General features: G+C 34.6%; 3 protein-coding genes across 3 annotated transcripts; 1 reads left to right on the forward strand and 2 right to left on the reverse strand.

The window, feature by feature from the left end:
- Positions 1-17,420: 17,420 nt before the first annotated feature.
- On the forward strand, positions 17,421-20,009 carry LOC113779715 (subtilisin-like protease SBT1.4). Its single transcript, XM_027325411.1, has one exon. It carries the CDS (start codon positions 17,534-17,536, stop codon positions 19,808-19,810), a length of 2,277 nt encoding a protein of 758 aa, XP_027181212.1. The 5' UTR covers positions 17,421-17,533; the 3' UTR covers positions 19,811-20,009.
- Positions 20,010-27,782: 7,773 nt separating this feature from the next.
- Positions 27,783-35,202, reverse strand: LOC113779636 (probable protein phosphatase 2C 59). The gene is made up of 9 exons (XM_027325295.1): positions 35,055-35,202; positions 34,576-34,875; positions 32,325-32,452; positions 31,583-31,681; positions 31,342-31,500; positions 29,009-29,095; positions 28,843-28,934; positions 28,443-28,517; positions 27,783-28,216 (listed from the first exon to the last, which is right to left on the reverse strand). Exons 2-9 carry the CDS (start codon positions 34,656-34,658, stop codon positions 28,055-28,057), a joined length of 885 nt encoding a protein of 294 aa, XP_027181096.1. The 5' UTR covers positions 34,659-34,875; positions 35,055-35,202; the 3' UTR covers positions 27,783-28,054.
- An 11,356-nt stretch (positions 35,203-46,558) lies between these two features.
- On the reverse strand, positions 46,559-60,565 carry LOC113781686 (uncharacterized protein slr1919). The gene is made up of 14 exons (XM_027327657.1): positions 60,338-60,565; positions 60,114-60,225; positions 59,754-59,997; positions 58,400-58,441; positions 55,368-55,439; positions 55,068-55,203; positions 54,249-54,406; positions 53,397-53,481; positions 52,460-52,656; positions 52,115-52,276; positions 49,982-50,131; positions 48,840-49,100; positions 47,435-47,710; positions 46,559-46,847 (listed from the first exon to the last, which is right to left on the reverse strand). The coding sequence occupies exons 1-14, from the start codon at positions 60,390-60,392 to the stop codon at positions 46,599-46,601; spliced, it is 2,199 nt and encodes a 732-aa protein (XP_027183458.1). The 5' UTR covers positions 60,393-60,565; the 3' UTR covers positions 46,559-46,598.
- Between the last annotated feature and the right edge of the window lie 11,524 nt (positions 60,566-72,089).

Consider the following 72,089-nt stretch of genomic DNA (forward strand, 5'->3'; position numbering starts at 1 on the left):
ATCAGATATATCATGGTGAATTCTTCAGAAAATTTGTGTCTTCTACAATGTAATCTAATAAGTGAGATATTGAGTAAGTGTTTACATAATCTTCTTATGTCCAAAGAAAGAATTCATTAAAATAAAAATACTGAGTTGTGACAGCCCCACCTCCCCCTAAGGCGAACCAAAGGGTTCGGCGGACCGCCTACCCAACTCTCGCCGGGACTCAGTCACTCACTACAATCCTCAATTCAAATACAATATACATCTCAAATATACATCAAATTCTCCAATAATTACATGTCATAAGCGAAGCGGAAACAATTCCCCAAACTATACATAAAATGATTGCAAATCCAAACGGTACAAGATATATGCCATCCAACCACGTGAATAAGTACTACAAGCCTTCCTTCGCCACGAGCCCTGTGGAGGGGAATAAAATATTTTTGGGGTGAGCTAGAAGCTCAGTGAGTAACCAATAAAATCAGTAATCAAATATATTTCACAATAATGCATTTCGATGATGTCATGATTCCAAGATCAAATGTACGTATTTTTGCTCTCGTGAGCCAGTGAAATCACTGCACTTAAACACCCAACGCTCAAATAGATCACTTAATGTTAAACAATAAGGGGGAGCAACGTTGGTGCTCCAGATCATGCCATGAACAATAAACAGGGTGGAGACGTTGGTGTTCAGCACAAGACTCCCCAAGAACTCATTAAAGCCAAATCATGTCATGAACTCACATGCAAGCACGCATGATATGCAGTCGAGTAAATAATGCAAGAAACATTTCGAAAGTACTTGGAAAATAGTTGAGGGTCATTCACCGCCACGGCTCAGAAACCATCCATCATATATCATTACCTTGCCCGAGTCCAAGCCCTAAATCACAAACTCAAAGCAATCATACATTCTCAAAGTTCGGACAGCATTTCCCCATAAATACTTCATTTCCAACCTACAATATATCACCAATCACACATACGGTTAATAAGCAATAAAATGCATCCAATTAGGCCACAATATCCCTCAATTAAAGCTAATTAGAAGCTTAAGAGCCACCAATAGAAAAACCCCCAATTAAACCCTAGAAACCGGAATTCATTCCCTTAAGCGTAAATTTTCCGCAACAATCGCAATTAACGTATAAAAGTTCCGTTTAACACCTTTCGGCACAATATCCATAACTGAAGCTACCCTTATCGGATTGAAACGAATCTTATGGCGTTTCAAAACCAAGACATAAACCTACATTTCTTATGAAGACCTCAAAAGCCAAATCATACATTTTCATGGTCAAAAATGGAAAACTCCACGAAAACAGAAATCTGGGCGTGAAATAGGGTTCATGGGCAGTCAAGGGTATTTTCATATTTTCACAGGTTATGTTGCTCCAATTGAGCTGAAATTTTGTAGGCAGCTAGTTAACACCATTTGATACAACTTTCATGTTTTAACCTAAGCCTGATTCCACCTCTAACATGCCCAAATAAACCCAGTCAGAACAGGGCAAATTCAAACCCTAAACCTGGAATTTCGTATCAAACCAGAAATTTTCCGCAACCAACTTCATCTAACATATACAAGCTTCATTTTACACCATTACCAGCCATCATACCATGATCAAACCATGATCCTCATACAAAACAGAAAAATAACAAGAATAAATCAAAATTCATCAAACCTTCACTTCTAACCATAAACAAACCATAATCACACCATATGTCATCATATTAAACCACTAAAGCCACCAATTGAACATTATCCAAGCTAAAGGGAAAGATTCTTAACAACTCACCTTGTAACCTCAAGACAACAAGCAACTTAGCACCTTTGCTTCTCAAACCACTTCACTACTCACCTTAATCCTACCAAGAGAAAGGTTTTTATGGAGCAAATCAAAGTTTTAGCGGTTGGTTTGTGAGATCAAGGCAAGAAATTGAAGAAAGAAGTTGGAGGTTTCTTTCTTTTCTCTCCCTAAGGAGTTCGGCCAAGAAAGCTTCAAATGAAGAAATAAAATGGCCAAAATTAGCTTTAAGATGGTAAAAATATCTTGGTCAAAAGTCCAAGGGTGAATTGAATGGTGACACTTGTCACCTTTTAGCTTAAAGCTTATCTTTTTGTCTCTCTAATACAAATCTCTTAGCACCTTGTAAAATAATATCACTTAATACAAACCTCTAACAAGTTTTCAAAAATATATTGTATTTACCGCACTAGCGGGTCCCACGTCCATAATACACTTCAAACTTAACGTGGATTAACTCGTATCAAGGAAATGATTTGAAAATTATATTTCTTTATAAAAATGTATAGAAAATTAATATCTTGAAGAAAGGTACAAAATTATAAACAAGGAAACAAAATAATGACTCAAAAATATATAAAAAGTTTCGGGTTCTCACACTCATCCTTTCGGGGCGTCACATGAGTCACCATTGATATCAACAAATCTAAGATCACCAATGTTTGGGAGTTCCTTTATTCAATCCTTTTCCTTCTTCTTGTTGCTGATATCTCATTCGTACACATCACCTCTTTGTTTCTTAGGTCTCTAGCATGTTACAAACAAAGTTTGAAAAGGTCAAATCTTTGATAGCTCCATCATCTATGATTGAGTTGTGAAAATTTCTGGATAGACATCTTGCGTTTGAACCAAATTCTTTCTAGTTATAGAACATCTTTCTAGCTACTTTGGAACAATTAGGATATTCTCCAAAAGAAATACAAGGTTTTGTTTCTAGCAACAATATGATTGGTCTTGCTTTTGGAGTCAAATCAATATGTTCTAAGAAGAAATATTTGAATGTCAATCTCATCGATATCATCAATCTTATACCGAATCATATTAATCAAATCAATTTTTTGAGAAATATGAGACACCTAAGTCATACAAATAAAGAGATCTATCCATTGATAAAAATGAGAAAAATGTGAACAGGGATTAGATTGATGATAAAATAGACTTTTAGGTCACAAATAGTGAATCGACTGCTGATGAAGAAAGAGAATTCTTAGTTTAGTTCTTCACCTTAATGATAGAAAAAAAGATTGGTCAAATTCTATTAAATCTAACTCATAGTGATCATTTATTAAAAAATGACTTTGGTTCAATATGTGGAAGTAGGAACTAGGAAGGTATTAATTTTAGATTTTATTGAGATCCAAAGTTTGAGGACTTTCATCTTGTCATCCTTCCCCAATTAGAGTCCACATCACACCTACCTTTGTTTCTCATCTCCCTCAAGAATACTTTTCCTCTTTTCTTGTTCTGTAATGTCCTATCCAAAGTTTTTATTTTTTAAATTCTTGTCTCTTTCACTCATTAAAATTGGTGGTAGCGGCAACAATGTTGGACAGATAAGAGGCAAAGGAGGAGGTGGCATTAGAGATTCAGTAGAAATGGAAGATGAAGAGGATGATGTTGAGTGATTCTTTTGGAGAAAGAGGGTAACAGAGGGAGTAACAGTGACATTAGGTAAGAAGTGTGATGTGGCAAAACTTGAATTATTAGGTCTACAAGTGGGCTCATAGACTGAGTCTATACAAGTCCAATTATACCAACTATTCTTCTAATTTAGAGATTGGGTCATCCTTGTTAAACCGAACCTCAGTCCACCACCACCACTAGCAGATCTCTAATGGGAACCATGTCGACATCTTAAGCCCCAATACCTTGTACTCTAGCAAAACCCTATAATACTAGATTTTTCCCCCTACCGTATCTCTCTCAAACTTCTACTCCTTCTCAACTAGGACCACTACCACTACCACCACCACCACCATCATCCAGCACCTCTTGCTGTAGAAGAGGCAATGCCTATCAAGAAAAACTCATAACCAACTAATTTACCCAATTTTCGGACATTTCCTCCTTCTTTTGAAACCCTAAAGTCCTCAATCATTTTTCCCTGATTTTTGTTAAACTTGCTGCCATCACTGCCTTCATTCTTCTTTATGGCTTCTTCCTCTCTTCTCATAAAACCTAACGTTAGAATTTCAAAAATAATTTTAGGGAGAAATACAATTTTGATCCCTAATGTTTGGCCTGTGTACCAAATTGGTCCCCAATATTTCGACCAAAACAAATATAGTCCCTATGGTTTGTGATTTTAAGGAAATTCAAGACAATTAACTGAAATAAAACAATGACTAACAGTCAATATCAAATTGCAGCTAGTCAACAACTTTGAATTTGCACATTTGGTCCACCAATGTTTTGATTTTGAATCACTATATTTTCCTAATTTTCAAATAGTGATATTAAGCGTTTTTGTATGAATTGAGATGCAAATTAGAATGAAATAATATTAGATGGATAATAAGAATTCTAATTAAACTTCTTTTTCTTCTTTTCATTTCATTGATTTGTGCTAATAATATAATATTTCTTTTCTTTTGCATAATTAGTCTCAAATTTGGTATAATATATGTATATTATTTTTCCACTATTAATTAAAACACTTTATATTGACACAACGTGATCATAGCCTAACTAGCATATCTTTATTAAATAAGTTATAATAGGATGATAATATAGTTATAATAAATAATATATAAAGTTGTGGAAGAAAATGAGAGTGTTAGTTTTATAATCTAAGTTTGTTATAGTAAGTACTACACATGTGGGTTTCAAATTCTTGTAATTAGCCATTGTACTTGTAAAAACTAGTGAAAATAAGTATCAATGTGAATTAATTTTAGAAATTATTAAGAAAGTTGTATTTTATCTATATACATTGATAATCATTTAGTGCTCATATATATGTTTAAAATGCTAACTTCATTTTAAACTCAATTGATAACCTATTAAAATGCCAAAAAGATAAAAAAAAAAAAGAAAAAAAGATCAACTTAATTTACAAAAAGTATATATATTCCTTGTATTTTAAAAGGATATTTAATTAAAAAATTTTAATTATCATCAGAAATAAAAATTATAAAACTCATTATCAAATTAATTATTAATAGTGAGAACCAATGATACATACATACATAAATATATACATAGTCTCAATTTGAGACTAACTATGCAAATGAAAAGAAAAATATGATATATTACGAGCATAAATAAATGAAATAAAAATAAAAAAGGAAAAGAAGTTTAATTAAAAGTATTATTATCTATTTAATACTATTTCATTCTAATTTATATATCAATTAATGCTAAAACCCTTAATATCACTATTTAAAAATTAGGAAAATATATTGATTTAAAATAAAAAAATTGGGGTCCAAAAGTGCAAAGCCAAAGTTGTAAACTAACGCAATTTGATTTTAATTGTTAGTCATTGTTCCATTTCCGTTAGCTATCCTAAATCTACGTAAAATCACAAACTTTGAGCATTAGATTTGTTTTGCCCAAAATATTAGGGACCAATATGGTACACAGGCCAAACATTTGGGATCAAAACTACAATTTGTCCATAATTTTAAGCTACATAAGTTTTCAAGAAAACCACAATATATGCCCTGTAATAAAAAAAATCCTAACCAGAAATCAAATGAAAAAAGAAACAAAATCCAAGATTTTGATGAGGTGGGGAGGGATGTTTTGGAGATTTTATTATTATTATTATTATCATTATTATTTGGAGATTCTGCCAGTGAGATTGAGTTTGGGAAAAAATTTGAGAAAACAGTATGAAGAAAATTTTATTTTGGAAAAAAAAAATGTATTCCAATATGGTTTTGATTTGTAGATATTATGATATATATGGCATCTCTAAGTTTTTTGCTCCCCTATTTATAGTTATTGTAATATGTAAGTAGCCATTTCTTAGAAAGTTGTTGTTTAGTATCTCATTTAGAAATCCAACTTTAGCCAGCATTCAGAAACCTTTGCAAAATTGACTAAACTATTGATAATTTTGTGCGCAGCTTTGTCTACGTCATCAACATTCTTTAGCATATTTGCTTGTGTATTAGCTAAATTAGCAGCCAATGGAGCTGAGTTTTATAGTGGGAGTAAATGCTCTAAAAGCTGCTTCAATCTGTGGAGGCAGAAAGGGATTAATTTTCGATTTCGTTTAATTTTAAAGTTTGAGTACCAAACAAAGTATTCAAAATGGTATTTAAAATGGAAGATCTGATTTAGTCAAAAGCTTTGGAGGGAGCAAAACTCTTGACTTGAGACAGCAATAATACTTTTGACTTGAAGAATCCTGTCATGGCGATGTGGCATGTTTTGGACCATTCAATTAGCTTATTGCACTCCACATTTGGGTTTTATTAGGTTGAAGGATAATTTTGTCCTTCGGTGTTCTGGACCTTACACATCCCCTCCCTCCATTTGAGTAATGTCTAACGCCAGCAGCATCCCCATTCCACTATGGAATTTCCACATCTCCCATCTCCCTTTGTTTTCGGGAATTTCTCGGAATATTGTTAAAATTAAAAATCGTCACAAATTAGTGCTGTTTGATGAAGGGTTCTTAATTAGGGGTCGCTGCAACTTCGATTTGAGGCTTCCAGTAAAAATAATTTTTATTTTCATTTATTTTTGGTTGCTTTAGTTTCCTTTTTTTTAAAATTCCTTCAAACCATCAACGGTCATTTGATTAGCGATGAAGGCTTTTTTTTTATTTTTTTTTGCATCGCGGCGATGCAAAATTTTAGAATAAAATCTTTTAGCCCACTTCTTGTGGTACATATTTCTTTTTTTTATTGAGGTATATATTTCATTTGCCAAAAAGGCCAAACAAAAGAAAGTACAAATTCAGGAACAAGACTTCCAAGTTGACATCAAACACTTGCAAGTTAAACGCAAGTCATGCTGTCCCGCATGATGGTTATGGTAAGAAGAATTTGTCAAGCAAAACTTCATATTCTTCAGATCCTACTAAATGATGTGAAAAAATAAATGTTATATCTTGTTAATCATAAATTTGATCAGCTTATGTACCAGATAATTATAGTTAAGTGAACAGATAAACAAGAAAGATTTGCACTATACATACGATATATTTTTTTTGCAAAGATTTTTTATTACATATAAATGCGTTGTTAATTACCTTTATGACTGTATTTTCATCTTTTATATATCACATCAGAAAAAATGTCATCTTTATGATTATATTTTCATCTTTCATATATCACATCAGCGAAAAGTATTACATATTAATTTCAAAAAAGGGTTTCTGAATAATCTTTTATCCAAATTACAAAACCCATTTATCGGTATATAAAATAGTAGATTTTTCAAAAGATTTCCAAGTTATGACAAATTCTGCATTTAACAATGCAGATTTCTTTTCAAATTTATTTATTTTTTTAATCATGAAGAATCTTTTGACTAAGTTAAATTTTCATATTAAAATTTTTTTTTTGCTCATGAGCGGCGATACCTTTTTTTCTCCTTATTCTTTTTTTAATAAAACGTAACTCTTTTTCTCCTTATTAAAAAAAGAGTTATGTTTTATTAAAAAAAGAAAAAAGAATAAGGAGAAAAAAGGTATCGCCACTCATCTCATGAGCGGCGATGCAAAAAAAAAATTAATATGAAAATTTAACTTAGTCAAAAAATTCTTCATGATTAAAAAAATAAAGAAATATGAAAAGAAATCCGCATTGTTAAATGCAGAATTTGTCATAACTTGGAAATCTTTTGAAAAATCTACTGTTTTATATACCGATAAATGGTTTTGTAATTTGGATAAAAGATTATTCAGAAACCCTTTTTTAAAATTAATATGTAATACTTTTTTCTGATGTGATATATGAAAAATAAAAATACAGTCATAAAGGTGACACTTTTTCTGATGTGAGATATAAAAGATAAAAATACAGTCATAAGGTAACTAACAACACATTATATGCAATTGAAAAATCTTTGCAAAAAAAATGTCGTATGTATAGAGCAAATTTTTCTTGTTTATCTGTCCACTTAACTATAATTGTCTGGTACATAAGCTGATCAAATTTATGATTAACTAGATATAACATTTATTTTTTCACATCATCGTGCGGGACAGCATGACTTGCGTTTAACTTGCAAGTGTTTGATGTCACCTTGGAAATCCTGTTCTTGAATTTGCACTTTCTTTTGTTTGGCCTCTTTGGCAAATGAAATATATACCTAAAAAAAAAAAGAAATATATACCACAAGATTTTGCATCGCTACTCATCTCGTGAGCGGCGATGCAAAAAAAAATTAAAAAAAAAAAAAAAAACCTTTGCCGCTAATCAAATGAGATGAGCGGCGATGCAAAAAAAAATTTTTAAAAAAAACCTTCGCCGCTAATCAAATGAGCGGCGATGGTTTGAAGGAATTTAAAAAAGAAAAAGGGAAACTAAAGCAACCCAAAATAAATGAAAATAAAAATTATTTTTATTTGAAGCCTCACATTGGAGTTGCGGCAACCCCTAATTAAGAACCCTCCATCAAACAACACCAATTTTGCGACGATTTTTAATTTTAGCAATATTCTGAGAAATTCGCCCTTGTTTTCCCCTTTTAAAGATCTAATTGGCCGTATTTTTTTTTAATATATCTTCCCATCAGGTGAAGTATTCCAGCATAAGTCATAGAACCATAGTCCGCATGCTTTTAGATGCTGTGATTAATAAAAGAAAGGTTGAACTTTGAAATGGGTTTGAGTTTGATTATTTTTCCTTCTTTATGTTAAACTACAATTTGGTTCTATATCATGCAATTCAACATAAATTGATACCGACCCCTCAAAATTTGGTATCTTCAACTCCATGAGCAACTATTTATGAGTCTTTTTTTTTTTTTTTTGTTTACACCCATTATCTCAAGTTTTGGATGGAACCAATCCGTTGACACAAATAGTTCATGGGAGAAAATTGAATTATTTGGGTCCTAGAGGACTAACAGGGCAAACTGCTAATTTTCATATGCGAGATATCCATCCCTCCGTGTCACTATGGGTGTATTTGCCCACTTGACACACTCTACTTTCCTCGAGTTCATTTTCCGAGAAAGTCTATTTAAATTATTCCATTGGACAGGGGGAGTAGGAGTTAGGCATAGTGCTTATGGTCCCCTACGTACACCATGAGTAGGTGAGGTTTTTGGGAATTTTGGGCTGAAGGCTTAGCTTGTAGGGTTCTTTTTTCTGATAAGTTTGTTGGATTTAACATTTGGTATTTTGTACCCTCAAAAAAAAAATTTTTGGTATTCTGTCTTTTATCCATATTGCCTTCCATTTTGTTTGTCATTTGACTATCTTACACTTATTGGTCCTATCTACCCTCATCTTGTATCCCTTCGAATGCTGCTGATGTAATTACTAATTAATCGCACACCGACTACATTGCAGAACTCAATTCCTCCCCACTGCTAAGGACATGGAGAACCCCCTACCATCCCCCCCCCCCCCCCCAAAAACCCCCAACCAGCTCTTTCCTTAGTTTCTTCACTTTAATGGTCTTCTTCTCTTATTTTCTTTATCTCTTTCAATTGAAGTATGGTTTCGATGATAATCTCTGGTCATGTACGGGACTCTTTTATATACAATGGTTCGATAGTTCGATATCTCTAATCTTTCTTTGCTTTGTTTAAATTACTGCCGCTATAAGTGATTATTGTTATCTCTCTGAAGTGTCTACTGGTTTACTACGATGTCTATTTTCTCTAATTCTTTAAAGTCTTCGGCTGAACCCAGGGTTGATTCTTTACCCCAGATTTAATTTAGGATCGTCTATTTTGTCGAAATACCTCTCTGCTAGGCGCCAATAAAGTAGGGTATATCATTTCTAGCCGGAGGTGAAGGAAAAATTAATAATGGCATGCCCATAGAGCTGGTTTGACCTTTGCTTTGCATAAATATAAGGGATAACTTCAGAGATCTTAGGACCTCTCCTAAGGTTTCTCACTATTTCACTGGATTCATTTCGAGTTTTAAAAATTACACTAACTTCTTTTGAGATTAATTATCTTGCAACATTTAGATCCAACCAATAATTAAAAAGTAATATTAGGAGAGAGAAATAGCATGATTTCATCATTTTTCCTCATCTACTATATTATTTAATTAATTTAATACCAACTCACATATTAAAGAAAACACTAAAATTTGTTGTTTATCATTAGAGATTAAATCATATATAATATTAAAAAATAGTATATCATTTCATATTTTTCACTTATACAAGATCTAAATTACTCTTTTCAATTATATACTCATTGTCAAACACAATCACTAACAAATAATCAAAAAATTGCAACTAAAATATTACAGAGAACAAATTTTAAGATCACAAATATTCTTTTCAACATAATAAAGTTAGTTGCCGAGATTTTTATATTATTAAAATTCGCTTCTTGTAATATTTTGGTTGCAAAAATTTTTAATTATTTGTTGTTGATCGTATTTGACAATGGGTTTATAACTGAAAAGAGTAATTTAGATTTTACAAAAATATATAGAATAATATACTATTTTTTATACCATATATAATTTAAACCCTGATGATAAAAAACAAATTATAGTGTTTTTTTAAATGTTTAGGTTAGTATTAGATTAATTAAACAATTTAGTGGATAAGGGGCAATGGTGAAATCATATTACCTTCTCTCTCCTTATGTTATTTTTAATTGTTGGTTGGACCTAGATGTTGCAAGATAATAAATCCCAAAAAAAGTTAATATAATTTTCAAAATCTGAAAGAAGGCTAGTGAAATAGTCAAAAAGCCTAAGGGAGGTTTCTGAAATTATGCCTAAATATAATGATCATCAATCAGTGTAACAGTCATCATTTTAGCACCAATTGAAATTATAGTATTGGGAATTTCAGGTATTACATTTTGATTATATAAGTCATGATATTGCCTTGATTTGCACTATTAGTCTATTATATTATGCATTTATACATCTTATGCACTGTTGAGTAGTTTAGTCAATTGGTCCATGCATCACTTTTTTTTTCTCTCTCTCTCTTTTTTTTAATTGCTGTTTTCTTGATCATTAGCATTCATTCCAGCCTCATCCCTATTAGATGCGTGTTATAAATGGTTGAATTTTTCTTGATCATTAGCATTCGTTCCAGCCTCATCCCTATTAGATGCGTGTTATAAATGGTTGAATTCCCATGGGTTGCGGTGCATTTACAGAAAAAAGCACCTTTAGGTTCTTTTTAGTGCTTCTAAGATACTTGACAACTAATTTTCTATGATTTAAAGAGCTCAATTTTTGATAATTTAAAAATACTTTTGTTAAAAGTACTTGTATTAGAAGACCACAAGTTAAACGGGGGCTAAGACTAAGCAAATCGGCTTCTTTATGCATGTCCTATATTGTAATTGCATTTAGTGAATACTTTGAGGTTATACCAGTGGACAATGAGGTTCCATAATCCAACGCTACAATTGAAAACCATTTCAGAGGTTATACAAGTGGATAATTAATCGGCCAATTCAGCGATAAAAAATGAGCTGAATGCTCTTGATCAACAGCCTCTAATAGCACTTCCCGTTGAAAGCTAGGCTGCAAAAAATCTACTTTGATCAAGTCAATCTTGAAGCCGGAAAAAAAAAAAAAAAAAAAAAAAACTACCTACTTGTGAAAGCAATGAGGCAAACTCCTCTTTATGATCAAATTTAGCATGCATCTCTTCTATCATATCTTCTTTGATACAACAAATCAACTCAAATTCTGAGTAAGTGTGAGGCCCTCAGTAAAGTAGTCCTATCAAAATTTGGAAGAGCGCTGATATGACTGTCACACAAAATTTGTCGTCCGTCCTTGAATGATTTTGACGAATGAATGATGATAATGCAAACAAAGACACCAAACAAAGGATGACAATTATATGGTACAGCCTAAATACTAGCACAATAAATGTAAATGTAAAAAGCATTAAAAGTAGATATTAAAATAACAAGTAAAAACATAACAAATTTTTTAGCACAAGTTTTAATAAGAGAGAAATTTTGCTTTGCTTTTAATTTTACTAGTAATACTTTACGAGCTTTGCATGTGATTATATTGTCTCAAAAATTTTATTTTGTTGGTATTAAAATATTTTGACAAATGCTAATTGTTAACATCATAAAATTTATTTTTCTTTCTTTGAAAGTGATTTTTTGAAAATATCATTTCCATTGAAACCATGAATCTAATATTTGTCAAAATAGTTTTTGAGCTTTTCAGATAATATTGGTACACATAATGTCATTACATAAAATCATAATATTATGATTTGTTACAAACAAAACAATATTATTTGTTACAAACAAGACAATATTATTAAGCAAGGACCATACTTCTAGACATTAAAAGCTGGAGCAGCCAACAGAGCTTATAAATATCTGTAAAATAAATATTTCAACAATAGTTTCAATTTCAAAAAAGGCATTAGAGTAAATAAATTGGCTTATTTTATTTCTATCATTCTAGGATACTTTTTATGGTGTGCATTCATCTCTTAACTTCAATCTCCTGATAAAATCATTTTCCAGTCAAAGTTTAGATATGTCTTTGTTGAATTAACGTCAATGAAGGAAATTCCAATGAAATCATTTAATTTTAACAATTGAAAAGATGAGATTTGACCAAAATACTCAATGTTTTGACATAATTTCAATAAATTATGATTACCTCTTGTACTTTTTTCTTAAAAAATTTTATCAGTATAATTATAATAGGTTTATTATTTATAACTCTAATGTAGGACCAGTTTTTTTTTTTTCAAAAATTTGAGTGACCTAAATTTTCATACCAAATAAAACTTAAGTTTTTGTATTGATTTTGTTCTCATACTTTACTATGCCAATTTTACATGTTATATGAGTTGAATTTGCTAGTCATAATTGTTCAAAATGAAATGAGACGCCCTATTATTTAAGAGTAAATTTTATATACACTATCACGATTGGATGAATAACACATGAGAAAATTTTGGATTTCAAATTCAAATTTTGCACATGTAGCATACATCTAATGGTGATAGTGTATACACTAATAATGTATATAAGATTAATCCATTATTTAATTAAGTAGATATGGATTCTTTGAACATGAACTTTTTCTATTCTTTTAAGTGCTATGTTTGTTAATTTTGGGATGTAAATATTGCACCATAATTATTCCTAGTTTGTTGTTGATTTTATAGACTAATTAGAATTTTGTTAGCAAAGGTGACGAGTTTATCCTTTTTTATTCTTTTCTTTTATTCTTGTTTATAGTTTTTATTTTTTTTCCTTTTCTTTTAATATGATTAGTAATTTTTATTCTTTTATTTTGATGTGTATTTTCCTGACATTAGTAAATATAAACCTGTTTCAATAATTTTAATATTATTGACTAACCATGAGTAGGTGAAGAGTTTTGGTTAGGAAGTTTTTCATATGTATTACCGTTGTAATATAAATATGATGGAATGTGGTCTTATATTGATAATTGCCACTATAAATGAAAACATAATAAATTACATAATATTTGTTGGAAGGTTTGCTGATTTGTCAAGAAAGGAAGTTTCAGAACTGTGTGACGGAGGTGGATTCCAGTGTGCTGGTTGGTATGGTCTCCTCTAATGCTTCCTCGCATTGGCCATTATGTAACTCTATTCGGCATATAAAAGCAGTGGTGGCGGACTTGGGAGCGTCTGTAGCCCATATTTTTCGAGAGGCAAACTCAGTGGCAGATGCTCTGGCTTCGTTGAACCTCCCATCAGATGCTGTTTTCTCTTCTGAAGTGTCCCTGCCGTCTAGGGTCCAGTCCGCCCTTCATTTGGACAGACTCCAAACCCCTTATGTCCAGTTGCGCCATATACGACAGTAGTATGTTTGTAGGGTGTTCTCCTGCTTTTGTCCCAAACTCATTGTATCTCTTTCTTAAAAATAATAATAATAATAATAAATTACATAATAAAATAAGGAGGGCAAAGTGGGAAGTACAAAAATTAAGACAATATTGTGCTTACACTCCAAAACACCAAGACTCACCATACACCATAATCATTGTTCTAGTATATATATTTGTTGTACTAATACATACATTGCAGTCTTTTTTTTTTCTTTTTCTGTTTTTTTTGGAAGGAATACATTGCAGTGTACAATCGCCATTGATAGTTATAGAGCCCCTTAATCCTTAGAGAAAGAAGGATGTGAGATAGGAGAGACCGAACACAATGATGGCAGTGCATTTTTGTCCAAAAAAAAGGGAAAAAAGAGTTAGTGAAGCTCAATAGGATAATCTTCGAGTGCATTTCCCATCATAAATCAATTATTTCAAGTACACACAACCAATTTCATAGAATCCTTCACGTAGTCTACGAAATGATTCAGGAACTGCAAGTTAACTTCTTTGAAGTAACGCTGCAAAAAAAAAAAAAAAAACTTCTTTGAAGTAACCATTTTCCCATCAAATGACAGCCCTGTTTGGTAAATAAGTTTTTGCCAAAATTTTTCTTCCTAAATTTTTTTTAACAATTTTAATTATAATAATTTCAAAACACTCCTCTCCTTTATTTTCTTTTTATTTTCTCCCTCCACCTCAACTAACCACCACCCCCGCCGTTGATCGGTGCCTCCTTTTTTCTTTTCTTTTCTCAAACTCTCTCACTCCTCCTCCCCTCTCCCCCCCTCTACTGCCCCGCCACCCTCCCTTCCGCCTTGCATGATCTGGTCACCCAACTAAATCACGCGAGGGAAAGGATGAGAGAGAGAGAGAGAGAGAGGAAAAAAATAGCATTGTTAGCGGCGACAATGGGGAGGGAGGGATGAGGAAGAGCAATCGGGTGGGAGAAGAAGAGGAGAGGGAAGAAAAGGGAAAAAAAAAAGAAAAAGAAAAAGAGAAAAACAAAGGAGAATTTTATACATCTCAAAAGTTGTTTCATAATTTTTATAATAAATTACAGTAAAATTTTACATAAGTAACCGAAAAATTCATTTGCCATTGACTTTTCCAACATCTACAGGTTGGCTGTTGACAGGGTCAAGAAATCAATGCTTTTGTAGACGGCATTTCAGTAATTGATGGTAGATTAGACAAGTCTCGCGGGTACTGAATAAGCACAAGAAACACTAGTCTCCAAGCTCAAAGACAAAGGGCGTCGGCAATCCCTTTCCTTTTCTGCGCAATAAACGCACCGTAATAGTTGTGAGTACTACAACATTGTGACAGATGATCGATCATTACCCGGCTATTGCTCACGATTAGCAAAAGGAAAACGAATGGTAGCGTGAGAGCAATAGAGCAGTTAGTGATCTGTTTTTCGAGGCTATCCTTTTCAGTATCCTTTTCACTCACGACGGAGCGTTTAATTCAGTATCCTTTTCAGCCACGACGGAGCGTTTAATTCAGATATCCTTTTCAGTAGCGTGAGTGAGGTATCCTTTTCAGCCCCACTTATTTGTGACGAATTTGATATTACCTCACTCACGGAGCGTTTAATGATCTGTTTTTCGAGGAGCAGTTAGTTAATTATCCAAGGACCAATGACGAATGTGATATTTCTTAAAAATTGCGTCATTGCAGCACTATAAAGTCCTACTCACGCAATACGGAAATTCAGTATGCAGCTCCACTTATAGCGTGTGTTAGCTTTCCCTAATATTTCTTGATTCACCCGAAAACCATTTAATAAAAAAAAAGAAAAAACTTGCCAATAAGTTTCTCTAATATTTCTGGGATAATTTTTTTATACGTTGTTAGTGTATAATTTTTTTTACACTAATAGATTTAAATTATGTCAAATAATATGAATTCAAATTTAAATTATATCACATATATAAATTCAAATTTGAATTTCAAATCATAGACACGTAGCATATATTAAAAATTGCTAGTATAAAAAAATCACTACAGTTTTAGTAGATAAAAAGTTGATCCATATTTCTGTACAGTCTAGGATCCTTCACAGTATACCTCATCTCAAATTCCCTCAATGCACTCCTAAACCCAGATTACTTTATCATTTTCCTAAACCCAGTAACAATTATCAATTATTCCATTCAAACTTCTCTCTCTCTCTCTCTCTAACAAACTAAACAGAGAAATTAAGATTTAGTGAGCTTTCTTTCATTATAACGTAACTGCATAACAACTTCAATTCAATTTGTTTATTTTTTTTAAATATTATATGTCTCTGTTACTATAAGAATAATTCTTATCATTCCTTTGATAAAATAATCTACTGCCACGAAGCTACTTTGTGTTGCTAAATCACAAAATAGTTCTGTAATTTAATATGAAAGGACAACAATTGGAAAAAAAAAATCTTTTTCTACTCCAGATTGACGGCTTTAATTATTTGAACCTATAAATCGAAGGAATTTTTGCCACTATGAAGGCTCTTCAGAAACCAACTTTTACTATTACAATTATTTTGAATTTCTGAGTTGCCACTGATAAGTCTTTTTTTTTTCAATGTCAACATTCCATATTAAATGATAGCATGATTTGTTTACTATCGATATTATCACTATCATCAATAGAAAAATCATTAGACTTGTGTCTAAAAACTCTATTTTCCCGTTCAAAAGTTCTTTTTTTTAATGGTACATTTTACTTTACTAAAAAAATTTAGTATGGAATATTATAGTTCTCTTTTTAAGACGGATGGTTAGTGAAAAACTTTTGAAACAATGAAACACTCCCTTATTTTACAATTATAATTAAAATTACTAGGTTGGTTAGTGCAAAAATTTTTCTTCAATGTAATACCTTTATTTTAAATTTTTTTTAGCAAGGGAAGGGTAAGATCTAATAAAACGGGGAGGAGGAAGGGAGATTTAAATCTAGAATCTCTAAGTTTTGGACCCTTAATTTTAGCCATTAGACTAAGGCCTCCTCGGCCAATGTAGTATGTTTTCACTATTTAATTTTGTTATTTAGTTGTATAAACCAATTTCTCAACGCTGCATTTTTTTTAGGAAAAATGTGAGTAATAATTATGTTTATATTATTTCTTTTAACGTTTTTGGCTTGTGAAAAGTGAAACTAGAATCATTGAGATATTTCCTAATTTTAGAGGTACATTTTCTCTAAGTTGGTCAATGAGAATTAATTTCCTAGTATTGTACCTTTTATATTAAACGATGGCATTGAATTTTGTTGTTTCTTATGACGGTACAGTTTCTTTTTCCAAGATCAATTGATACAAAGTACTTTAATATATCCTCTATAAAAGGTTTGTTAGCCAAAAAATTTTACAGCTAAAGAACAATTTTATAAGAACAATTAAGTATATCTATTAAGCCAGCTAAATAGACAAGAAAGTCTTCCGTGACTACGTACTTCTCCTTATTACTGGCAATGGCCGAAAAGGATAGCATGCATGCCCCTTAAAAGTTTGGCAATCAACTACTTCGCTCATGGAGCATTTAATGATCTGTTTTTTTTCTCAGGGAAGGCAGCTTATCATCCAACGACCAACGACGAATATGATATTTCTTAAAAATTGCATAATTGCAGCACTATAAATCCTACTTACTCAAGACGGAAATTTAGTATCAGTTGCAGCTCCACTTTAGCGTATCTTAGCTTTCTACAATAGCTGAAATACAAAACCAAGCTGCACAGTTATTTGCTCCATTTTGGGGGCTCAGACAGATTACTTACAGTTAACTAAAAAATGAAATTAGAAAGCAGAAGCTTCAATCAGTCCTTTTTCAAGATAGCTTTGATGGCTATTTCCACTCTCATTTGGACGTTCAGCTTCCATTTTTTAGCAACGATTGCCAGTGATTTGCCTCCAAGGAGCAGCTTAGAAACGTATATTGTTCATGTTGAGGCACCTGATGCTGAAATAGTTAGAGACTCATCAGAAGACTTAGAAAGCTGGTATTCTTCTTTTCTATCAACGACCACAGCAAGCTCAAATGATGAGGGCTTGCCGTCCCGGCTTGTTTATTCCTACTACAATGTGTTCACAGGATTTGCTGCGAGATTATCTGAGGGAGAAGTGAAACAAATGGAGAAGAAGAAAGGCTTCATATCTGCGCAGCCCCAACAACAATTGTCTCTACACACGACTCATTCTCCTGCTTTTCTTGGGTTACAACAGAATATGGGATTCTGGGAAGAATCCAATTACGGCAAAGGTGTGATCATTGGAGTCATAGACACTGGAATCACTCCGGACCATCCATCATTCAGCGATGAAGGAATGCCTCCACCACCTGCTAAATGGAAGGGAAAGTGTGAATTCAGCTTTGCATCCCAATGTAACAATAAACTTATTGGAGCAAGACATTTCAGCGTTGGAAACGGCACACCACTGGATGAGAACGGCCATGGTACTCATACTGCAAGCACTGCTGCGGGAAACTATGTCAAAGGTGCCAATGTCTATGGAAATGCTAATGGGACTGCTGTTGGCGTAGCTCCTCTTGCTCACTTGGCAATTTATAAAGTATGTCGTACTGATGGAAAATGCAATGAGTGCGACATTTTGGCCGCAATGGATGCTGCTATTACAGACGGAGTAGATGTGATGTCCCTTTCCCTTGGTAACAAATCTATACCTTTCTACGCTGATAATATTGCTATTGGTGCATACCGTGCAATGGAGAAAGGCATCTTCGTTAGTTGCTCTGCTGGAAATAATGGTCCTTCGACTGAGTCTCTGACTAACGAGGCCCCGTGGGTTCTCACTGTTGGTGCAAGCACCATAGACAGAAAGATAAGGGCCAGTGCTTTGCTTGGAAATCATGAGGTTTTAGAGGGAGAATCAGCTTTCCAGCCTGTGGACTTCCCTTCAACCTTGTTACCTCTAGTTTATCCTGGATCTGAGGCTGCATACTGTAGCTCCGAATCATTAAACAGCGTTGATGTCAAAGGAAAAGTAGTGTTATGTCAGACAGGTAAGATATCAGCAATTACCAAAGGGCGAATTGTGAAGGCTGCTGGTGGTGCTGCAATGATCATCATGAACCAGGAGCATGAGGGCTATACAACATCAGCCGACGCTCATGTTCTACCTGCAACAGATGTGAGTTATGCTGATGCAGTCAAGATAATGACTTACACGAGCTCTACAAACTCGCCCACAGCAACAATATTCTTCAACGGAACCGCCATTGGAGATTTTCATGCTCCAGTGGTTGCTTCATTTTCTTCTAGAGGTCCAAATCAGGCAAGCCCTGGCATTCTCAAACCAGACATCATAGGTCCTGGAGTAAACATCCTTGCAGCATGGCATAAATCTGTGGATAACAACACAAATACAAAAGCCACGTTCAACATAATCTCTGGCACTTCAATGTCCTGTCCTCATCTTAGCGGTGTGGCAGCTTTGCTCAAGAGTGCACACCCTGATTGGTCTCCTGCTGCCATTAAATCTGCAATTGTGACAACGGCTGATAGCCTGAACCTTGAAACCCAGCCTATTGAGGATCAGACGCTCCAACCTGCGAATGTCTTCGCCACTGGCGCAGGCCATGTGAACCCATCGGCGGCAAACAATCCAGGACTAGTCTACGACATTGAACCTAATGACTACATACCGTATTTATGCGGGCTATATAACAATGACATGGCTGTTAGGCTCATTCTGCAACGTCCAGTGAGTTGCTCAGCGGAATCAAGTATCCCGGAAGCACAACTAAATTATCCTTCTTTTTCAATCATTCTGGGATCAAATTTGGTGAGATATACAAGGACAGTGACCAATGTTGGCGAGGCTAATTCATCTTACACAGTCCATATGGCCCCACCAGCTGGTGTAGACGTGACTGTGGAACCAAGCACGCTCAACTTCTCAGGGTTGAACCAGAGAATCACGTACACAGTTACATTCGCCCGATTGGCAAATTCTGGTAGTGCTGGCTATTCTCAAGGACTTCTTACGTGGAATTCAGACAAGCACTCTGTTAGGAGTCCAATTTCAGTGATTCTAAATTCTATGTAAAAGGTTGTGGCAAAACTCAGTAACCTAGGTGGAATCTATACCATCTAAGTCAAGTTAGAAATCTCGCCGGACTTGTTTTCTGAAGTTACCTTTTCGTTATTAGTGACTGTAAGCACCTCGGGCACCCTACGAGGCCTACTAAATTCACATTAAAGGGTAAAAAACAAAAATTCCGGTGATATAGTTATTCTATAGAAAAGTCTCTTGTGTTTCAAATCATATGTATCAGTACCTCATGATTTAAAGTAATTTGAACTATTGACCGAAATCGTTAAAAAAAAATGTTATGAATGAAATGATAGAAATACCTTAATAATATAAGCAAAAAAAATAGCTGAAAAGATTTGTGAATTTCATTTACTAATAATATAAGCAAAAATAGTTGATTTCCGCAAGTTTGGGGCGAAGTTGAAGAAGAGTCACGGCAATTTTATGAAGATCTGAGGGGCAAAATAGGTATATTAGGTCAAAATTTGTCTTAAAAAATTGTTTTTTGGAAGAACGACTCACAGGTCCAGCGCGTTTACATCAAACACGTTAAATTTAACGATTTCCGTCGATTTTTCACCTTATTTTAAATCATAAGGTACCGACGTGTATGATTTGAAATCACATGGACCTTTTCTGTAAAATAACTTTACCACAGAGGGGCTTTTTTATTTTTAACCATACATTAAAACACACTGTTAATAATGAATTTGTTTAACTAACATGATAGGATATGACGATACGTTAGTTTCTGGGCCACCAGCTTGAGTTCATTTCATTGGGATTCTTGTCTAGTTTCATATGGCTTTAAATGTTATTCAAGAACCGATGGAAATTCTTCCAAGGATTGATAGTTTCATATGGCTCCAATGCCAACAATGCTCCCCACAGTACATGAAACAAACAATCATCTGCCATTTCAAGATTTCTTTGGAATTTATTAATCCCAATTCCTTCGATTATGGTATCAAATGGACTTTCTAACTTCCCCTTTCTCGTATACATTACTCATCCGGTTGCCTTGCTGATCAAACCAGAACCAGAACCAGAACCAGGCGGGTGTATGAGAAAACACCAAATATTGGCCTTCTTTTCATGTCAAATCTAATAATTAGGTAACATTTGCTGTCCCAAAAAACAAACGAATAAATGAAGCAGCATACCTATGCCTCGCTCCATCTTTTTTTTTTTTCCTTTTATTTGACAGAATCTTGTTCAGATTGCTGCATCTAGGTTTCATTAGCTGTAAGAAGTTACTCATCCTTTGGTGGTTTCTCCAAAATTCGTGTACGTCAATTACAAAAAGATAAGACATTAAAAAATATAGAATGTGCATAAAGGTTTTTACAGTTAAGAATTACTGATGTTTAAGTCCATTGTTTGCATGCATCCTAGTAAATATCAGAAGTTTAGTGTGAGGATCACAGGGGGAGTCAACAATTTCAGAGATGACGTCTGACTTTTGAAGAAGATTCATGCTAGACTTTTATATCATTTTAAATTAAGAAAGAACCACAAGCAATTATATACTTGTGAATTCAAGCGGAATCCATATGCGTATAATTTAGATCACTTAATTATTTTTGAGATAATTTAGATCACTTAAGAAAGAATTTTATGAAATATACTAGTGCATTAAAGTTTTTCTTTTACATAATATTTATTTTCTTTTAGAAGATATTAAGTAGTTCTATCAACTCGTCAGGTACAGGCCAAAATTTAAAATTTCAGATTTGGATCCGTTATAATGTACCAATTCTAGACCCGACCCATCTATCCAATGGGTTTTGTGCTTACAGTCTTGGAATAGGGTCCAACGGGTCCTAAGTCGAGTCCGGATCTACCCAGAAAAAAATAAGGCCCGACAAAATTTGTGTATGAATTAGGTTATAGAGCCATCAAGAATGACAATGCATCAATTTAACAACACCTCAAGCAGTTCTCTATGATATGAATTGGCTTACACAGACGTATTTATTGTAAAAGAATTATTATTGTATTTAGAAGTATTTATATTTTTTAATTATTAAACAAGTACAGGAAGGATACGGATTGGAATCCTATATTCTGTATCCAACCCGTTTTTTTGTTAGAGTAATTGGGTACAGGCCCGGGTTTTGGTAACAGGATTATTTCTCAACCTATACTCGAAAAAAATTAACGAATCCGAGTTGGGTCTAGGTCCAAATCCTAACTATTGGCAGCCCTAATATTAAGTGTATAGTCAAATAAATTATGATGATCATGTCTAGGGGAGGACTCTTATAATTCTCCTCATTATCAAGTTCAGGGTTTCGAATCTGAGTCTAACAGTTGGAGGTGGAAAGCGTTGTGAGGATGGGTGGGAGGTAACCAAAAAAGAAAGAAAAAGATTATGATGATCATGCTTTCTAAATTTTCGGTAAATCAAACGTTGAACAATCTAGAAGCTTAGCTACTTTATTTATAGGGTCTGTCCAACAGGTGCAATACGCGTAAAGATATATTTCAAGTGTCATATTTTTAGAAATATAAGATTAATTAGGAAAAGTAAATAAATACAAAGGAGTGCAGATAAGAGTAAGTAGGAAAAATACAGAAATGCAAGGGAAGGTAATAACTATTAGTATGTATATATATACATGGTAGGTTAGGTGAATTTTTGTTGTGTTAGTGAGTGCCCAAAAGACATCCTTAGCAAACCCCCGCCCCCCCCCCCCCCCCCCCCCCCCCCCCCCCCCCCTTTTTTATAATCTAAAAACACAGTCAACTTTAGAGTGACTGACTAACGTTACCTAATAAGAAATTGGGTTCTTTTATTTTGCCCTTTTAAGAACACACAATATGCGGCGAGCCCAAAAGATTTTTTTTTTCCACAAAAGGTAAATCTTTTTCACGAAATTGTATGTGATACATGTTTTGATTGGTAATTTAGAGTAATAATAACAGATTCATCCCTTTGGTACACGTGCTTATTGTATAACCTTAGAGCACAAAATTTAAAATTAAAAAATAAAAATTTAACAAAACACATTGGGAGAAAATGCTTGTTGGAAACCTTTCATGATCACATACATGAGGATGACATAAATTTAACATAATTGGACAATCTCTTGGTATTGGGATTCTACTTCTTTCATGAATTACATTTCTTAATTTTCTTATTTCAAAGTAGATTGTAAATTGTAAAATCTGCCAATTATATAATTATTCATAACTACCTTAACAACTAAAAAGGGAATAGAAAACTATGTATTATTTAACCCTTACTTGATCAATTTAGAAGCCTTTACTTGATCGATGTTCTTATGGGATTCAATTTTGCACTATAGATAACTAGATCTACTAAAGATTTGTTGAAATTTATTTACTTGACATTTTTACCTGTTCTTGTCTTTTTTCTGCAGAAAAGGCTTTGCCAGAAAGAGCTCAAAAAAAAAAAAGTTTTGTCGGAAAGAAAGGTCAATTTAGACTTCGACAAAAATGTTAGACATTTAGTTTGAATGGACTATAACTTACTTTCAACATTTTAGGTCAATGATTTCAGTGTAAAAGTCAACCGCAACTTCCTGCCTTCAAACTTAGCACATTCTAACATAGTACCCTAACAATTGTTTTTTCCTTTTCTAAATTTATTTATTGACTTTTTTTATCTCTTTTTGTCAAATTGCATAATTACAAAATAGTACCAGCTAAATTCTAGCAGAAAATAAAAATTTGAATTAGTCTAATATTTAAAAAAAAAAAGAAAAGAAATGTGAGATGTGATAATTGAATGAAGGAGGCTGGAGATATGTCCAAATTTCCATATGCATGATTACTAAATACCAAATAACCTCAAAATATGTTAATAAAAACAGGTAAAGTGTTGACAATTTTATATGGAAGAGAACTAGAAAAAAATCGTAGTATAAAAATAAGTCTCCTAAATCACTTGGTTACTCCACCATCAATTTTGTAAGTGTGACAGTCCCACCTTCCCCTAAGGCGAACCAAAGGGGTTAGCGGACTGCCTGCCCAGGTCTCGCCAGGACTAACGGATCAGTTTACGTCGATCTAATACGTTCCGGAACATACCAACGCGCGCAAACAAGTCAAAATCACAAAATAAAAAAATGAAAATCGAAGCCGATGATGAACAGTACCGGCCACGTCAAAATCCGGCCGGAATCTGGCCGGATTTCCGGCCGGATTCTCGGCCGAATACTAGGCCGAGAGCAACCAATTTTTTTCCAATTTCTCCACGCAATCCGGCCGGCAATCCGGCCAGTTTCTGGCCGGATTCCTGGCCGGATTTGGCCCTGTTCATTCCCGCCAAAATTTTTCCTTTTCCGTTTGAAATGCGTATTGATCCGAAATCCAACCAACATCAACCAAACATATATGTACATTGAAATTCAACATTTACAACCAAATGGCCATGCCAAAACTATTCATCATGAATATACATGTTCGGTTTGCCAATCAAAAGAAGATGAACCCAATACACATTAGGGTTTCATTCAAAGAGCTATTCAAAATATACATGTACATGAGCTCAATTTGGCAACCAACAAGTATGATCTTTCCAAAAGTGATCATTTTCCTGTAAGGAAAATAAATGGAACGGAGTGAGTTTACGCCCAGTAAGCTACTACCACATAAGCAGCTAAGATCACATAAGCATAACCGTTCATTTCAAGTATGCAAATAAGAAGCAAAACAAATCGGTAAAAGGATACGGACGGCTCTCAAGAGCCCATTTCCATGCTTTCATTCTTGATCCAACCTCATTGACCCTCCGTCAACGCTTAAGAGTAACCAACCGTAGACCTCACTTAACTTCCATTCCTTCCACCCAACATACCCCAACCGGGCCCGCACTCCAAACAGTAGTTTTGGTAATACTCGAGTATACCGGAATCAAGAGTCTCGTTACTACAAGATTCCCAAGTACAGTCCCCGTGGCATGTCAATTTTCACGACCAAACCCTCGCCGGCTCGATTCAATTGACTACCAACGGGGTTGAGCTCAGTAATACAGTAAGGCCGTTGGATACTCGCCCAAACGACACCAAATCAGTTTTCCATGAATGGAATTCAATATCTCGTACATCAAGTTCAGTATTACAGTGAAACGGTGAACAGTCATGAACAGTATCAAAAGGGGTGAGGGCGGTCAAGTACACCCTCACCTTAATCAATTCCAATGACCAAATAAGCCTTCAAGGCATCACAATCACATATAGCAAAGCCACATTGTAAACATTCAAGTGAGTAGTACACTCACCAATCAAGTAGGTGATGTTTCATGCACCGTCGTCAAAAGTACGTCGTGAACCACCGTCACACCCTAAAACACGCAAACAAGTACAATGAGACTCGATAACGAGTCATAAAGCAATGCCAATCACAACCCCAACAGGGTTTCATAAGCATATACAAGCATCATAGGTAACCAGAAAATCAGGAAATGGCATTAGCTTTAACCCTGATAAAAACAATGTTTGACCTCATTTTGCGGGAATAGCACCAAAGACACTACGGTTATCGGATTAGGGTGTAAGACCCACCGTTTCGAAGCTAAGAAACAGGCCTACAACAATGTAGAAGGTCACTCAGTCCAATTCCTAGCACTACTAGGTCAAATATGCAAGATACTAAATCAGAACCACAATAACAGGTTCACAAACTACATTCTGCTGTAATCAGTACAACTCAGTCTATACAGGTCCAAATTCAGAAATTCCAAAGGCATATGGTAGCTAGGACATCACGCTACATTTCATCAGAAGACCTCAACAACCAAATCCAAAGCAATTCCAGCCAAAACAACCAATTTCAGACACAGTTCTTACATTCGGATGAATCCAGAACAACACTAGTAATTTCGACTTTTCTCATTCTACACTACTCCGATCGACCTGAAATTTTACAGGCACCTCTAACACATCAATACCTACAACTTTCATGTTTTAAGCCAAGGCCAATTCGGCCTCTAACCATGAGATACAAAACCGGACAGAAATGAGGGTTATGAAACCCTAACTTTCCACATTTCCTTCCAAACCCAAAATTACTTGCAAATACCAATCATGTACACCTACTAGAGTCATTAACCATCATTTCCAACCATCATAGATAACCACAACATCATGATCACATTAAACCAAAAAAATCACCAATAAATTGAAAACTTCATCAATTCATCCAAAAGTAAGAAATAAACCACAAAATTCAACACTTTAGCCACCACTAGGCACAAATTAAGCTTCATTAAGTGAAGGAGAAAGTTCAATCACCACTTACCTAGTAAACAAGAGAGGAAGAGTTGTTTGCCACCTTAGCTTCCCCAAACACTTCACCAAACCACTTACTATCACCAAATGGAAAGGTTTTATGGAGTAGAAACAAGATCAAATGGTTGGATGGTTACACTCAAGCAAGATGGAAGCAAGAATCTCGAAGAGTTTTTCTTTCTTCTTGGCTCAAGGTGGCCGGCCACAATGGAGAAGACAAGAGTGAATTTTTGGTGATTTTTGAGATATTTATTCAATTGGTAAGAAAAGTCAAAAAGGTGAATAGTGTCCAACAAGTGTAACCAACCACAAAGTGACACTTGTCACTCCATAAAAGCATCCCTATCCTTTTGTTTCCTCTCACATCAATCACATCTCATCCTCTACTTATCTCTTAACACCCGATAAATTTCAACCAGTATCCGGAACTTACCCTAATTGGCAGAATTTTTCCGAACTTTTCGCGCTAGTGGGTCCCACGTCCGTTATATATCCTTAATTTTTCAAAAACTCTCCAATACAAGAAAAATCATCTAAAAACTATAACTACTCATAAAATTCACCAGGAAAATTTTTCCTAAGCCAGAAAATGCAGAAAACATGCCATTAAAGGGGAAAAACCCTAGGAAAATTATTAGGGAATTTACGGGTTCTCACAGTAAGTATATTTCACTTTTCAACCCTTGAACTCTCTGCCTTCCACTTTGCACCCCAAAATTTGATTTTATGTATTTTTCATGCTAAAGTCTTAATTTATCCTGATTTGGTCTGATTGTTCACGAAATTCACAAAAATAACGAAATAGGCAGAATGTTGTATCATTGAAATCATCAGGCAGTATGCTCACAACTAGATCAAAGTGGAATGAGTTTAAGAATTTAGAATGTAAATATGCTAAATTTAAGTTTGAGTTGTATAGTGACAATTGGTGTAAACTTAAAGGGTAGAAAACAAAACTTACCCTTCTAAAACCTGAGGGCAGACAACAAACAAGTGTTCGGCCATGCAAGGTCTGATAATTTTGAATTTACCCTATATCCTATAATGATTTTAAAGTCGCCTCCAAAAAAGAACTTAGTCCCTTTTTAGGCTGTAAGTCGGAGGTTCGAATCCCTATCTCTTTTGAAAAAAATTTAAAAGAGGTTCCAAAATATCCCTTTAATCTAAGTCAAATTTATACACCTACTATTCCCTTTTACAGCCCGAAAAAAAATATATATATAATGATTTTAAATGCTGAAATTATGCTTTCATTTAGGATTTAAATTTAAACATAATACGCTACTCTTGGAAGTCAAGATCTCAAAGGATATATTCTGACAAAATCAGTTTATAGGCCCTCAAATCCGTTGCAAGGGTTAGAATCTCTGTCGAACTAAAAATTATAGTTGCTAATAATGGTTTGACGAGAAGTTTCGCAAACAAAAAAGCGAATTGTTTTTATTTGTTTGGGGGTACATAGATAGTTTATAGAAACCCGCAAGGAGGAGACCGAAGGAAAAAACTATATATTAAAAAAAAAAGTAGTTTGAAGTTTTATATTTTCGAATTGGAGCAAGGTGTAACGATTTTACACCTTGTTCAAGAAAAAATGCATAAACTATTTTACAAGAAACATGTTCCCAACCAAACAGAATATTCAGTCACACTTTCCATGTTTTCAGAAGAAGCTGCAAAGCAATTTTCTACTAGAATTACACCAACTTTGCATCATTGAACAGTGCGAAAAACATAAAAATCCACCAATCTTTCCCAATATATACAGTATACAAAACAATACGGAAGTTAAAAAAAAAATGGAACAAATAGAAATGAAAGCTAAAGTATGTAAACCAACAAAGCTGAATATTACACTGAGTCATGTCTAAAGGCCAACAGCTTCACTAATGACAGATCAAGTCTATGTTTCTATGGTTGTACTTCAAGTAAAAGTCTATTGCTAAGTCATAATTTCCATCAACCAGAAGCAAATAAATACGCTAAGGATACAAAGCAGTTCTTAGTCAGAGCCACCATGAGAAGAAGATCCTTCTTGGTCACCGAGAAAACGAACGACGACAACAGTAATGTTGTCTGCACTACCTCGCTGATGTGCTTCCTGCACCAGCCTTTTAGCCGCATCCTCAGGATCTTTAATAGGCTTAACCATAGAGACAGCTTCCTGTGTGATTTGAAAAATTATTTCCACAAAAATAATATGCAGTACAACACACTGTGAGCTGAAAGTTTCATGAATGCAACTTTTCGTTTTGATTCCTATTTAGCTAGACACCCATCTAAAGTTGAAGTTCTGATAAGCAGGATATCACTTTAATAGGGCGGAAAATGATCAAAGGATAATCTGTTATAGAAAATCTGGGAATGGCAAAACAAAACAAGTGTCAAACCTCATTTGTCACGACATCCCAAAGCCCATCACTTGCGAGGATAAGGAACTCAAGGGAGCTATCAACCTTTACCTCCTGCGGTTATTCAAATAAATGTTATCCGTCAGCATGCTTCAATACTGTCAAGTTCCAATCAAACATGAAGAGTTGCAATCCTTTACGGGACAGATCATAACGGAAATATTGGCTGTACACATACAAACAACATAACAAAGAGAGAGAGAGGTGAAGAGGGGATATCAGTATGCATTTACCAAACCACTGAATTATGTAACAAATTTGTTTTTCTAATTTTGATAAAGAAAATATTTTATCATGTTTATCACTTGCGGTGTGTACATTCAGGTAAACAAAGAGTACACTACTTTCAATTCTATTAAAGTAGATCTCTCAGTCATACCTGGATTTCGGGATCAGCGACTACATACTGCTTCAAAAGTCTATCACCAAATGCACGAGAAACAGCAAGTACACCTCCAACTCTCCAAGTTCCTGAGACAATGGAAACAAAAAAATAAATTTAAAATGAAATATAAACCTTGCAAACAAAAAAAGCCTGTCTATACCTGCCCACATCACAAAACCACCAGCATCCTCAATCCGTTGGCGTTCATCAGTCTGGTCTGGCTTGTGATCCCGCGAAACGGCAATAGCTACAAAAAAGATAGCAACATTAATTAAAGGCAAACAGAAAATAATGTTTTAAGATAGAAGTCTACAAGTAAAAGCCAACATTTAGAATAATCATTAATTTCTTTTAGTCAATAATCTTGTTCTTAATTCATGAGTTAATAATTTAGCATACAAAATTTAAGAGGACCCAGCCTCACTCCATGACGCAGAATAAAGACTTCTAATATGTAATCCACAATATTTTATAGGTAAAAACAACTATGATATTATCCAAGAGATGCTTCTGTTCTCTTTGTTTAACAATACGCTCCAAAACATCTATAAGTGCACATAACCAGACATCATTAAAACATGTTTCTCATGGGGGTATTCACTAGGGAAAATTGCTTTATTTATTAGACAATGACTAATCACAATGCAACTCTCTCAAAAGAGTATGATACTTTAGTTTTATGTGTCCATCAATCTCAATTTGAACAGAGCAAATACAAGAGGGGAAAACAAGGAGCTTTTTCCAAACTTTTAGCTTAATATGTAGTGACAAAAAAAAAGGAACATGGTATCTTGTGAAAATTCTTGAAAGTACTTTATAGACAAAGAAGCAGCTTTTATATTCTAGATTACACTTCCTTAGTGCTTTAGCTGTGCTACTGCCTTGCCTGCTCAAAAATTATCATGGGCTCAGAGTCATGATAATTCATCAAATGTGGATATTATGGAAAATTAATAATTACTTTCAAAAGGTTTACTAAGACGAAAAAAATTAGTAACGTTGCAGTGCTTTATTAAGTAGAAGAGCAGTTTAGGATACAGAAGTTCAAGACTTCAGAATAATTAAGTAACAAAGAGATGAAATTCAATATTCGGAGCATCCAGCATGGTTCACAAGTTCTATAGCACTTATGTCCTTATAATTCTGAAAGCTAAAGAACACAAGGTCACAGTGTGACAATCTTAAATGGATTAGAAGATTGTATACCTCTATAGTACCCTAAACCATAGGCTAATTTTTATCCACCCAAGAAAGAAGCATGCAACCGATAAGAAGCTCAATCACAGTTTGCCATAATTATTTTTGCCATAATCATCAAATAAATCTTAAAAGTTGCATCAAACTCAACACAACTGCTTCAAAGCTGTTTGTTGTAGTCATGTTACTTCTTACATCAATGCTTAATTTGCCCTTTTTCATCTTAGTGGGTGAGGGTAATTTAGCAACTTTGAAAGACAAAAAAGTTCCAAAACTATATGGATCAGTAAATCGTGAAGGTGGTTTAGGTGATGTAGAATTGGTCATATGGGAAATCATTCTGGTTTCTGGTTGTCCTCTACTAGGAGTATGATATAATGTCAGAAGTCTTGGCGTCTATCACTATCAATCTGATCTTTCAACTCCACAGAAAAAAAAAATCACGATTTTAACTTATGGACCTTCATGATCTTTTTGGAACTTAAATCTATTATTAAAAGCTAATTTTAGGAAGAAAATCCCAGGGCAGTCTAGATATCCCAGCCACTTTTTGAACCCAAAAATTGTCCCTATTCTACCCAAATCAACACGTAACACTTACTTTTAGCCTTGAATCCAACGAAAAGGTGCCACAGAGCAACCTTAGGAAGTAAATCCCAAGGCATCAAGTATCCCAGCAACTTTTTGAACCCAAAAATTGTTCCTATTCTACCCAAATCAGCACTTATCACTTAAACCTTTTAGCCTTGATTCCAACACAAATAGGGACCAAAAATTAACCATGGGAAACTAGAGTTAAAAATGTTTCCTAAAACCATCAGGCTTTATGCAATAATGTGTTAAAGGATTAATGCTATAATAAGAAAACAGCATGTAACAAAAGAATCCCTTCTTTACAGGGAAAGCTACTTTCAATCATAAACAACATCGAGGCGAACAAGGACGTCAGATTTTAGCAACAAAGGAAACATGACAAAACTGCCTTTCCACTGTACAGAGCCAATCATATATTTCTAGTCTTACAAAAGAATAAAACCAGCACGGAGTATTAAATGTGAACCATCATTTATAGCAAGTACTAATGTACTGCTTAAAAGTAGTCCATGGTGGCAGGTTCAATAATTATTGACAGCTTCAGTAGTAAAAAGTGCAGTTAACAAACACAAAATAGAGAGGTTACAAACTGCAATGGAAGGCAGATCTTACAAAAGACAACATAGTTGGACAAAATAAATAGTGAATGTAATCTGAAATAAAGAGCTGAAGCTTTGATGAGAACTTTGACTTGAGGCTTACCATTACCACCTCTGCAAATAACAGCTCTAGAATCCCCAACATTGGCAACCAACAGGCGGTCGCCCACAAGGATAGCAGTAGAAGCTGTAGATCCAGCATCTCGATTTTGAGTATTTTCTGATTTCAGAAACTCTGAGTCTGTATGGCTGTATGCATCAGCTGAGCAGAAGGAGAGAACATTACCAATGCAGTCACTAAAAAGTTCATATACCATACAAAGAACTGGATAAAGAATACAAACCTATAGCTGACTTGGTATCAGAAATGAATTTAGGATGCCTGATCAGATTACTAAAAAGGTTCTGTTTGACATATTCAGCAGCTCTTGCACCTCCATGGCCTGTTATAATTGCAGAAAATATTAAGCACAAAGTAAACAAAGAAAATTAAACAAGTGCAGTAAAACGTGACTTTCAGCTACACTTAAATGCATGTGGTATTGGCATCCAGTTTTCCATGTAAAGTATCTGGAAAGTTGCTCATGACTATCAGTCAACAGAAAAGCCTTTGAACCATTTTATCGAAACATCCAAAACCTAACATTTTAGGTCAAAAAAGTAAATATGATAAGGACTTCATAAAATAGTTGAAAGAACAGGTTCAACCGTATCAGCTTCTGAACAGGAAAAGTATTAAATATGTAAACATTAAACCATTTAATAAACTGTAATGTAATATCAATGCAATATCTATTAGGATTGAGAAAATGCACACTTTTCAGAGAATCTTAAAGCACTATTAGGACATAAGCTTGGATACACAGGAGGTTGAATTCAACACAGATCATTCACACTCATACCAATGCATTTCTTGAAATAGCCACTAAAAGTTATGACTTTTATGAGCTCTTTTTTGCAAACACCACATCAGGAAAACTCAGCAAGAGGTAGCACACAGAAAGAACGGACTGAAACTTGATACTGAGCTTTTCTGTTTGAGCTTTACTCTATTCATAAAACGGTGACAGAGAGTTAGAACAATACCGTCAAATACTCCAAACAGACCAACTACCTCCCCATCCACACCATCAATCCTTGTCTCGTAGAAATCTTCCATTGAGGACCTTTTCCCAAGAGAACTTGCATATCCATAGCTGAACTTCCCATTTTGGCTGTCAAAAGGAACATGTTAATTGAAGTGTTAGAAACCATTCTAAAATGTATTAAAATCCTGAGACCACTTGGTTAAGTTTTGCCCAAAATTAATGCTACACATCTCCTGGATTCTAGCAGCATTTATAATTCCATCAGAAACAGCAACATATTAAATCAAGGCTGGCAGTAAAAAAGCTCATTACCATACATCTAAAGATGTAATGACTACTGGATAAGCAAACCCTCAAATATGTTATAACAAAACCAATAAGCTATTTTGTATTACTTCAGGTACAGCTCTAGGGTTTTATTTAAGACAAAAGGCATATCAAGAGTAAACAGTAATTATTTGCAAAAGGAAACCCCATATAAGATCCACAGAGCAACTAAATCCCAAAAACATGTCCAGTGTTCAACTGCTTTCATCTGTTAATCAACAATAGCAACAAATGTAACTACTTTCAATCTTTGGATACGAAAAAGGATTTGGCGCCATGTATTACTTGTCGTTCAAAACAAAAAACTGTTGAGTTGCTGTAAAGCATATAACAGTCATTTTAATCTGGTATGTTGCATTTCCTATCCTAGCTTAAAAGTATACAAATACTAAAATTATGGTCTCACTGGTAATTGAGGTCTAAACCCTAAATATCTCAGTCATGCCAAGAGCACGTCCAAGCAACAATGACAAACCAATTCAACTTAACATGCAAATGGAATAACATCCAGCAAAGCCATTACCTGAAACCGTTTTTTCCTAGCGCATACAGGAAAGTCAAATGACACAAACAATTAAACATAATAAAGTATTCTTCCCCCAAAGCCGCAGCAGTGCATGCCGACATAATAACATGTCATTTATTGAACATAGGAAGTCAAATTTCATACGTAGATTAAACTTATAACAATTTTTTTACTCTGAATTGGCAGCACGGCATGCCTGACACGACAAAAACAAAGTTCTGTGGCTTTACATGTCATGTAGATTATGCAGTTAAATCCGTTTCAAGTTGCATGATATCATAAATCTAGTTTGTACAGAATTCACACCATGAAGATTCAAATAACACTATCTGATTTTCCAAGAAGAACTCTCATGCATGCAGAAAGACAGCATAGTCAGACCAGACCAGAACAGGATTCTCAAATAACTTAAAACGGCATGACAACCAGTTATCAAGAGAATATGCATAAAAACCAATCAAATTATAATGTGACAAATATAAATCTTCCATGATCCATGTTGCATGACCAATTGTTGCATTAATGATAAGCACACAAGTTGAATTAAATTGCAGCATGATGTCTTGCATATTGTAAACTTATAACTAATTCAGACTCCATTACAAAATCAGAAGTTAACAACAACCAAGCAAAAAAGTCATAAAAAAAATTAAAAATCAAATATATATACATATACATATACATATATATATATATATATATATATTAATGGAAAAGAAAAAATTGACAGCACATCAATAATTGGAAAAATTAAGAAATATAATCTAAAACCCTGTACAAATGATGAAAATTAAAAAAAAAAAAAAAAAAAAACTGTTGTAAATGAACTACTTCATGCCACTAATTCCAGAATTGACCACTTATTTGAGACATAAATGGCGAACATGCAAATATTTATCCAAGAAGTGATCTCTTTCCTATGCAGATTATCTGACAGATCAACTCAAGGATAACATGTTTCCATAAAGAAATATGCCAAAGTCAGCAATACTTTCAATCAAAAAAATCCACTGATTATTTTCCTAAACCAACATAACATAAAAGAAAAAGTAACCTCATAATCCCAACCAAATTCTCCTTTTTCAATCCCCCTAAATCTTTTTTTTTTTCTTTTTTGTCCTTTCACATAAAAATGACCCAAAAAATTACAATTTTCTAGTGATATATCTGAATAACAGAGTTCCAGTATAAACTCCAACATGCATCCACATATGCATATTGAAACAACCAGAAAATAAAAAAACTCATGAAAGAAAAGCAGGAACGCCAACATTTGCATGCAATTGAAGGGAAAAAATTACCAAATACCTAGAACGAATTAAACCCATTATAGGATCTCAAATTCTACATAGAAAAACATATTAAGAGAGAATAAGAGAAAGAGAGGAACATATACCTAAGGCCGCCGCCGCTAACAGGGGCATCATCAGCATGAACTTGATTGGAGGATGATGATAACACTGAATTTAGATACCCCATTTTGTCAACTTCCCTTAACTCAAATTTTCTTGAATTTTCTCGGTGATCCCACAAAACCAAAATTACAAACTACTGAGAAATTTGCCTTTTCTTCTTAAACTATTATTAAAATAATTGTTAATTTCACACAAAACGTTGATCCAATACAACTAAATTCGTCAATATAGGACCAATGTCACAATTTTGTCATTAGCAATCATGCAACATCATAACCAACCTGCACAAAGGAAGAAAAAGTAAGTCAAATTAGACAAAACCCACATCAAAAAATTGAAGAAATGAGCAAAATTCATGTGTTTTGAGAAAAAAGATTGGTTTTTTTTTTTTTTTTTGGGTTTGGGTATGACAAGTATATTGAACAAGTCTTGTATAAGTGGGTGGGAAAAGAGGAAGAACCTTAAGGAGAGAGAACGGAGAAGGGAAAGCCATGATAGAGAAGGTAAGATAGGGAAGGAAATTTGTTTATATAAAGAGAACAGAAGAAAATCATTCAAGAAAATGACAAATAAGATGAGATTGTTGAGGGAAGAAAAGGGAAAAAGGAAGAGAAGAAGGGGCAGTTTTTGGACGAAAGTGCAAGAAATGGTAATACAAAATGTTAAATTACTAGTCTTACTTGAGCAACTTGCTTTGTTATTTCTTTTTTCTCTTTTGGTAATAAGGCAACATGCTTTATATTGTTGATTTTCTTTCTTTCCCGTTTTGTGCTTTCTTTTTTTTTTTTTGTTATTCTTTTGAAAAGCATTAGCATTCTAATTTTATGCAAATGATTTTGTCTAACTTTCATATCTCAAAACTATTGTTCATTTTATGAGCTTGAAATCTTTGAGAAGAAAATATTCCTTGTTTTGTCACAACAAAAAAGAAAGAAAGATGTTTTGTAAACTCATAAACCTTGAAAAAAAAAAATTTACAGCCAAAATGAGAAAAAAAAAATGTAAACTGCACTAGGGTTGTGGTTTTGTAATTCAATAATAAGTCTTTCGGTCTTTTATTAATATCTATCTATATATAAAGCATCTATCTATATGTATAAAATAAAGGGTGTTTTTAAAAAATATATCATTTTTTTACTTGCCAATTTTATCCTTAACATAAAGGGCAAAATGATCATAATATAGTTACAATTAAAAACTTAAAACCATGTTTTCCTCTTCAAGTTGCTCTGATTCGATTTCTCCATATTTATCTAAACCTCTATATCGATACAGTTATTTACATTATTTATCTTTTCCCTAAAATATACACACATATAGAATGTGCTCACTCACTTGTTGATATTAACGTTAAGTTAAGAATTGCATGGCTCACAGTAAGATATTTTGTATTGTTGTTGTAATCAAATAGAAAAAAAAATTTCTAGCATAAAACTTTCTTTAATTACATTTAACAAATTAAAACAAATTCCAAAAAATAAAATAACAAGTTACCCATTTTTACTATGGGTTAATTTCAGAAACTTCTCCCGATATTCATCCTAATATCACATGGCACTCCCAAAGTTTCAAAAATCTCACTTACCTCCCCTATGAATATAATATGACTAGATGTCCGAATCAAAAACATTGAAATGACATATAGTTATCCACAATGTCTTCCTACTTTTTTTAAGTAGCAAAAGGCTGGGAAAATGTTAAAAAAATATGAGCTAAAAACAAATAACAAGAATGGTATCTAAAATATTTTTCTTCCTCTTTGTTGCAAAAATCTTTGCTTTTAATGTTCGTCTTTGCCACAAACGATTCAAAAATTTGTACTTTTAATGTTCGTCATTGCCATAACCAATCTCCTAAAATTTTCATTCTAATTTCCCTCTTTGCAGCAAAACTTTTGTGTTTCTTTGCTCTTAATTTCCTCCTTGTTGCGACCAATCTCTTGAAACTTTTGCCTTTTTATAATATTTAATTTCGTCCTTATTCCTACTTATTGCACTTCTTGTTCCTACTTTTGCGACCTTCTTTTATTCTAGGTTTAATATTCCACCTTATATGTCTTTTTTTCATATTTCAAAATTCACAAATCAAATTGCACAAGGATAATATAATCTCTCTCCTCCAATGCATTTTTTTAATATTACTTTTATACGTAAGGGGTGATAATGTTACATAAATTATCATTCAAGGGGAGCTATATGATATTTCTGAAACTTCAAGAGTGCTAAATGATATTATAATAAATCTCAGGGGAGGTTTCTGATATTAACCCTTTTACTATTGTGTTATGATTGATATCTTTCAATTAACTCAAATTCAATTTGAAGATGGGCAGCAAACAAGAGTCCTACTACTGCCTGCTCAACAAAACTTCCTTCTTTTTCTTTTTCTTTTTTTTTTTGATAAACAACTAAACTTCTTTTCCTTATGGGATTAACTGTTTTCATACAGTACTAACAAAAAGTAACTTCTTTTATTATGGGATAAACTGTTTTTGCAACAGAAGCTGTTGTCTTGAAACAATTTCAAGTATTTTTTTTTCTTCAAGACAATTTTGCTATTTTATTAACACTCTTTTTCCTTATTGCTAGCTAACCTAGTTTACTAGCACAGTATAACATGTTAACTGTATAACGTATCTACGTGTGTCATTTTTTGTGATTAAAGTTTCGGTTTCCACCGACCACACTTCCAACCTCATGTTTCCTATTCTTTTGAAATATTAAAAAAAGAAACGAATAAAGAAAAGTCTCCTTGTATGATACTAATGGAGTATTCAACTGAGATGCAAAAATAATCATTGAACAATATGGGTAAACTGCTTCATCCTTTACTAAGAAAAAAAAAAGGGAGAATGATGTCAATGGATAAACTGCATTCACAAGACACTTGTCTATGGTCTCTTAATAATTATATTAAAGAAAAGATTAATAATTTACAAAATTCAAATCACATGCACCCTCAACTTAAAATAGATGTATTTCCCATATACGAAATAGTTCCTTAAACTCTCAATGTAATATATGGAAGAAATTTAGGGAGCTTTTATATATTAGCATTTACCGTAATTATGCGGATAAACTGTATCGGGTTTGCCTTAAATAAAACCCTTAATTATGTGCATGAAATGTGTTTATTTTTCAAAAAAAATTTAATACTAAACGACGTATAACTTAAGCAACATAAACAAATTAATGGATAATCCACATTTTTTCATTTTATGAATTCTTACATTGAGAATCGCTTTTTACAGATGGAGTCTTTTGAAAAACCTACTGTATACCAATGTTGCTTCTTGGAATACTTTAACTTTACATATGTAAATGGTATATGGTAGATGACCCTAGTGCATATGTTTTAAATCATATTAATATGGTAATAATAATATTCATACGTTTCTTTTTCGGACCTTCAAAGCTTTCACCCAAAAAAAAATAGAACAATAAAACATATCATGAATCTAATGATTCTGACCTGATGATAAAGTATCACCTTGCTTGTGTGCTAAGTGTGCATAGTGGCCTGTGAAAAACATACTACTGAAATCTAGTGAAGCATTTTATTTTACATAAATTAAGTAATTCTTTCACGTAGTAATTTTTTTACTGTCCTTTGTGAGTTTTTCTTACTGCTATTTATTGCATTGGATGAGGTGGGCAGGAGCTATCATGCAAATTTGGCAAAGGATGAGGTAAGATGGAGAAGAGGAGGAGGAGGACTTGGTCAAAGAAGAGTACAAGTGCACAGGTGAATGAAGGAGCAAAGATGACAAACGTGCAATCTTTTTAAGTTTAGTGTAACAGAAATTGCGGTGGCCAAACACTTGTCACTCAGGCCGCTAAAGGGCTCGGTTGTAATTGTATTTGACTATTTTTTTTTCTTTTTTTTTTTTTTTTTGGAAAAGGGTCTATCGTTTGTGATCCCTACCTGGATATACATTGACTTGGATGGAACCTTGTGAGGTTGTGTTTCTTGACAAATATGACAACATTTCTGTTTTTTCTTTTACATTATTAAAGTTCGAAAACAATAAAGGATTCGACAACTAGAGATTTATTTTATTGTTTCTTTATGAACAGCTGGAGATTTACATCATCCACAGGGGACTATCTATGCGTGCGTATGCATAAAAGTCACATGGTCATTGCCAGATATTTAATTGCATTCGTTACAATTTTGCTTACAGTAATACAGTGGGTAAGGTACTTTTGATGGAAGATCATCAAGAAAACATTTTTTATTTTTGCTGTATTTGTAATGTAATGTATATCTGATAAAATTGTAATTCGAAAATATATTTAAGAAATAATAAAATTTTTTAAATAATTCATTATTTGAAGACACTTATTTTCTAAAAATACTAATACACCTTTACAATTTAGTTCAAAACATGAAATATCGTATTGTACGTTTTAAAATTATAGAAGACTTTTATGTATATTAAATTTACTATAGGAGACTTTTTATTTTCAATTTATGATAGAGAAAATGTAATGCCTAATTTCTGGTGTTTCAGTCAAACTTTCAATGTGAATTATCGTTTCGATTAAAAAAAAAGAAGAAGAAGTCAAACTTTCAATGACTCTTTTACGTGTGATGACTTATAGTAACTTGTAAGACGTGTGTGGACAAAGGTGTTGAAAAAGAAACTTTACAAACAAAATTTACATGGTCCAATGTCAAATACCTCACATCAAAAGTTGGGTTTTGCACCGTTAACTAAACTCATTAGCTCAACATGAAATTTCTATCACCTTTGCTGTTCAATTTAATCAACATTTTGTCCCTCATCAGAACTCGAAAAACTCTATTAACTAGTACAACTAATTGTTCTAGCAAGTGTATAGAGACCACACTTTCATTAATTTGCAAAGTTTATCATATAAAATGCATCCTTTCACATTTGTTGTTGCATTCTCAAATATCAGCCACATAGAGCACCGGTAACAAGTTGGAGACTTGGAGTTAGACACCCACTAAATAAGCCTGTAGTCAGCAAAGGGAGCCAATATATGATTTAAGGTTGAATTTTTAATTTCACAAAACTTATATGTAACTATCACTTTTCTCTTGAATGTATTAATAGACGTCCTCAAAAAAAAAATGTATTAATAGACAGTATTATAAGCTGCCAAGTAATGCAACTGTTCAAGTAGAATTGCAAATGTTTAATTACCATCTATATTCTCTCCTTTAATTCTATTTTGACTTCTGACCACTGTTTTGGTAACCGCAAACAAATATATGAAATGATTTCTACGACTAGAATCTAGAATATCTTATGTTTAATGTACATATTGCTTCGACAGACATGACATAGTAGTTGCATTCATACAAAGAATCATTTTTTTTCCTTAATAATTTTGTTCTACTTTTTAAGGTAATTTTGTTCTAATTAGTTAATTACATAAGCCAATCTTCCATCTATATACATAATAACCCTCCTTTTAAGCACAGTAGTGTACCTGATGAATTGCCAGTCTTACATAATAAATTTAATTAATATAAATAAAGGACTCTAGAGACTAGAGAGGCTAATAAATAAGCTGTACCATTGATCAAATGATTAGGTTAATTACAAAATACTCCACCGACAAGTGCATTTTTCTCGCTTTGTCCCTCTCACTATTCGATTGGATCACTCTGCACCTTGAATTTTTAAATTTCTTACCTGGTATTACAATTAGAGGTGTCAAAATAGGTGATTTGGGTAGAGTTTGGACGGGTTGGAATGGGTAATGGGTATAAGTGAATCAAACCATTTATACCCAAAATTTGGATCTTTCTTCAAAAATTCCACGAGCAAGGTATGCAACTAGCAGGCCTTCCCCTTCAGAAATCCAAGATGGATCTTCTGATGACGCGGATCTAGAAGAACTTACTAAGTCTTTTACATATTCTTCCATAACGGATAGTCGTCCCCAACTTGATAAGTTGAGGGTACTTACAATGGAGTATAAATCGGCAAACAAAACTTCAGGACAGAATTTTATGCAAAATACAACTATGACAAGAGGATATGGTTCTTCAACAGATACAGGGGACAATCTCGGCAAAAAAAATAAGAAGAATTCTACAGCTTCTTGACAAGAACAATACAACACATCCAATTTTTTGATTGGTTTGAAGTATATTCTCAGAAAAATAATATTGATTATCCTTTCTCCCAAACAACAAATATGATAAAAAAAAAGTGGTAGACAACTGAAGGAGAAATCCAAGCAGAACTTCCACCAGTAAAATCAATCACCTTCTCGTACAAATCAACAGAAATCAATGTCAAACCATTCAAACTCAAAACTACCCAGGATGGAGGAACAATCAATGCTAAAGACATCCAGGGAATCTACGAACAGAACAACTACACCGACAAGTATCTACAAACACTCGGAGAATATATCCTGACCTGACCTATTCCCAAAACTCTTTCCACAAATATCTCTTCATCAAATCCACTTTTCAAAACTCATGAAATACCAACCAAGTTTCATAAAGACTTCCAAAATAAACCGCTAAACCAATTAGAAAAATGAATTGCCAAAATAGAACAATCCTTTTCTACCCCAATATCCAAACAACGATCAAACAATCAAGAATCTGCAAGTATTAGCCAATCAGCCTGCACAATAACCAAAGAAGAATTCTGAGAGTCCTTGACTTTAAACAAGTTACATCAAGCCTTTTCTTCACAAAACTAAATTTCTAATTGGAAAAATTCCCCAAAATTATACTATTCTCGAGTTACCTATCCAGATGTCCTTCTTCAGAAAAAATCCAACATCTTCCAAAATTCATATAATGCAAATAACATCTATGAATGGAGCATAGATGGAGTTTTCGAATACAATATTCTTACAATTCTTCAACAAATGACAATGGTGGCCACAGCTTATCGGACATTACATGGCTGTACTAACCAATTAGCTGTCCATATCCTAATAACAGGATTTACCGTACAACCAAAATTTGGTGGGATGAACACCTCACGACAGAAGACAAAGACATCATTCTCAATACAATCAAAGTTGACATCAATGGCGAACCAATTATTCAAGATGGAGACACTATCTCAAATGCGGTGGCAACATTAATATTCACTATCGCAAAGACATTCGTCGATGACTCAGGAATATTCAGAGAAAAATCATCAGGGCTGTTAAACAATTTCAAATGCAAAAGTCTCTCAGACTTCAGATGGTACAAAGACACATTTTAAACAGGATATATGCAAGATTAGACGGCAAAAAAGCCTATTGGAAAGAAAAATTTCTTGATGGCCTTTCTAAATCACTAAGAGACCTAGTTCGAGAAGAACTTAGGACTCAATACAACGAGACTATACAATGAGAAATAATAACCTATGGACAGTTAACCAACTAAATCCAACAAGTTGCACTCAAAGTATGTCGACAAGACAAGATACTCAGACAACTTGCAAAAGATCGAGCCCAAAGAAGAAAGGATCTTAGATCTTTCTACGAACAGTTTGGGCTACCTAACTGTTACAAGAAACCTCATAAATAACCCAAACCCACAAAACACCTTGAAAAATCCTTTTTTAACAAAAAGAAATACCAGTCCAACAAACAACTACCTCCCACACAACCATCACAAATCACAAGACCAGCCCTACCTACAATCATCTGCCACAAATGCCATAAATCTAGACATATAGCCCGATATTGCAAACTCAACCAAAAAATCAATACCTTAAGTCTAGAAGACCAAATCAAAACCCAAATATCAAATCTTCTAATCGAATCAGAGACTGATGATTCTGAATGAGAACGAGACTATGTCAATCAGTTGGATGATAATATTTTGTCATCTTCTTCCCAAACCACCAGTGATGAAGATAAAAAAAGAAGGTCTTATAGTCAATGTATTGACTAAGGACCAAAACCTTCTCCTCGACATCATTGAAGACATTTCTGAAACAGAAAAAAGACAACTATACCTGAACAAATTCAAAGAATCCCTGAACCAAATTTCAACCTCTTTAAACCCATTAACCAAAGGCTCAAAATTCCTCAAAACCTATAATCTCATAGACATTCTTGATAAGTTTCCTTCTAAACCTACTACGCCATTAACCCCTCAAAATCTTCAAGCAGAAATTGATCTTCTCAAAGAAGATATTAGAGTTATCAAAACTAAACAAGAACTTGATAGTCTTGCTCTTCAAAACCTAGCCAAAGAACCCACAAATTCAAATATTCAGAATGATACTGAGTTCTTAAACCAATTATCCAAGAAAATCCAGAAGGATAAAGATCATTTGGTCCAAATTCAATTACTAATTAGCAATAATTATGTAATCGAAACTGAAGTCTTATTTGATACCGAAGTAGACTAAAGCTGTATTCTTGAAAATCTGTTCCAACCCAATTCTTTGAAAAACCAAAGAAGGATTTAGGGGAGCCAATGGTTCTAAACTTGAAGTCAGTATTAAACTATCAGATGTTCAAATCCAATTTACCTCCTTATCCATCCCAAATACTTTTTTTCTAGCCAAGAAATTAACCAATAATGTTATACTAAGAATATCCTTTATTCGCCAACTAATTCCCCACTTAACCACCAATGAGGGCATAATACCCTAATTCCTTGATTCTAATATCCTCCTACCCTTCTCCAAATCATTAAAACTAACAGATTCTATTTTGCAGGAAGACGGTAAACTCAGCAATCAGAAAAATCAATAATTGGATTCCAACTAAACTTGCTGATGATACAATTTCACATATTTCCAAAGACTATTATTCTTGCAAACAGGAATGCAGGGAAGACAGAATCAGATACTTCGATATTATATTCTACAACACAGAAACTGATGATCGAATTCCTCCACACCTCAGACATAAACATGACAACATTGCTGCAAAATCAACAAACTATACAGTCCGAAGCCTGAAAGATCAAAGCTTCATGAAACGAAGGAAAATTTAGTGGTTAATCCTCAATAGACATTGGCTTAAGGAATGGAGAATACAAACACCTGAATATGACGAAATGATTCAGGAAACAAAACAAGAATTATCAACAACCATTTGCTAAATACACAAACAGATGCTTCTAAAGACATTCAAACTAGCTCAACCAAAACAAGAAAATCAAAAAATTACTCTCACTATAGCACGGGAAGTCACTGTAGCAGCCCGACAAGTTACTGTGCAAACACGGTAACAAAAAGACAAAATATGCACTGTAGCGGTACTGTACACTGTAGCAAATAGTAAAAATTACTGTAACGGGTGTTATAGCAACGCGAAAATTTTGCTATAAATACCCCTCAATTCTAACACAAATACACACAACTTCTCAACACCATTTCTTCAACTTAACTTCTCTCTCTAGTTGAAGAATTCTCTCCTCGTTCTCTCTAGAATACAAATTAGTTTTTAGGTTTTAAATTTAGGAACAAGATTTGATCAAGATCAAGCAAAATTATTCTCAAACTTTGCAAGTCTTCTTGCAAACTTTATATTTAATCTTATTCTGTTAAATGGTTGGTTAAGCCGCCAGATATTCATATTCATTTACTTATTTTATTTATTCTATTTATACTAACAATCCATGGTCGGTTATACCGCCTAAACTAACAATCTAACTAGTGGCAGTCCTACTGCAACTCACTTCTTAACTCTTATGCTCTTTATTTTCCTTATTTTCTTTATTTTCCTGATTTAAGGGGCTAACCCCTCATCCCGTCTGGTATCAGAGTCAGACGGGATGAGGGGTATAAATGGATATAAATGGGTAAGTCAAAAAATGAGTTGGGTAATCTAATTACCCATTTATAATCCATTTATTTTAACTTTTTGTAAACTCATTTAAATTCATTTTTGCAAACTAAATTATCAATTTATACCACCCTTTGCATCCATCATTAGTTTTAAATATTTACTATAATGCTCAATAAACCTATTTACCAATTTTTTACCATCCGTGCTCAATGTCGCAAGATTACATACTATTTAATAATTGAACAATAAGAATATAAAAATTCGAACTAAGCACTATGAAAGTTAATATAAAAACTGAATTCAAAAACTTTGAATCCCTAGCATTTTTTTCATGTGTAAATTTAAATTTTCATTTTGGGAAAGTAGAAAAGGAAACTAAAAATTGTCATAATTGATAATGTTGAAAAATGAATGAGTTAACAAGCTACGAAAAATAAAATGATAAGATAAACAAACAAATAATAATAATAATAATAAACAAATAATAATAATAATAATAAAACAAAAGTAGTTAACATCATGACAAAATGAAAAATTTGAAAAAAAAATTAAGGAGGATATCTATCTACGTCAAAAATGCATCAAATGTTTGTTAAGCCTAAAAAATAAAACATTTCACTATATACAAGGTTTCAACAATATTAATGGATGGAAGTCTCCAGCAATGAGTCCAACAATCAAACGCAGGCCTCAAATTTCTTCTAATTGGGTGGGGGAAGAGAGGAGGTATGGGGAAGATAATTTTAAATGGATTAATTGGATTTGATGGGTTACCCAACAATATCTATTTAATAAATTGGTATTATTGGATAGGCCATTTATACTTATATGCAAAAATTTAAGATACCCATGTCCGTCCATAAATATAAAAACTTCCCCCTCTGACTCTGAATAGATAGATATGGATAAATTTAGTTAAATAAATTTGTTTACCACCTATAATTACAATCAAGCTAGCAACCCAAATCTAATTTTGTCATGTAAGGTGCGATAATGCAAGGATAGGAAAAGTATGCCTTTGCTAAATCAATAATTTGTTGAGTTTCGTGAAACATGTTTGGAGGCACTTTGTACGCAAATCATGATTCTTTTTTGGAGGGTATATGGGTCTTTGCATTTTGATACATGCATGGAAACCAATCACTTTTTTCCACAAAATATTGCTTTTATTGACAGCGTATATATTGTTTCCAAATAATGTGTGTTCATCTAAAATGACAAAATAAGTTTTGTCTAATTTTTTTTTTTTTTTAAAAAGGGACGAAATAAGCTTCTATTTCGATGTTTATGGGTTCATTTTTCTCAACAGTGGAAAAACTTTTAAAAGATTAGGGTGTTAGATGATCCAATTCAACGATAACAAGAGCAAAGCAAGAATTATGGATTTTGAGGGCGCATTTTGTAAGAGATCCAAATGATCATGTTACAATAACAAATGCGGTAACTTTGTGCGCATGCCTCTTATTTTGGGGTTCTCATACGAGCTTTGGAGCATTATGGTATATTATTTTATGCTTCTTAATTATGAGAAAATATCTTTAATTGCGTTTATCCTTAAGGAACATATTATCTAAGTTGTTGCCGCCATTGACTTTGTTGTCTTAGAAGCTTTACTGTTGCTCTCTTGAGCGAAGTGTTGATTCGGTCATATTTGGCACATCATTTTTAGGATGTAGGTTCATTTTGTGCATGAATATTTAATAATCAAAGCGTTGATTAGGCCATAATTGGCACATCATTTCTAGGATAGACGTTCATTTTGCGCATGAATATTTGACAATCAGCTACTAAAGGTGGGGCTGTCGTAGAGCAATGTTGATCCATCAGTTGAATATGCATTCTAAAACTGCAACTTGGAGATGGACATATCCAATAGACAAGTCACCATTTTAATTTTCTTTTTTTGGACTTTAAGATTATCCCTTTTTTCTGTAATTATCCTCTCACAAAAGCCACTGTTTTAAGTTTTTTCTTTTTTTGTATTTAAGATTATTTGAATATTTTTGCATTTATCCTCTCAATTTTGTGAGGTGATATATGTAAACTGAAAAAGATGATTAGAAAGGTACAAATGAGGCAAGAGAAGGTGTTTATAAAATCTCGAAAACGCTTTCTCCAAATAATTCCTTTCAAAACAAATGTTATCCTGAAACTCTCTCCACGCTTTTTATTGGTTCCAGTAACTGAGCAGGCCAAGAAACTAGATTGGAGAACTTTGGTATAAATAAAGGCAAAACTGAATTATGACAATCAAATACATACTATGAAGCTTTAGGGCTGTCATTGCTGGTAAACTTATGGAGTAATCTAGATAAACAAACCCATATATGATCTGGAATTCTGTTGCTAGAATGAGTGATTATAGCTGAAATAACATCGAAAGAAAAATTCTGAAGCTCAGGCTTAACTGCTAAGCGAATGAACATAGCTGCCCATACATCTGGAGCCAACTTCATTGCATGTCGCAAAGATTTTAATCCATTGAACACCCGCACTAGCATTGCATGTTCCTGTAGAATAACGAAAACAACATTAAGTTTTTTTTTTCTTTTTTTAGTCCAATTCATCGGGGAAGTGGCTACTGGGGGGGGGGGGGGAGGATAGGCTATTTTACAGCTGTAGAGGATAAATATGGAACATGAACTGACAGTCAAATAAGTAGCAATAACCCTGACATTGGGTTGCTTTTCACTATGAAAATCATTCAAAAGTTGATGCCTACAAAGAACAGACAGAAACTCCAAGTAAAATGAACCATGAGCTTACAGCTGTAGATACAGTGACCTAAGACCCAATTAAGGACTCTTGTCTATCATTAGCTACAAGCAAGAAGAACTCGTGAAGAGCTCATTAACCAGAGTCATAAGATACACTCGATTATCAGTTGGTAAAGTGAAAAGAAGTCAAAATTCAATGCCTAGTGCAATTGGATAATTTCATGTGTCCGACATACATAGAGCAATGCACTACAAAGTGAATTTTAAAACCTTTGTGAAGCCCTGTATTTCATGTTCAAAACCCTCCCCAAGATAAAAGCTCCAAGTCACAAATAACTTCATCCTGTCAAAGACCTGATGAGATAAGGAAAAAGACAAACCTGAGCAGGTGCTTGCTCCTTTGCCCGTGGATTTCCGCAAAGACAACCAAAAACTTCATCCTGCAAGAAAACATCATATGCTTGAAAAAGGTCCCTCACAAGAAAAACACGCACCCTGGAGCCCTTATCAGACAGGATAAACTGGAAAAGATCTTCAGTGGCAGCCACAACAGCACGCATGTCAAATGACTTCCATCCCATTGGATGTCCAGATTTGTCATCAAGTGCAGGGGCAAGTCCATCTGCCTCAGCCGCTTGTTCAGATATTGCCACAATCTGATACACAAATAGAATTCCTTAATCGAGCATCGTAAAAAACTATGCAAGATAACTAGCTAATTTATGAACTTTGACAACCTATTAGATATAAAAGAGTACAACAAATGCAGCGGAAGCTTTAAGATGAATTACAAAGGGTGCATAACAACATAGAGCACAAATTCTTCAAAATATCCCTTCCCTCTTTCCTTATCCACCTATCAATCCGATGACAAATAATATTAAATCAATCAGTTTAAGTACGAATTATAATATCTCAACTACAAGCACCTGCCAAGAACAGTAGAAAGTTGGAAGCGCGAAAAGCAATCAAGTCACCACCAATGATTGTGTTAGCAAGTTCAACTTGAAATTAACAAGATTGTCTAAAAATACAGATATAAGATAATTCTGTAGCCAGGCAAAATTAAGTTTTGAATAAATTATCTCAAACCAAAAGGAAATTACATAATCACCAGTCTTATTTTGACAATTAAGACCCCTTGACTTTGAATTAGCACTAATGATCAAAATGCAAAACAACATTACTTTGAACAGAAATAACATGTTCAATCCATTGGCATCTTGAATTAACACACATTTACAAATTATCCATATGAGCCCCTTAAGTCTTAACCCTCCTTCATCCATCAGTGATCACCACATCTTCTCAGCCCCACCTTCCTCGTCCTCACACTGTTGCAAAGAACCATCTTTTGTCTTTCCCACAATCATCAAATTACCCTTCTCCATATAACCCCAGCAATCACAAAATTAACCCCAAGATTCAAGCTGAAAAGTGTCATTTCCTCCTGAAGCTGCATCTATAGCTTTTCATCAGTTTGCTATGCCTGACACATGAAGCATATGATGCTAACTTGGAAACAATTCTAGCAAACAGTTTCACCTCGCATCGCCTAATATTAAGTGCTATTGCAATCTCAGAAATATCAGTGATCAGATCTGAAGATGAAGGTGTAAAACAAAGAGCAATTTGAAAAACAGATGTGGTCAACAACTGAAGGTAATAGGATCGTTTAAAACTTCATTCACTCCATCAAGCAGCCTGTATATGCCACAAAATTTTGTGGAGGAAGTTGGTCAACAACTTCATATTTATTGTAGACATCTGACAAGAGATATGTACCAGTTTCTCTAGTCGATTCCACCTGATTGAGCCATCATTCCGAATGAGAAGTTCCCTCAATATCCTCCTCATATCTGGATTGGGATCTGCCAAAAGCCTCCCAATAACAAAAGGATAAGCACTTTCAACCACTTTAAAATCAGGATCCAGCACTTTTGCAGTCCCTTCAAGTGATCCCAGGGCTCTTATCACCAGCGCATAATCCGGAGGAAGAGAGAAGTTGAAATCATACATAACATCATATAATTGCTCCATTATGCTCTAAATCAACAGAAATAAAAATTGAAATACGTTCAGAAACATGATCATCTTAATCCAATATGTTAAGAATGCACACAAAGTAAATCAAACAGCTGTTTTAGTGTCATCCAAAATTGTTAAGGAACTTATCTATTGGATATGATAGGTGAGTTTTGACAAATAATATTACCAGTTACCACTGGAGTTAGGCTAAACAAAGGGCTGAAGGACAAATATTTGGCTTCTTAAATTCTTTCAGGGAATCAAATGAAGATCTGGTCATGATATGTGCTAAATTCTGACCATCTAATTCTTGTAAAATGTACAGTTAGCTAAGAAAAATATCTGGCAAGAACAATATTCTTCTCCTAGAACAATAGGCTGATAAAATTTAACATTAGAGTGAAACCTGTTCTCACATCCAGCAAGATTAGTTCAAAGAAGTGTGATAGATGGAAGTGCAAAAGCAGTAAGCTCAAGCTGCATTTGATATAACCACATCATCATGGGAAAGTCGTAGTTAGCCATTAGATAGTCAAGTAACTACATGTCCAATGTTACTAAATGATTAGCTCCTAAAATGGGGGGGAAAATGCTGTGATGAAGCAAAACGAAACCAAAGCATGGCATAAATGAAAACCACGATATATTTTGAAACAAAAGACATGGAAAAGAAAGCAAAGTACAGGTCAGCAAATAATAAAACCCAATATAAACAATTTTCCTGTGGTCCTGATGACAGACTTGAGGGAGAAAGTTGGCATCTTATTTATCCAATCTGACTTGTTAGGATGAGTTACACACAATCTCCAAATCAGACAGTGAAACACAAAATTACACTTCACACCAACGAACAGGTACAGTACGCCACAAAGAGACCTACAAAAAACTTTATTAATTACCTGGAAATCTTGGGATTGTCTGCTACCATCACCAAAGGATGTTTTTAAGGCATCTGAGACAGACTGGATATCAACCCCTTCAGGAATGAAGCCCAGAGAAAGAAAGTCACTTGCCAAACCCAGGGAGTCACGATTAACAAAGTGCACAAGCTGAATGACACAAACCTCATTTTCAGATATAGATATGCAAAGTCTCTTAGCAAGAAAGTCACCTAAAAAAAAAGACTAAAAGCATCGAAACACATAACTTTCGGAAATGACAAAACACAGCCTTACAAGCCCCCCGTATAGCCCAGCCAATCCCTAATTAATGAAGGCCCCCAAATCAGGTAAAGCAATCCCCAAGAACCGCAAGATGAAATCGCAAAAAAGTCAACATCCATCAATGACCCACTTCTCTCTTATTGACAGGCAACATCCCTAACCATGACCTTCCAATAAAACTTTCTTCTTGCGGCAGCAATCTGCATGTTTGTACCATCTGCATCGTGTTATGCCAGATATGCAGATGGCCAAATATTTTCAAGTGAGACATTGTACCATGTTGTGCATAAACATGTTAAATTGAGTGCCATTATTGTTGGTTTGATGTGTTTTGGTATTAGTGCAGTTAGCCTGTAATTGTGTCCGTTATCTGATGAGACATTGTTTCTGTCATCTCTCTCCATCTCTGCATCCATACAGTTTGTGTGCGGTTCTGCAGCATCTTTGGCAGTGTCTGTGATTTGAGGTGCTTGAGAGAAGGATGGTGTAGGTGGCTGCAGAAGAAGAAAGAGTGGGGGAAGGCCAAGGTCCGTATCCTCAATGGAATTCCTCGAATAGAGCAACTTTGGAATTATAGTGATTTTGCATGTATTCCAGATGCAAGAAATTATCTTGCAAACAGCGAGGATTATCATTTTCCGACCAAAAAGTCCGAGGCATATTTTTGTAAAACTCAGCGTGCAATGGTAATTTCAGTAAAACACAGTGGGCAAACATGATTAACTCTTATTGATTATGGTCAAGGGGACAAATGTCAGGACAAAGAAAACGAATCGCTAAGATCTGGAAGACTGGTGGTATCTTATACCTCGTTCCTCAGACTACTTCGTAGGGCCAGAATATATACAAAAATGAGCAACAAAATATTCAGCCATGACAAGAAAATAAATTTAGATTCACAGCTTGCAAGGGATCCAAATAGCCTAAAACTACACATGAAGGAAACAGCAATAGTGCAGAAGGCCTAAGATTAATAAAGCCACAAGGACTTAACCATTCATTTGTCGCACCAAAAAATATGCAGAATATGCTCTCTTGAGGTTTCTCTTCTTGTGGAAAATGTTCCCCTGTTTTGGAATTTCACAAGCCTCCCCCAACCCAATGATTGGATAGTGTCAAACACTTTCCATGACCAATATGACCTTAACAAAGTGCAGAACTTTTCCTTAACAAACCTGACATTTTAACGTGAGAAATTCCCTTATGGTGCATTATCCTATGCCTATTTAGTTAAAGGACAGATTACCTTTGGTCTGTTTCCTTTTATATTCCTTTTTGTCACAAGAGTAAATAAAATTTTCCATTCCTCTCCTTTTTCCTTTTACCTTCATCCTTATCTGCTTTAGCCTACACCACCAGAACCCACAAGAACACTGTCAGCTGCAGATCCAGCTAGTGTTCATCTGCCAAAAGATGCTGCAAACCACCACGTTTACCAGTTCTAGCCCTAAATTTTAATCAACTCCCAGAGCTACAAATCAAACTAGAAGTGGTTTTAAAAAGTTTAACTAAAGGCTGAGCACCACCAGTGATTTGCTAAGAGGTATGTTATTCATTTCAAGGCTTTGAAGGCAGGCATTGTATATATTTTACATCTTTTAGGGAATATCATCACAATTGTGTTCAACTCTTAACAAATTTAGATGGCCAATTAACCATACTGCCTTTTCAAAGCTAAACAGCAATTTCCACGAAACAACAAAAAGTTTAAGACTAATCATTGAAATAGTCTATATCACTTCAACTGATACTGATATTAGTAATTAGATTTAAGGAAAGAGAGATTGAAAACACAAAATTAGCTCAATGCCACACATTCAAGCAAATGCATAGAATGCTTAGTCATGCAAACTGTTAGAGAGTTCTCACCACCCTAATTAGTCCAACTCGATAGTGGCGTGGAATATCCCCCATCATCCCAAAGTCAAAGTAAGCAAGAGATCCATCTTCCATGGCAACAAGGTTTCCTGGATGAGGATCCGCATGGAAAAAACCTACCTGCAACAACTGCCTCAAAGAGCAGTACAATCCCTGAGAAAGCAAAGAAGAAGAAAATGATAAAATGAAATAACAAATTATATAAATCATTTCATAAAAAAGTGAAAAGGACATAATGCAAAATGTAACAGCCAAGAATGATATTCACATTATGGAAGCAGATGAAGCTGAATAAAATCACAAGTTCAGGTTCTTATGTCTCAAATAGCTTGATACCCGGTCAATTAGATCTTTTCTGTTGAGGCAGGCCTCCCTCAGGCGATCTTCATTGGTAAGTTTAATGCCATCAATCCATTCCATAGTTAGCACTGCCTTACGAGTATACCTCCAATATATTTTTGGAACCTTAATATGGCTAGCTTTCTGATGCCGAATAGTAGTACCAGCTGAGCCTTTCAAACTAGTTTCATCATCTGAAATTGAATTATAAGAGAAACCATGAATGTCAGAAAGGTCAAATTGTGGACTAGGAAAATCAGTTGAAGGGCATACATAAAGCCAAGGCATCCATGCATAGAGGGACGTCAATACAAATATGTACAAGGGTATTAAAAGTTCCTCAGTTTGCCACCCTTCAGTTTGTAAGAGAAATATATCAATGGAAAGGAAATCTTGCAAGTAGTCTGTGGTTGATATACCCAAAGAACCACAACCTACCGTGCTAGCAATGGTCAAGATGAAAGATGCAATATTGGTCTACTGTTTCCAAGCAGCTCCTGTTACTTTACATGTCTGTATTTTAAACTACCAAGGACAATAATTACATCATGTTCAAGAAGGCAGAGATTAATCAAGCTATACTGCACTATGGATACTACTCAGGATTGTCAACCACATTACAAACATTGCAGGATTAGCTTCCTCTGATATTCCATGGTTCAAAAGCAGCCATAGCGCAGTCCACATGCAGAATATGGGTTCAACAGGCAACATATTTCCAAAACAAATTGGAGGTCTAACCAGAAAAATGATACATGGTCCGAATCATGAAAGAAGAATTGAAGTCAGAGGACTGGTAAAGATGTCCCATGGCATGAAACTAATCTACAACTAAAAATGCAATAAATACTAAGTCATCCAGAATAAATCTAATATATTTTTTTGCGATAGGATAAGTAATTTAAGGCAATAATCATAATTTGAAAGCACTTACTATAGTTGTCAGCATAGAGAGAAGCGAAGCGCTCGGCATTTTGACCCTCCAGAATGTAGTCAATTTCCTCAAACATATGCCTCACCTATCCATTCAAGCAAAACCTAAGGATATTGGAAAAAGAAACATGCATACATAAAGGAATTAAAGATATGTGCCATAAACAGGAAAGCAACTAACTACTTGCAGTGTCAAAGAAACATCATGTAAATTCATCGAAAAAGAAAAATTAGAAAAATCATGCAGATGCAGAGCTTCTACCCTTCTGCATGGAACATCAAACTCTCAAACCAAAATGAATTGGAAGGTCCACAGAATACATTTTATCGCAGTGGTTTTCTTCTAGTGAGCACCTTGTTCTCTCCTGTTTCTTCCTTGAACATTTCTTCCGGGGAGCATGGATCATCAAACAAGGCGAAAGAAAGTGTAACCAGATCAAGTAATAATATTTGACAACTGACTAACTCATAACACCCATTACAAGGATCTAACATGGGATCTATATGCCATAGAAGTTTTGCTGGGATTACAGTTTGTATTTAATATTCAGCTTTTCATGACTATCTGAGATAATGCAATTTAAAAAGATGCACAAAAACTTCCTAGAGAACCATCTCACCATAAATGACAAAATGTATTGCTTAAAAAAGCCAATTTCAAGGGTGGTCCTTGCCTATAAAAAGGCCTTCATTGGTGCACCTAAAAACAGAAAATGATCCCAATGCTCTTCATCGTATAACACGTTTGCCAAAATAAGCATTTCAGAGACCACAAATATGATTTTAAGAGTTAAAACTAAATACATCAAGCATAAACTAGTAATAAGAGAACATAAACATTTTGCAGACTCACCATCTCATTCACTGCCACCAACAGATCCTTGCGAGCTTTGGCAAACCGCTTTAATTGGCCCCCAATCATGTGAAACAATAAGGCATCAAGTGTCAACTGATGTGTCATACCAGGCCTTTGAACTTTGACAGCTACAAGCTCTCCGGAATGCAGATGAGCTGCAAAACTTGAACAAATAACAAAACATTTATCTTATGAGTGAAAGAGAACCTGGTTTTATCCTTTTGGTGCCCCTTTATATTTTTCTAACTAGCTCCAAAGTGAAAAAGTACAAAGGTACCTACTTAACATGGCTACTCAGTAGCTGGAACTAAAAGCAACCTCTATAACATACGAAAACACCAAACCAAACTTTTACACAACAAGAAGCAGATCAAAGAAACAACATACTCAAACAGCGATAGGACCCTTTTATTTTTAATGAAAGGGGGACTGATAAATCATTGACCTGCAGCAACCTTCAACTATAACTACCACGCATTACAAAACAAAATAGTTTTACAAAACACATTAACAGACAAAGTTCCTTAGTAACTAGCTTGTGATGGACAATCATGTAACTGCCTATTTAATCCTAAAGTCCAGCGAAACCTCAATGGAAAGTACCATTCACATAGTAACCAAATACAAAAAGACGTCCATAAACTAAAAAGGTAAACAAAGAGGATGGGGGAAAATTCCATACAATCAGAGCAAGCAACATTCACTGTGAACTCTGATATCCAAGTAAAATATGACATACTTACCCAAAAAGAAAAAACAGAAGAATAAAATGTCATAAATAAGCAAAGATCCCAAAGAGTATTAATATTTCCTAACCTTTATATACTTGTCCCAATGAAGCTGCTGCTATAGGTTCCTTACTGATGTCAGCAAAAGCTTGTGAGACAGGAACTCCCAACTCAGATTCAATGGATCTTAAGGCAATGTTAGTTGGAAATGGTGGAATTTGATCCTGGCAAACAAAATGAACAATTTCCTAGTAAAATTGGAAATAGCACAAAACTAGTACAATCCCTGTTTACATATACACGGCACAAGCTGCAAGCAACGCATTCACATAAACATATACCAGAATTTGTCAGAAGTACCTAATCATAAAAAGCCACGACAGCGTACCTGTAGTTTTGCAAGTTCTTGGCAGTACACAGTTGGTAATATATCATGTCTTGTGCTCAATGCTTGTCCAAGCTGTAGATATAATGAAACCAAATTACCTATATTAGGACAACATAAATAATAAGGATTTAGAATTGAAAGTAAATACAACTACTGAAACAAAACAGATGAAATAATTTATCCTACTTGTCCCACACTAGTTCTATAGGAATCGCATTATTCAGGAGTAAATTGGAAATTTCAGTTATTGCATGATGGGATATACCCGTGCTCTATGGAGTCTTCTGTTTCAAGTACAGTTAGTTTTCTAGTTTAAATCTAAAACACAGATTCCCCTGAGTTTGCTTTTTACCTAGAGTTGCTTATCTCCAAGTTCATCAAGTTTTTCACATCTTTTGTGCCATTGTTTTGTTTTAATATAAAGCTCATCCTTTGTTTAGCCTCATAAGCTAGAGGTTAAGCCAACCTCACTTTAACTGCTCATTTCACAAAAAATTTATTTGGCACTCCTAAAGATTCTCTTCTTTATAATCCGCTACCCCAAATTTAGCATTATCTTTCATTGTTCAAAACAAATCTCTTGTTTACCAACCGATTCTTGACAATGCATCCGCACAAAAACAACATAACACCAGCCCACTATGCTTGTTTGGTACTGCATCGCTTCTTTATTTTCCTACTAATGCAGCAGCTATCATGTATATAGCAAAAGGTACAACCCCTTCAGACATTTGACATATCTCATTATAGGGAAGCTTTTGGTTGAAAGGAACTTGTCCATGCTAACTCATTTTCTTTTTAGTGGCGTTTTAGTGATTTTAGGATATCAAGGGTATTCTGTAAGTTATGCAGTTGCGGAATAAGCCAGAGCTGAACGTCTTTAGGGCGTTTTCAGATATCAAGAAGCAGCTGTCAAAATTCAAGTGTTAACTCAAAATCAAAAGCTGCCTCTTAAGGTAGCCAAAGCCAACCAACTTGACTTCTTACAGTTACCAGCTTTTACCTTTCTTCATTTTCAGTTTTCTTAGCTACTAAGTTTGCTTAATGTTGATGAAGAAGTCTTGTGTCCAATATATACGTATCATTTGTACTAACAATAAGTAATTGAAGAAAATTAGTTTGTGTTTGAGTTGAAATTTGAAAGAGAATTGCAGAATTCTCTTTCTTCTTTCATTTCTTTCTAATTCTGCCTCATAAGTGTTCTGATTCTTAAAACTTTGAAGCAGATCAAGCTTCACGGAGATTCAGGAAACTTCTAGAACTAAATTCTCTGGAATCTTATCTATCCCCTAAATATCAAAACCAATTGGCTTTTAGCAGTATCCTAAAATGAAAAGTGACAATTAAAAGCTGGTTTCAATAGAGAAGGCTCTGGAGTAAAGTACTTTCTGAAATAGTCAAGTTATGGTGCATTATAGTTAATCTAGACTTCATAGACAATACGCAAAGCTTTCATCCTTCACTTGATGATATTAGAAAAGGCTCATCAAGAAGAAAACAGCATTGTGGTGCTTATCATGTAATCAAGAACCACAGCCTAACTTTCTCTAAATTCCATAGTTACCTTGGGATAGGAATACAGGAAAATGCAACAGCCTAACTTAGTTTTAACGTGAAGCCACCAACAACAAGCACTGAATATGTAGTTAAAGGAAAAGTTCACACAGCAAGAATATTCATATCTTGTCAGCAACTAATAAACACCAGAGACAACTCCTAAGAGGTATCCAAAGAAGGGTCTGCAGTCCTTCAAACATTGAGAAAGACACAGTTTAAGTAAATAGACTTGATCTTGTAATGTCTCGTAAAGGAATAGTCCCACATCAGTTTCTTAAAGAGTTTCAAAGTGATTGATAAGAAACTTGGGATGGTACCTCATTTGTAATTGGTTTCAAGTTGGATGCCCTAGTCCTTTATCATGGTAAGTGGTAACAGAGATGGGTGTCAGTTTTGAATACATATACCTTATCCATATTACCTGCACCTCAAGTCCTCTGAAACCCCTTAGAACTCCATGGGGTCTCTGCCACTCCCAAGCTCTCTACAAGCCTGGGTCATATATGAATGAGGCATCCAGGACTTTCAAGCTTGTTAATAAAGATCATAGGGCTCTGTAGTATTTGCAAATTGATTTCGAGTTGGATGTGTACATTTTTCATCAGCAGTTCAAGGTGGTGCATAGTTTTCTAATTGATAATATTTCTGTTGAAGTGTCACTTTCACAGTCTCTAAGTATTTCCTTCCTCCAGCACCTAGTTTCCCTCACTATTTCAATTTCATCAGTTGAACACCTAAAAAGTTGCTTAGCATTTTTTCCCCCCTACAAGAGATTTTTTTCTTCCAAAGATTCATACTACTCCCTCCGTCCCACTTTGATAGTCCTATTTTCCTTTTTCGTCTGTTCCAAATTGTAGTCTACTTTCCAATTGAAGAATATAGTTGTATTTTAATTTTCCTAAAATACCCTTATTCAATGTAAGTTGTTGTTACTATAAATCTACCCATTTAATGAGAGTTGATTCTTTTTTTACCATCAATTCAAGTTCCCATAAAGTTGTACTCTAATTAATGTAAGGATATTTTAGGAAAATAGTTACCTAAATTGATTGTTCCAACAAAATTAACTACTTTTTCTTAAACTATGTGAAAAAAAAAAACCAGGACTATCAAAGTGGGACGAAGGGAGTATCACTTTTTGAATAAACATAAAACTAAGTTTGATTTCAAAGAACAGCAGAGTGAATCAGCTATCTAACATACTGTGAACTTTAACTAACCCTCAGGTAACTGCAACTTCAAAGGCTAACATGACAGTTCAGAGCCTTCAGAAACAGTTTGGATTATTCTAACAGACCCAGGAGTACTAATCCAACAGAGCAAAGCAGAATATGAGCAAAAAAGTACAAAGGAGGAAATTATCCATCAGGAAATAAAAAATGTTTCAAACTAACCTTAAGCATCAGCCAATAAACGTGCAAGAAGTTTTCTCACAAACGTAAAATTCAAGACATTATACAGGAATGGTTACTTGCCTTGATATAAAAGGGCCCCAAGCGGATTAGAGTTTCACGAAACTGCAATCAGACATACTGTTAAAGGCTCGTCAAGAAAAAAACCAGTTCAGAAATTATTACAGTATGATTCATCTGTCATTCATTAGACGTCACTTAGCACCAATATACAGGGAAACACACTTGACAGTTTAAGCATGTCTCTTCCACAAAATAACTCCACACTGTCAAAATAAGTTTAATGACACCGTGGATTCATAGGCATGACCCTAATGAGTAATAAAGACATGTTACTAGATTGAGGGTAGGTTCGTAAATGACATTTCCAAAGACATTAAATCTGGGAAGACAAAAGAAGAATGATGGACAATCCATTCTGTAAAACATGCGAAGTTACATAACAGCACAATCAAAGCTTACATTTCCAGCTTTATATCCTTCTTTCTTCCAGGGGTTGAAGGGGTGGTTTTTTATCAGTTAAAGATCTTCCATCAAAGAATTTTGAATTTCAAATATAAGCTGATCCCACAATAATCTAGAAGAATTAGTCATAAGAAACAACTACTATCCATGAGCTAGTTCCCATAGTCTACACCACAGTTCACCATTCACATGGTAGCACGAATTAATAACAAAAAATAGTTTCTTACTGTTTTGCTTCCTTACTTGTTCATAGAAGTAAAACTGTTCACATGATACAGCACATGTCTGCTGCCAGAAACAATGAAATATCCACTTATTGCATATGGGAGAAAAACAAAAATCCAATTCTTTCAGAAGACATGATGATAATATCTCAGACTATACCTATCCATACCAAGCTTTAAACACATTTGTAGAATGTGGTCACAAGTTATATGAGTAAGAGTGATAAACAGTGTAAACATAACTCTACTTGCACTCTGCTGATAGCTCAGGCAATGGGCCTTCTTCAATCAGTCCTTTTCTTCCCTTGGGGGCTGGGGAAAAGGAGTGTTGAGTTTGAAATCACAGCAATGGAACTTCTTCTCATACAAAGCATGCCCAAATTATTAGGCTGACAGTTGTAGATGTTACTCCTCACCATTAAGCATCTACTGTTGTCCATACCAGAGATAAAAAGATGCCTTCCTCTGGCTACACTCAACTGCCACTTCTTAGGATCTCTAGAGTACAACCTCAACTTCTTTTCCCCACCTTTTCTCTTCTTTTCTTGTTTAAATTACCCAAAAATAGGAAATTTCTCACCGTACTTGCACTTCATGCTTATGGTATTCATTCAATGAGTAGACTAAGTAAAAATACCCAGAAAACAACACATATGGAGCTTTAAACAAACAATGCAGCTGACCCAATGAGAAAAAAAGGTATCAGGACTCAGAAGAGGATAAATTACCTTAACTGAACGCTTTTTCATGTCATGAACAAACAGTCGCCAAATGGCAAGCTTCAACACATGATATGAAATAATAGCTGCTCTATATAACGCGAAAAATGGGCCAAAATGATATATAGTAGAAACATTTTTCGATCTAGTCCCGAGTAAATGTCCAAATTTACTTTCCAGTGACTCTTTTCTCAACTTTGCATACTCTGCAGATGGCCTTTCACCATGCACACTGGCATATCCAGTGGAAAAACTACACCAGAAAAACCAGCGCTAATAAACTGATGCAAAATGCCCTCACCAAAAGTATATATATACAAACATATATTAAACAAAAGATATTGTCCGATTAAACCCATTTTTACTTACAATTTCTGGTGGAAATACTTTGTCAAAACATAATTATCATGCTTTAAACTCCCGTCTTTAAGTAAGAAATTCCTGCATATAATTTTCTCAGCCGAGCAAATGTTATGTAAAGCTGCAAAAACCCAAATCAAAATTGTTAACCCAACAGCAATCCCGTAACATCAGAAAGCAAAATTCATAATCAAAAGCAAGGCGGAAAAAGAAAAAAGGGGTTATCGACATACATGTTCCGTGATGATTGAAACGCTGCCGTTTGAGGCATGCAACGATTCCCGTCATTGACGAAGAATTTCGGGTATGTAAATGGAGATTTGCATAGAGCTCATAATCCTACTTTCAGACGTAGACCAAGTGTTTGATAAAATGCGGGAACGAAATCAGACTGAGATTTGAAACAGCTTCATGGAGGAGCGGTGCATTTGGGGTTTTAGTCATACGAAGAGCATGGAGGCGAAGAGGGGGACACGTGGCTCGTACGTGGCCAAGGCACCAAAAAAGAAAAGAAAAACAAATGGAAAAGAGAAACTGCTGAAGTAGTCCTCACATCGTTTTAGTATTTACCGTGTCCTTGGTCCTCAATGTGGCTTGTGCGCCGATCCAATAATACCCACACTATTTGACTCGACATCCTAAGGGCAAAATTGGAGGTTTATCATTTTTGTAATTATTTTTTCGCATTTTCCTTTTGTGAATTATCATTTTCACTTTTTGTGTTTAAAAAACATTCTCAACATTATTGTGTTCATTTTAATATGAAAATAAAAATTATTGTATATCCCTACTAACTAATTTAGAAGAGTAAGGTGTAAGTTAGAGTTGTAAATTTCTACTAGTTTGGTTGTAAATATTAGGGGAGTTCATTAGTAGGTAATGCACAATTCAATTAAAAACTTTTGATCTTTTTTGAATTTTTTTAATAAACTCAAATTTCAATTATTGTTTAAACTTTAATTTGGTAAATTAGATATCGGTAACTAGATTCCAACCGAATAATAACCTGTAATTTGGTAATGTTTAAAGTTTTAAAAGTAAGCTAAAAATATTGATTTTCTCTTCAAATTAAACATAGAATAAGTTTATAGTAGCATAAGTTAAAAGTTATAACTTATAATAATATTCGTTACTAGATTAGTATATAATATAGTATATAGTGGTTATATAATATCTATGAGTCCGTTTGGATTAGCTGTTTTTGGGGTTGTTTTTCAAAAACAACACTGTAGCATTTCGTTTTTGAAATACAAGTCCGTTTGGATTAGTTGTTTTTTGGGTTGTTTTTCAAAAACTATATGAAAAACTTTTACTGTAGATTTTTTTGGATTATTTTTAGAGGTATTTTTAAAACATATTTTTTGAGTATTTTTATAATTTATAATTTTTATATTTTTATATTTATATACATTTATGCATTTATAATACATTTATAAATAATATATTATATATTTATATAAAAATATATAAATCTATTATAAATGTATTATATTATATATAATACATAATATAAATATATTTATAAATGTATAAATGTATATTATTATAAATGTATAAATGTATAAGTGTATATTATTATAAATGTATAAATTATAAATGAATATTATATAAATGTATAAATTAATATATTATAAATATATATTAATATTATGTATAAATGTGTATGTATTAATATAATTAATATAAATATATAAATGTATTAATATTATGTATAAATGTAAAATTAATATTATGTATATTAACATAAATGTATAAATGTATTATATATTTTTTTTTGTTATCCACTTTTTTCAATTTTTTTTAAACACGCCTAATCATAGTATCTTAGAATGTGAATTACTGTGTTTTGATTCTATTTGTTTGCTTCTCATAATTGAGTAGCTCAAATCGTTAGTAATTGGGTATTGTATGAAGCATAGAAAGATAGTAAATAATCTATAAAAATTTGCTATTTCTTATGTAAGAGGAGTAATTGGCCACTGATAGAAGGATAACTTGAAATTCTTAGTGTTAAGTGGAATGGTCTTAAAAAGTGTTTCCAAATACTTATTCATTAGAGTTATATTTTGGTGTAAAAAAATAACATTACTCTAAATGTGTAATCCATATACTAAATCTAATATGAGATAAGTGTGGTAAAAAGATATTAGTTACCCGGCAAATGTGGCGAAGTCATCCACTTGACTTTTCTAATTACTTGGATGGTCATAATGCATTGTGAGATGCCAATTTTGATTTATAAGAGTAAGTTAATTGATTAATTAAATCAATGTTAAATTAAAGGTGTTTAATTTATCTAGTTCTTATTTATTAATAATTGTAACCTAATGTCAATGTGCGTAAAGTCTAATGGGTCGCACACATTAAGAACTTCTTTAACTAGATAAAAGAATTTCAAATTGGAACTTGAAATATAAGTTTTTTTTATAATTTAATTATAAGACAATCAAACTTGAGGTACTTATGATACCAATAAGGTTAAATCTACAATATAAGAGTTTTATTAGAATAAGGAAGTTAAATCTTATTCAAAAGTAATTTCAAACTTTTCATAAGGATTTGGAAAACCTATTTGTCTATAAATATTCCCTGAACTTATGCTAGTAAGAATAATCAACACACATATTGAGTTGAGAAATTTTCAAAAAAGTCCAAGAAAAATAAAAAGCAAAAATCGGCCCAAAAAGGAGAAAGAAAACTTCCATCCTCTTTCTTTATCTTGCGCAATTTTCCTAATCAGTTGAGCTAGGGTTTTTCTACCATATAGTGCATTGATGTTTTGATAATAGCTAGCACTAATTTAGCAAAGCTAATTCAATCCAAGAGATTTTAGTTAAGAAGGTTTATGTGAATCACCAATAAAGGCTGGACATGCATGCAACTACATAGATCTTTTTGCCATCCTATATGACAAATCTCCAATAAGTTTAAAAAGATTTTCGCAATTTGCAATAGTCTTGTTAAATCAACTTTTTGTTACATGGAATTAGTGACAGGAGTCAAGTCTGTGCAATAATAATTACGAAAAAGTCCTAGTTACCACCACAATTAATTATAGAACAAATCCAAGTACTGGAGCAGGGACCCTAGGTATGCAATGGGTTACTTGATTCACCCTGTTTCCGAACAGTTTGTTTGATCCGATATACCAAAATTATCTATAAAAGTATTAAATTTGCATACAATGGCAAGTAAGGTCGATTCTACAGAGAACGGATAGGAAGTTATTTCTTTCCAAGTCAATAGAACAAAATTGGGGGATATTTAATGGAATGAAAATGAAAATAAAATAAACAAAATTCAAAAGCTAACTTAACAAGTACAATTTACTAAAAATAGCAATTAATAAAATTCTACCCAAAGGATCAACTTCTCAGGCACGGTCCAATTAAATGATCATCGATGCAAAGATATTTCATTCATTCGTCACTAGGTTGGTTATAGCCATCAACAAGCTCTGACAGCCAGTTTCCTTACTTTTTCGACAGTCAAGGTACGACCGTCGACTGCTTCTCTAACCAGAAAACAACTTATGTGTGCATGAATCTTAGCCCAAGTAATGACCCAGTCCGAGTTCCATTGGGCCCAGTCACACGTGCACGAACCAAGCTCTTCAAAGAATCCCTCCAAGCCCTTGTTCGAATTGTCCAAGACCAACATGGAGTCCATAGAGATATTAAAGGCTTGGAAGGAAACAATCAAGTTATCTACACCATGATCCAAGCCCATGAAGAGTCAAGTGGGCCTCCAAGTGAGTTGGCCGAATAGGGTCTTAGGCCTTAGTGTTAGAGTGCAGTTATTTAGAGTTGGATTAGTTATTTAGTAGAGCATGGGCCGGCCCATCTTGACCCCAAGATGGCCGAATTTCCCTTCCTTATTTTTCTTAGGGTTTTAGTAACCTTTAACCTATAAATAGGCTTGCTTTGTAAGGTTTTAGGGAGACAAGTTTGATGAATAAAGTTCTTAGTATTTTCATTTTCTTTTTAAGAGAGAATTCGAGTCTTTAACTTGCTTTGGCAAGGGTTATTGAGCAATCTTGCGTCTTGTCCATGATTGTTCGTCCGACCTATCCCTTGGAGTAATCACCTTCATTGGAGTCGTCGTTCCACCGCTTTAAACCAACTCGTATCGTCCGTGTTGATTTAAGGTCCCGCAAACCAAGCGTAGGACAACCTCGCTAGATCCTTGGGCAAACGTGCTACGTGTCTCGAAACGTGTTGATCGAGAACCGTATCAGTTGGTATCAGAGCTTTGGTAAAGGTATCTTTCGTTATATCCTTATTTTTCGTAGTTATGTCGTAGGATTCTTGTGTTTTGTCCGCTGCCTTGTTAAAAAAAAAAAAAATTCACTGTTTATCATACTGTTCACCGACACTGTTCATAGTTACTGTTCACCGTGACTATTCACGTTACTGTTCATCCGAATCCAATTTCTGTCCATTCGTCCGTAGTTGTTGTGACCAATCTGCCCGCAAGTTGTTTCGTGGTATTAAGTCGTTTGTTGCATCGAAATTTCTGGTCGTTGGTGTTTCAACATTGCTATCAAATTCTATCCAAGTCGTTAGTCATAGCCGAAGCAACAAGAAAACAAGAGGGCGACGGCTAGGGTTTCCTTGTGGCGGCTAGGGTCACCTTTGTGTGGCTAGGGTTTCATTTGTGCGACTAGGGTTTCGTTTGCGCTAGGGTTTCTTTGTTTCAAATCTGTCCAAGTGTTGCTTGTTTCATCCAAGTTGTTTACTAAATTTTTCAAAACTAACTTGCTTTCCAAAGTCAATTAGGAAACTAAATAAAGCACTGGGATAACTCTTGTCACACTTAGATTCTCTCCTACATTCTCTCCTACATTTTAGGAACACTCTCCTATATTCTCTCCTATATTTTAGGAGTACTCTCCTACATTCTAGGAACCCACTCCTACATTTTAGGAAGTTAGGGTTTCTTTCTTTTGTGTTCCCATTGGCACACTTCCATTTCTGTCCGCCACTATTGGCCTTTCAAATTCGTCCATTCCCACTTCATTTTGCACCCACATTTGTGTCTTACCTTCTTGGTTACTCTTGCGAAAAAAGTTGGTGACAATTATTGGACTTGAGCGGCCTTTCTCAACTACCTAACCCAATAGGTAAAGGTACTTGGTAAGTTCATTGGAGTGTTTTAGAGTGATATCCATATACACGAGTGCGAGTGGATACATGTAAGGGAGCGTGAAAGGCAATATTTTCGATTTCGATGCTAACTTTTTGCAGGTTCCCTCATACGTCATGGCGAATACAAGAGGCATAAAAGCTAGCCCACAACATTGTCTTCCTAATTCTAAGGGAGTCAAAGAAATGACATTACGTGGTGTAGATGAGCAATTGGATCTCGTCAAATCTCAGTTGCTTGGTTGGTTTTATACCCGTTGCGGTGTCAAAGATAAAATTTGTAGCTTGGCCATTGATGGGAGTTGTGAAGTCAACCTTGCAAGTGCTATCATGGTGGAGAAATTAAATCTTCCAACCATTGATCATCTTCAACCGTACAAGTTGACGAGCACTCATGATGATGTTTGGGTTACTAAGCACGCACTTGTACCTATTCAAATCGGCAAATATGTGGATGAGGTGTTGTGTGATGTAGTCCTAATTCAAGTGACACATGTGTTGTTGGGCAAAGCATGGATGTCGAGGCGAGAAGTTAGATATGACGGACATACTAATAAGTATTCCTTCTTATTTAATAGTCGTCGTTTGGCACTTGTATCACTTACTTATGACCAGCTTTGTATTGATCTAGCATGCATGAAAAGTGAGCTTGTGCATTATAGAATGGAGAAAAAACCAAATGAGGGAATTGTGCCTGCAGAGGTAAAACTCGAGAGAGTTGAAAGTAATGAGATGAAAGGGTCAGTTGTTGAATTAGAAAAAGAGATGGAAAAATCTAATGAGATGGGTGGTAAAAAGGAAGGAAAGAGAGAAAGTGGGCTGATCTTAAGCAACCCAGTGAAGGCCTGTTATTTTCTTAACGAACTTACCTTTGCTTTGTTTAGTGTTTCTTCTTTTATACAGATCAAGCAAAGGCAAGTTGAGCTGATCTTGGTGTGTTCCATTCCAAAATTAATTGTAAACGTTGCAAGCCTCCATGGAGTTGGTACTCCAAGAGTTAAATCCCGTTGGTATCCATTCATGGAACAATGTCAATTCAAATCAGTTCACACCAAAGGGGAGTTGATTCGAGCTCGTCTTGAAGGGAACACTCTACATTTTGGGAATGGTTGTGTACCAAGGGTTAGTTTAAAGAACAATTACCTCAATGACCATCATGATTTTCGTCTTGCTCTTAGTCCACATGAAACTCCAATATCACCAAATCCGCCTTGGTGCCTTGTAAGTGTGTTCGATCCGGAGTTCGATTTCATATGATACACTTCATACCACTTTGAGGACCCTTACCTCATGACCACAAACGATCAAGTTGAGCATACATTGAAGATGGTTTGTGAGATTCAAAGTTCGACAAGGGTTATTTTCCAACTTAGCACATGGACTTTGCATTGGATGCCATCTGTAGCCATCATAACAAGATTGAGTCGAAGGCATGTAACTCGTCTTGTCACCATTCGTGTTTCAATTTGTGGGCAAATTGCTTTCAAGAGGAGGGGAATGATACGAACAAGAGGAGCCACTGGAGTAAAGCCATGAGTTTTTCTTGGCTGGTTGTGAGCATTTTTCAAACTAACCAAGAAACATGTAAGTCAATGTGTGGTGGCGTTTGATTTGAGGATTCATACTACCAACCCTTGTTCGTGTCATTCATTCCCATCCAGATTTGAGGACAAATCCTTCTCAAGTGGAGGGGACTGATGTGTGCACGGACCTTAGCCCAAGTAATGACCTAGTCCGAGTTCCATTGGGCCCAGTCACACGTGCACGAGCCAAGCTCTTCAAAGAATCCCTCTAAACCCTTGTTCGAATTGTTCAAGACCAACATGGAGTCCATAGAGATATTAAAGGTTTGGAAGGAAACAATCAAGTTATCTACACCATGATCCAAACCCATGAAGAGTCAAGTGGGCCTCCAAGTGAGTTGGCCTTATAGGGCCTTAGGAATTAGTGTTAGAGTGCAGTTATTTAGAGTTGGATTAGTTATTTAGTAGAGCATGGGTCGGCCCATCTTGACCCCAAGATGGCTGAATTTCCCTTCCTTGTTTTCCTTAGGGTTTTAGTAACCCTTAGCCTATAAATAGGCTTGCTTTGTAAGGTTTTAGGGAGACAAGTTTGATGAATAAAGCTCTTAGTATTTTTATTTTCTTCTTAAGAGAGAATTCGAGCCTTTAATTTGCTTTGGCAAGGGTTATTGAGCAATCTTGCGTCTTGTCATGATTGTTCGTCCGATCTATCCCTTGGAGTAATCACCTTCATTGGAGTCGTCGTTCCATCGCTTTAAACCAACTCGTGTCGTCCGTGTTGATTTAAGGTCCCGCAAACCAAGCGTAGGACAACCTCGCTAAATCCTTGGGCAAACGTGCTACGTGTCTCGAAACGTATTGATCGAGAACCGTATCAACAACTCTAGGTATGATCGTAGGAATTTAATTATCCAGTTGCATTAAAGTTAGAAAAATCCAAACCTAACCAATAAACGCGCTAAGAGGGTTTATTTAAACTAGATCTTACGTTTCCCCAACATAAAATCAATTATGATGGTTGTCACTAGTTATCAACTAAACGAACAATTACGGATTCAATTTAGTTAACGTGACAGTAGGCTATTAGATTAAATTAAATATCCAGCCGTTGATACTCAATTAATAAAATAACCATAAACAATTAATCCAAGAAATGCACGAATAGTAACGGATTTGAAGAAATAGTGAAAGTTCAATTAGATCTCACAGATATTATGGACCGCGCCTTCGCGTCGACCTTTGGATAGAGGAGAAACCTAACCGCTCCTCATCGTATCAATCTCGCGTGGTTTGATTGATTCCATCCACACAAACATCAAAGAATTGGGAACGATGAAGTAACAAAGAAAGCAAAAGGAAAGGTCTTGATTATCTCTAGGTTTGTGTTCGTACTGAAGTAAAAAGTAAAAAAGAAACACTAGAGAAAGTCGGCTGCAAGCAAAAGCCAAAAGTGAATCGTCTGCAGGGAAGAATTAAAGTTAAATCTACTAAACTCACGTGAATCTGGCTTTCTTTTTTTTCGCCGCAGATTGCTATCCCAACGATATACGTAAGAAAGCTCCAAACCAATCTCCTTATCCCACGTGAATATGGTTTTTCGCCAATTTCTTCCAATGTAGCCGCCGAAAAGAAATAAAGCATCAGAGCTTCCTACTTCCTCTAGGAGAAGAGTTTTAATCCTCTGCATCTTCGCGGCCCACGAGCCCTTTTGATTTCCTAATTTTTCACTTTTTCTACCAATCTCGCGGGGTCCGTCTTTAGGTGTATCTCTTCAGTTTCTGGCGTGGGCACGCCATGAAATAAAGGATCTTCTAGAATTTTGCCTCGAGATCATTTTTGACACCAACCGCCTGCGATTTACACAAATATCAAATATGAGCAAAATCTCAATACTTAGCACAGTAAGTAGCCAAAATTATGACCAAATAACAGCGTAAAAGGTGCCCAATAATTGCTCCATCAAATCCCCCCATATCTAAACAATGCTTGTCCTCAAGCATTTTGAAACTCAGAAGTACAATCAAGATAGTAACGGTTATATAGTGATATACACTAACACAAGCATCCCGCATACCTGACAACGTCGTCAAAGTTAGAACTCATCGGACAGGTAGTTATCCAAAGAGTATGAACAGTAATACTCATCACTTTCAAGAGAATGCATGGATACTAGAAACGTTCAAATCAATATCATGGAATGACATTACCATAGGCTTACATATTTATCACATCTCCATCACTCAAAAATGGACTGAATACAAAAATCAAAGGGATTTCAACAGGGTCGTAGTGGAGTTTGGGTAAAAGGCGAGATAAGAAGGTAAAGATAGCGTGTAATGTATCAAGAGAATATATGATATCCACTTGCATAATCTCAACACTTTACTAGAGGAATTCCACAAGTAAGGCATTTCCATTTGCTATACCCACTGTGGAAGTGTCAAACTCTTTTCTCTCTCTTTTCGCTTTTCTCTTTTCTTTTCTTTTTTTTTCTTTTTTTTTTGGAACAGGCAGCTTGCAAAGCGTGGGCACGCCCTGTAAGTCAGAGTCTTCTGTTCACCAGCTTGTCGATAGCTTTTCTTTTTTTTTTTGGGCGCCTTGCAAGGCATGGGCACGCCCTATAAAACAGAGTTTTCTGTTCACCAGCTTGACGATAGCATTTCTTGCTTTTTTTTCGATCTCAGATGCACGGAACTAGTACCATACAACTTCTATTCTGACAACACTTGCGACCCTAGATTTATTTGCCTTGCACAAACAATGAAATTCAGACATCTTTTAACGACACAAGGTTGAACAAGAAAGTCTAAAAAGGTCCCGAATTATCAAACACGGCTAACAAACAAAGGAAAAGAATAAAAGCTCAAATTTGTTCACTATTGGGAGACAAGATAAAGGCATGATTTGTAGAAAGTTAAAGAAAGTTAAATCCTAAATGCCCTTATCATTTCAAATGCATCCAGTTCAACAAAATATGGTTTTGATATATATAAAATAGCAAGTTCTAGAATACCAATACCATGTGTGATACCCACTCAATAATTCAAACGAAGCAAACAAGAATAATGTGCTCGTGCATGGTTCAAAAGCTCCCAAAAGTTTCAAGAATGGGTCAAGTACAGCATATTCAATATTCAACGATATTGTCAAGAAAGAGCAAAATGCATAGCTAGCATATATGACCACATACACGTGCACCTTGATTGTGCAATCCATCATAGCAACATGCTCCAGCAGTTAATAAATGTAGAACTAAAAAAAAGTCAACTAACTACACTTCTTTTTTCTTTTTTTTTTTATTTTCTGTTTACTTCATTTTTCCACTTTTTTTTTGTGTTTTAAGCAAAAAGAAATAATAGAAACTATCCCCCCCACACCTAAAACCTACATTGATCTCAATATAGCAAAGACAAATAGATTGTAAGTATAAAGGGGCGAAACTTCTCTGACAACCGAGACGACGCAGCGAACCACGAAGGAGGAGGCGGATGAGGCGGTTGGAATCCAATATGAGTAAAGAAAACTACCTGATTCTCTATCTGAATATAGGCATAAACCTGCAGCGCTGTAAAACGGTCATCCAGTCCAACACCTGATTCACGGATAGAATTTTGGACGGCACGGTATTGGGAAACCCCAACAGGAGGAGCATGGTAGGAGGAGTGCACCGCTGCGGAGCGTTGTGCACAGCGGACTAACAAGAAAAGAGGAAAAGAAGAAACTGAAACTAAGACAAAAAAACAAAATTGAAAAGTAGAAACTAAGACAAAGGAAATTGAAAAGATCAGACAAGACAAGAAAAGAAAAAAGTAGAAAAGTGGGATTAGAGAGGGTCCTGGTCAAATTTTTGACTTTCGTTGTCGCAAAGGTTGGAAGGCGTGGCACGCCTTGGAGGTCGAGGTCTTCTGTCTGTCGTGGTGTAATATGTTCGATACGATCTGCTCTGTAATGTGGGCATGCCTTGGAGGTCGAGGTCTTCTGTTCACCAAATTTTACAAATGTTCATGTGCGGTGAGTACAAGGCGCGGGCACATCTTGTAACATGAAGTCTTCTGCCCACAAATTTTTGCCCCTAACCCAGAATAAAACTGCACAGAAATACTCATGACTTACAATAAAGATTGTTTGTCAATAGGAATCTAAATCCACTGATCTTGAACTCACAAATATGAAATAAAACACAATTAAAATTCTTGGATTGCCTTCCAAGTAGCGCATTTCTTTAATGTCTTTGGCTAGACACTATACACCACTGTTCAGTCTGGATGTAATTCAATTTTTTTTGTAATCGTTGGCCCTCCTCCGGGATCCGAATAACCATTGAGTGCAACATTTTTCCTTAATTTTTTATCCATTTTCATCTCATGAATTACTTTCATTCCATGATACTTATTCGCAGCAACTTTGAATTTACCCCTACAAGCAAATTCAGAAAATTCTTGGACAGAGAAATTAGTAGCATGAATAACAAACATAGAATGAGAGTTGATAGGATGTTTAATTGTATCAAAAATATTAAAGTGGACTATTTCTCCATCAAATTTCATCGTGAGAGTACCCTTACTAACATTAATTTTAGTTTGGGCAGTACTCAAGAATGACCTTCCTAATATAATGGGTGATGGATTTGGGGCACTTCTATCATCCATGTCAAGCACATAAAAATCAGTAGAAAAAATTAATCAATCTACTTGCACTAAAACATCCTCAACTATCCCATCCAGATAAGTAAATGTACGATCAACCAATTGAATTATTATCCCTATTTCTTTTAAAGGTCCTAAATTTAGGGAATCATAGAATGATTTAAGCATCACATTAATAGAAGCTCCTAAATCTAGTATGACATTTTCAATATTAGAACGTCCAATCTTACAGGGGACAGTAAACATACTTGGATCTCCACATTTAGGTGATAGTTTCTTTTGTAAAATCGCTGAAACGTTTTCACCTACTATAATTTGTCCATCCCCCCTCAACTTATTCTTGTTGACGTATAAGTTTTTCAAGAATTGAGCGTATTTTGGCACTTGCTTGATCACGTCCAACAAAGGGATATTGATTGCCACATTTCGAAACATCTCTAAAATCTCCTTTTCCTTATTTTGCTTCTTTGTCTTTTCCAACCTGCAAGGAAAAGGAGGTAAGTTAGATTTAATAGGAGCTGAAGGAGTAAATTTTACCTTAGAGTTTTCGCGAATGCGCCCTTCTTCTTCAATCTCCTTTTCGATCTCTTTTTCACTTTTACTCTTTAGATTCGTGGGCTTAGGCCCCTCCACTTCCTTGCCACTCCTCAGTGTCATGATACTTACATTTTT

Source organism: Coffea eugenioides, chromosome 8, assembly GCF_003713205.1.
Source record: "Coffea eugenioides isolate CCC68of chromosome 8, Ceug_1.0, whole genome shotgun sequence".
NCBI lineage: Eukaryota > Viridiplantae > Streptophyta > Magnoliopsida > Gentianales > Rubiaceae > Coffea > Coffea eugenioides.

Bases quoted from the DNA above. Each gene is read 5' to 3' on its own strand.
- LOC113779715 (XM_027325411.1), top strand. From the start codon at position 17,534: ATGAAATTAGAAAGCAGAAGCTTCAATCAGTCCTTTTTCAAGATAGCT.
- LOC113779636 (XM_027325295.1), bottom strand. From the start codon at position 34,658: ATGGGGTATCTAAATTCAGTGTTATCATCATCCTCCAATCAAGTTCAT. The intron at 32,453-34,575 runs GTATATGTTCCT...TCCTTTTGACAG, and splicing joins GTTAGCGGCGGCGGCCTTAG to CCAAAATGGGAAGTTCAGCT. The intron at 28,217-28,442 runs GTTTGACACTTG...CAAATCACACAG, and splicing joins GGGATGTCGTGACAAATGAG to GAAGCTGTCTCTATGGTTAA.
- LOC113781686 (XM_027327657.1), bottom strand. From the start codon at position 60,392: ATGACGGGAATCGTTGCATGCCTCAAACGGCAGCGTTTCAATCATCAC. The intron at 60,226-60,337 runs GTATGTCGATAA...GGGTTTTTGCAG, and splicing joins TTTCAATCATCACGGAACAT to CTTTACATAACATTTGCTCG. The intron at 55,440-58,399 runs GCAAGTAACCAT...TTATATCTACAG, and splicing joins TGGGGCCCTTTTATATCAAG to CTTGGACAAGCATTGAGCAC.